We start from the raw sequence: 72,089 nt of genomic DNA, 5'->3' as shown, positions 1-72,089 counted from the left end.
GGGTCTTCCCATATGTAATGGTGTACTTGGGATAAGAACTTGTCTTTCTCCCATTATATCCAATCATGAGGAATGGTTCTCGTGGCTAAGTAGTCAGTAGTCATAGTAAACCATGGAAGCTGGGAAGACACAACAAAGAGTTGTTCATCAGGAAAGAAATCATGAACTGGATAGGGGTCGGTAATTTTCTGTTTCTTTCCTATTTTGGATCTCATAATCAAACTCCTGTAAAAGTAAACTCACCTAATAAACCTAAGTTTTTTCTCTTTCTTGGTAAGAAGATACCACAAAACGGTGTGATCAGAGTATACAATGACCTTCGACCCTAGGAGATAAGAGCGGAACTTATCAAGTGCGAAAACTACTACTAGAAGCTCAATTTTTGTGGTAGTATAATTCAATTGAGCTCCTTGAAGAGTCTTACTAGCGTAGTAAATCACATAAGGCAATTTATCAACTCGTTGCCCCAACAAAGCCCCTACGGCGTAATCTGATGCATTGCACATGATTTCAAAAGGGAGGGACCAATTGGGTGGCTACATAATTAGGGCAGAAGAGAGCAACATCCTAAGAGTTTCAAATGCAGTGAGATAATTTTTATCAAACTCAAAGGGTGCATCTTTTACTAACAAGTTGGTCAAGGGCTGAGAAATTTTGCTAAAGTCCTTGATGAATCATCGGTAAAAATCGGCGTGCTCTAGGAATGACCTCACTTGTTTAACAGAAGTGAGGGGAGGAAGTTTTGAAATCATCTCTACCTTAACCCTATCTACTTCGATCCCCCTAGCGGAGACAATGTGCCCCAACACTATTCCCTCTTGAACCATAAAATGGTTCTTCCCCCAACTTAACACTAGGCTTGTATCCACACATCTTTCAAGGACTTTGGACAAGTTTTCCAAGCATGCATCAAAGGAGGATCTGAACATAGAAAAATCATCTATGAACACCTCAAGGAATTTTTCAACCATGTCAGAAAATATGGCCGGCATGCACCTTTGAAAGGTCGCGGGGGGATTGCATAGCCTAAAAGGCATTATCGTATAGGCAAAGGTCCCGAATGGGCAGGTGAAGGTAGTCTTCTCCTAATCATCTAGGTGGACTGCAACCTGAACCTGATTATACTCATAATACCCATCCAAGAAGCAACAAAAATTATGTACCACTAGCCTCTCTAATATTTGATTAATGAATGGTAGAATGAATTTGAAGTTCAAGAATCTAATCACTGAGTTCTTCTTTAGATTGAAAGAAGCTTAGTAAGAACACAAAACCCGAGTGGTTGTATTAGCTGGAATTCAACATAACTTCAGCAAGAATGTGTGAGAAAGAGAGCTTTTGAAGAGTATTGAGAATTAGAGACTTTGAATGCTTGATTGCAAGTAGTTGTCTTCTAAAAATCCTTTGGTTTTCCATGTATTTATAGAGTTCTAAAAGTAATTCCTTGTTGCACAAGTTTACTTGGAGTATTTCCCAAGTTTATACAAATTTTGGAGCCCAAGCAAACATTTTTGAATACTTTTCAATGTTGCTTTATTTCAAAAATTACGAACATCAGTCGCTTGACAAAAAGGTGGCAGTTGCCTACCACGTTAAAAAATAACGTATTTCAAAAGTCAGTGCTCTTTCAATCACTTGAGTGTGTTTTGTCAATTGCCTGAGAAAGATTTGTGAGGCGTCTGTCACAGTATTGTTTGCCTTTCTTAAAAATCATATAAATTGTCAGTTGCCTGCCAAAATTCAAACAGTCGTCTAAGAGTGCAATTTCACTGTTTTTAAGATTTTGTTTTCGAAAACTCTTTTGGCTTTTAAACTTAGAATCTTTGATTTGAAAATATAAAAAAAAAAATTTCCCAAGGTTTTAAAAATGGGTCTCTAAGTCTGTAATCATTCCTAAAGAGCTTCAAAGCGTTCGTATTGATTTTAAATTGAAATAATTACACAAGACTTCCATAAGACTTAAAACTCTCTAAACATGAAGTCTTCATATATACTCTTTGTTGAGTCCATCTTGACCTTGAGCTTCAATATTATTCAAGATTTCATAAGATTTGTCAATCTTTGATCTGTTGAGCTTACTTTTGATCACTTGTTTGGAATGTAGGCTATCAAAGCACTCTTGATCTTGAACTCTAATGTTTGTTTCCTAAAACATCATCACTTTAACCAAAACATGTTAAATACCCTTGATTTTTTATCATCAAAATAAGATTCGTAAGCCTTGATAGGCCAACAATGAGTATGAGGATGCGACAGGCAAATTGATCTCACAGACATAAACTTTTGATTTAGTCCCGTTGGTTGGTGGCCAACCAGCTAAGTCTAGTTTTTGGACCGTACAACCTGGTTATGGGGGTTAAACATGACATGGCCAAAAAGGAGTTCTTTATACATATTTGTACATTTATGTGATTATGATCATATGATAGGCTTAAATTATGATTTGATGGAAATTACGTATATTTGTTTATATGTGGTCCATTGTTTTACAAATGTGGGTTTAAGAGTTAAATTATTATATTAAATATTTAAAAATGTTATTTTTATTAGAATAGAATTATTGAATGTGTTTTTATACTACAACTCACTTTAGCCACGTACTAATAATAATCTAGTCCTTATTTACTAAGAGGTGACTTACCCAATTATTTTCATACATTTCAGATAAATATGAGGAGCATAATCGAAAATAGAGTAGCATAGCGGAAGCATGGGTGGGATTAGAAAGAGCGGTTTAGAGTAAATATTAAATTTTTTATTTTTGGTATATTTTAGAATTTTTAAGGATGTATTTAATTTGATATTGGATATATTATTGTGATAAAGATTTTAGTACTCTAGTATAAATATATTTGAGGTCTTCCACTATATAAAATTTGGATTACTACAGTTGTTATTAGAGTAAATTTTTGGATCACCAAAATTGGTATCAGAGTTATAGGAATATATCCGATAAAATTCGGGGTCACCGCAGTTGGTATCAGAGCTTAAGATATAGATTCTATAGACTTTAAGAATTATTTTTACCATAACATAGGTATTAATTAGGATAAGGGTAGGAATGGGTAGGTTAGGATATTTTTAAACTTATTCTAATGTTATGCGTGAACAATAGATTTTATTAAGAAATATATTTAGTAAATTTCGACAAGAGGAGAACATAACAACCCCAAAAATAACATACATGTAAGTGTAAAATAATAATAATAATAATAATAATAATAATAATAATAATAATAATAATAATAATAATAATAATAATTAATAATTAATAATTAAAAATAATTGATTAATTAATTAATAAAAAATTATTAATTAAATAATATAATATAATATAATAATATGATAATATATATATATATATATATATATATAGGAAGACTTAGGAAGTATCTTGAATCTTTTTTCCCATCTCTCTTCGTTCTCTCTCTTCACTCTCTCTTTCTCTCTTAATTTTTCTTGCATTTCTCAGCCAAATTGAAGAACGGACATTATTCCCAGGTCCCAACACCACTCTTCAACGATTTAATTAGAGAAATTTCATCATCCGCACGTCGTAGGCACCACTCTAGGGTTAGGGTAAGTGGGTTAGATTATGTTAGATTTTACTTTAAAATATGTCTGAATTAAATTGATTACGTTAATCTAATTATATCCTTATGCCTGGATTAAATTGTACTGCGCGGATTTGATTATATCGAATTTTCTGATTATATTGGTATTAAATTAAATAGGTGGATTATTACACATTTTCTATGGTAATTTGTTAAAATTATAATTATTAGACAAATCGTGTGACATGAGTTAATTTTATATTTTTACTTAATTGAGCAAATTTGGGATTTTTACGGTATTATGCTTATTATGTGATTTATTGAAAATATTTATGCGATTTGACTATAAATTTGATGTTGGGGAAATGTTCATATTATTATACGGTTGCATAAATTGTATTATATGTTTTAAGAACCCTGATAATCGTAGTTACAAATGAATATTAGTGCAGTCACACTTTTGTGGAAGTGTTGGTGGTGGATAGTCAATTTGGCCTAAGTATGAGAATAAGTATGAGGATGTGATCGGTAAACTGATCTTATAGACATAAACTTTTAATTTAGTCTGGTTGGTTGGTGGCCAACTAACTAAGTTCAGTTTTCGGACCGCACAACCCTGTCATAAGGGTTAAACATAACATGGCCAAAAAAGAGTTCTTTATACATATTTGTATATTTATGTGATTATGATCATATGATAGGCTTAAATTATGATTTAAAGGAAATTACATATATTTGTTTATACGTGGTCCACTGTTTTACAAATGTGAGTTTAAGAGTTAAATTATTAAATTAAATATTTACAAATGCAATTTTTATTAGAATAGAATTATTGAATGTATTTTTATACTACAGCTCTTTTTAACCACACATTGATAATAATCTAGTCTTTACTTACTGAGAGGTGTCTCACCCAATTATTTTCATACATTTCAGATAAATATAAGGAGCATAACCGAAATCAAAGTAGCGTACCGGAAGCGTGGGTGGGATTAGAAAGAGCGGTTTAAAGTAAATATTAAATTTGTTATTTTTTTGGTATATTTTAGAATTTTTAAGGATGCATTTAATTTGATATTGGAGATATTATTGTGATAAGGTTTTTTGTACTCTAGCATAAATATATTTGAGATCTTCCGCTGTATAAAATTCGGGTTTCTACAGTTGGTATCAGAGTAAATTTTTGGGTCACCACAAACTACCTTTTTAACCAAGTCAATCATGGTTGTTGGTGTGACGCCCCAATTTTCATACCATTTTTTTAAAATATATATATAACATATTCACATATACTCAATCATCACATTGGCTACGTCAAAATCTCTGATACCATATCAACATAGCCCGACCCGAAGTGGGATATTGGGTAATTAGTCAAACTTATATAACAACCCTATACAAAACTAACATACTCTCAAAAATCAATCAAACTCTAGGGGGAACATACACCTCTAGCTCAAAAACACTCACCCTGTCTAAACAGGGTATCAGCTCCTCTCTATCTCGGAGCTCTTTCTCCAAGCCTGTCACGATTCCCTAAAATATTTTGATATTTGGGAGGGACACATCCCAGTAAGACGATATAAATTATTTATAGTGTGTGGTAGTATGAGTTTCATTATATCATAACATATATTCATTTCAGTGATAATACCTTCTGAGAAAAATATACCAATTCTGGATTTATAGTCATATAGATATACAACAAAAGTTTTTAAACGCTTTAATTCCTCTTTTTCAATCTCATTCATATGCAACCCATGTTTATCAGCAAAAGTTCTCGGGGATAAGGGAGATTACACGCCCATACATGTAGCTGCCCTCTGCTCTGATATCGTTTGTAACCTTACCTGATTAACTCAGGTTCAGTTACAACTGATACTTATCAAGACACTCACCTTACTCAGTAAGCTCTCAGGTGGAAAGTTTTACTTTACCCTAATTATTTTTGTTATTAAACTCACACTCTTTCTTTTCACTTTCAATTTTATTTCATCATCTAGCACATGAGCGTCCTTGGTAACTAGTACATCCGTGTCTGTAACTCATGGCTGCCTTGAGGATATTCTCCGTGCCATGCTTCCTGTCACGCCCCAAATCCAACAATGGGACCCAGGGTGTGATGTAGTAACCTAACTTGTCCCTATATCATACAAAACACAAATGATACAATAATGAATGAGGGTCTGACCCCGTGGGGTTCCCGTACACCCTATACACATTCACATACACAACATATACGCAGTGGAAAAGTTCATTCTATACATACATGGTACCATACCAGAGTCTATACAAATAGAGTCTAATCACCATAATACAAAATGTAACGCAGGCTGCCAACAAATACTCCAAAAATGACAACCCTGTTTCAGTCCCAGTACTTCCACTAGCACTCTATGTAGTAAACCGACCACCACGCTCCCACACAAGGATGCTAGTTCCAGTTACTCGAAGGACCTGGAAACATGTACGTACGATAGGGGTGAGACACCTCTCAGTAAGGAAGAATTAGGTTATATTGATTTGTGGCATTTGAGTGTTATCTGACATAAAACATACACAGTTCAATACAGTTCTAGTATTTTCACAAAACAGTTCCAATATAGTTCTCATCACACACACACGCATGATCAAGTAACCCCACATAGTCACACCCTTCGACCCAAAGCTAGCCCACATTACACGGCATCCCTGGCACATGGCGTAGCCCCAGGCCCCCATCGTACCGATACATTTAGTGAACCCACACCTTTCGGTGATTAGTCGGAAAAGGTGATATTTCATGCCCTTGGATATAGAGCCGGACACTCTTACCACTGGCAGGTGGTATTTCACACCCTCGAATATAGAGCCGGACACTCTTTCACAACCTGGAAAAATTCGGAACCCTATTCCTATATCTCATTTCAAAAAATCACAACTCATGCATGTTCATATAACAATTCATTCCACACTCATTCACTAATCTCAAAATCATGGTTTTCAAAAATGTAGTTTAAACAAGTTAAGGCACGGCCATCTCCATAACACATATATATAACACAATATATCCACGGTTTTCCAACAAAATCAGAGATGGAACCTAATGCCCCCTTTTTCCCAAAACTGTAACATGAAAATCCCATAATTTTACCTGTTAGATTTCCCCAAATAAATAGTCAAAACACACGCAAGACTGTGAACCACAGTTCTACTGAATTCGATTTTGAAAATAACCGATATAAACAGAATCCCTATAACTTTCCCTAAAAATCCAAACTCAAACTTTACGGTTCCTTAACAGCGAACCGAGTTCCCAAAACCTATAAATCACCGTACAAAACATACTTATAATTCCATTCTCTATAGAACTACCAAAACAGAAATGAAAATCGAGCTTTACCTCGATTTTGGTTCAAATCCCAAAAACGCTCGAAACGAAGATCAATTCCACAAATCTCGAAAAGAATCCTTCCCTGATCCTCGTAGTAACGTCAAATCATCGATTCTGGCAATGAACGGTGAAGAAATCTAGAGAGAGAGAGAGAGAGAGAGAGAGAGAGCGAAGTTTCGAGTTCTTAGAGAGAAAGGGAGAGAAAACTTGATAACTTAGCTCCTAAGCAACCAAAAGAATATTTATAGCACCTTTGAATTGGCCAAACTCGTTGACGAGGCGGCGTCTTTGTCGATGAGTTAATGTAGGCAATTCGTCAACGTAGCGGTGGCCTCGTTGATGAACTTGAGATTTTTGGATTTCCTGAAACCTCTTGGCTTCTCCTCGTCGACGAAGCCTATTTAATTTGCTATTTTGCCCTTTCCTTATTTATTTATTCCAGATCTCACGGATCAGGTTCTTGCAACCTCCCCTCCTTACAAAAATTTCATCCTTGAAATTTGAAATCGCACATTTACGAACTCATCCACACAACCAAATACACATACTCGACTCCAAGAAAAGTCAGCGGCCATTACAACGCAACCCCGTCATAATACATACATACCCTCACTTATGGCGGAGGAATACCGTGGTTAAATACATAAACCGTCTCAGGAGTTCACAATAACACACACTCCTTAAGACTAACCACCTATCACAATACATTAGTAGAGTAATACACACATACTCATTGGTTCTACTATCAAAACCACAACTCGGAATAACTATGGATAATTCTGGCGTATCTCCGCTTCCAATTCCCAATAAGCTTCCTCAACCTCGTGATTCCACCACAATACCTTCACTAACAGTATATCCTTGGAATGTAGCTTCTGAACTTTACGGTCTAGAATCTGAACGGGTACCTCCTCGTACGCCAAAGTATCCCCAATTTCCAAGTCCTTATAACTAATAACATGTGACGGATCCGACACGTACCTCCTCAACATGGACACGTGGAACATATCATGGATCCTCGAGAGCGCGGGTAGTGCAATCCTATAGGCTACCAGACCCACTCGCTCAAGAACCTCAAACGATATACCTTGAGCTTAGATTGTCCTTCTTTATGAATCTCATCGCCCCTTTCATTGGAGCAATTCTTTGGAATATCTTACCCCCCACCTCGACTTCCAACTCATGACAGTGAACATCTGCATAACTCTTCTGCTGACTCTAAGCCGATCTAATCCTATCCCGGATCAAACCCACCTGCTTAGACACCTGCTACACAAGTTCAGGTCCTAACACCTGACGTTCACCAATCTCATCCCAATACAAAGGAGATCGACACCTCTGACCATACAGAGTCTCGAAAGGTGTCATCTCGATACTGGCCTGGAAGCTATTGTTATAGGTGAGCTCTATTAATGGCAGAAACTGCATCCAACCACCACTGAAGTCTAACACACACACACCCGTAACATATCCCCCAAGATCTATATTGTTTTCTCCGACTGTCCATCAGTCTAGGGGTGGAACGTTGTACTAAAAGTAAGCTTCCTCCCTATTGCTTCCTGCAAGCTCTTCCAAAAATGAGAGGTAAACCTCGGGTCTCAATCTGACACAATGGACATCGGTACCCCATGCATTCTAACTATCTCATGCACGTACAAGTCTACTAGCCTACCTAAAGGGTAGCTAACCTTCATTGGTATAAAGTGAGCAGATTTCATGAACTTTTTCACGATCACCTAAATGGCATTTTGCCCGTGAAGCGCTGGCGGCAATCCAGTCACAAAGTCTATGGAAATATGCTCCCATTTCCATTTTGGAATAGCTAAGGGTTGTAACAGCCCTACCGACCTTTGATGTTCAACTTTCAGATGCTAACACATCAAACACTGCTCCATGAATTGAGCAATCTCCCTATTCATACCACTCCATCAGAAGGTCTCGCACAAATCTCGATACATCTTTGTACTACCAGGATGTACGGTATAAAATGAACGATGCGCTTCCTCCAAAATCGTCTTTCTGATCTCGTTGTCGTTTGGAACACACAACCTAGTTCCAAACCTCAACACACCTCCCTCAGAGATGTTGAAGTCTGAAGCTAACCCCTGTGCACTTTCTCCACAATCTCAACTAACTCCGCATCACTATCCTGCGGCTTTAATACGCTCAAACAAAGTAAGATGAATTTCCAAGCTAGCAATGAAAGTCTGATGATCTTCGGCCACCAACTCAATGTCAAGGCTTTCCAGATCCTATCTGGTATGATGCTGAGCTACAATCACAGATACTGCCATATGCTCCAACTTCCAAGTCAACACATCAGCTACCACGTTAGCTTTCTTCGGGTGATAACTGATGGTGCAATTGTAGTCTTTGGTCAGCTCAAGTCACCGTCTCTGCCTCATATTCAACTCCTTCTGCGTGAAAAAGTACCTAAGGCTTTTGTAATCAGTGAAAATCTCGCACTAAACACCATACAAGTAATGTCACTAGATCTTGAGTGCATAAACTACAACAACCAATTCTAGATCATGCATAGGGTAATTCTTCTCGTATTCCTTGAGTTGTTGAGAAGCATAAGTTATTACCTTACCCTGTTACATAAGCACACATCCCAAACCCTTCAGAGATGCGTCGCTATAGAGCACAAAACCGCTATCCCTAGAAGGAATGATAAAAATCGGAGCAGTAACTAATCGTTGTTTCAGCTCCTGGAAACACCGCTCACAATCCTCAGTCCAATCAAACTTCACCCCCTTCCTAGTCAATCATTTCAGAGGCCCAAACAACTTAGAGAATCACTCCACGAACCGACGATAATAACCCGCCAGTTCCAGAAAACTCTGAACCTCCTGCACACTCTTCAATCTCACTCAATCGACCACAGCTTCGATCTTGCTAGGATCAACTGAGATACTGCCCTTAGACACCACAGGGCCTAAAAAAGTGACCTGATTCAACCATAACTCACACTTCTTCAGCTTGGCATACAACTTCCTCTCCCGCAAAATCTGTAGCACCAACCTCAGATGGTTTTCATGCTCTTTCAGACTCCTCGAGTATACCAATCGATAAACACTACAGCAAACTGATCCAGGTATTCAAGGAAAACTCTGTTCATCAGATCTATGAACACTTCCGGAGCATTCGTCAACCTAAAAGGCATGACTAAAAACTTATAGTAGTCGTATCTGGTTCAAAAGGTCGTTTATGCAACATCCTCAAATCTAACCCTCACCTGATGATACCCTGATCGTAGGTCGATCTTCAAAAAGACCTGTGTCCCCCCTAGCTAGTCAAAGAGATCATCGATATAAGGCAACGGGTAACGATTCTTCACAGTCACCTTGTTGATCTCACGGTAATCAATGCACATACGCATCAACCTGTCCTTCTTCTTCACAAACAAAATTGGAGCTCCCCAGGGCGAAACACTAGGTTGGATAAAGCCCTTGTCCAGTAATTCCTAAAACTGCTCCTTCAACTCCTAAAATTCTGCTAGAGCCATCCGGTACAGAGCTTTAAAGATCGGTGTCTTGCCAAGTAGCAACTCTAGCACAAACTCCACCTCACGATCCAGAGGTAAATCGGGTAAATTTTTGGGAAACACATCCGGGAACTCGTTAACCACTCGAATATCCTCAAGCTTCAACTCATCCTGTGGTGGTTCCCTCACACAAGCTAGGAACCGTTAACATTCGTCCAAGAGCAACCTCCTCGCTTGTAATGTCGATAGAACCTATGGCGTCGAACGCACACACAATCTTACAAACTCATACTCCTACTCCCCAAGAGGTCTAAACACTACTACCTTTCTTCAACAATCGATCACAGCATAACTGGAGGATAACCAATCCATCCTCAGTATGACATCAATCGTATACCACAAGATTCGCTAGTAGCAATCTTCCCTGAATTACCACTAGGCAGTTTTCTAACATCCTCCTACAGAACAATACACTCCCAAGTGATGTAGCTATAGACAATTCTTCATTCATGACTTGCGTCTCAACCCCACATAGTTTTATAAAGTTTACAAATACAAAGGAATGGGTTGCCCCCAAATCAAATTAGACAACGGCTCTATTTAAAAGCAATAATAAAGTACCTGTCACTACATTCCCAGCATGCTCAGCATCCGCTGGAGTAAGTAAGAGTACCCTTACTGGAGCTGTGTTCGCCTAATAAGTTCCTCGGAATACCTGATTACTTCCCTGATTCTGACTTGAAGCGGGCATACCCCTCTTTGGTGCGTGACAATCCTGAGCTATGTGATCTGACTGGCCATAGTTGTAGCAGTTACCTCCAAACGGCTGGCATTCACCGCTATGCCATCTATGGCACCTGATATAATGATCATTCGACTGATTCACCTGAGAACTCTGACACTCAGTATTCTAACGATAACCCGAACCCTTGTTCTTCTTCTTCCATGATCCTTGGCGAAATCCAGGCTGAGAACCAGAAGGTACTGGCCTCTTCTTTGGTTCCTGATCCACCTCATCCTCTCGAATGCCAATCTCGATCACAGTGGCCTTATCTACCAAAACCAAAAACTCATGGATCTGTAGCATTGCCACTAACTTGCGGATGTCTTTCCTCAAGCCCTTCTTAAACCTTCAAGTCTTCTCGTACTCGTTCGAGATCAAACACAGCGCGAAACGGGATAGCTCTATATACCAAGAAGCATACCCCTGGACTGTCATATCTCCCTATGTTAGAGCAAAAAACTCATCCACCTTAGCATCACGTGTGGAGGCCAGGAAGTATCTCTCAAAGAATACTTCCTTGAATCGGCTCCATGTTATCTCTGTAGGACCGGCTCTCTACTTCTCCAATAGACTCATCGCAATCCACCATCGCCTCGCCTCCCTAAACACTTGAAAGGTAGCATAGAGGACTCTTTACTTATCTATGCAGTGTAGGACCTCTAGAATCCTCTTGGTCTTCTCAACCCAGTCCTCCGTTATCATCGGATTAGGTCCTCCTACAAACCTCGGAGGGTGCATACGTGTGAAGCTCTCAATGGTACACCCCGCTACAGTAGGAGAACGTTCACATCTCCTTACACTCTGCCCGATCTCCCGCATAACCTGCCTCATCAACCCTCGAGGCATAGAAGGAGACGCATCGCTCGTAGTCTCCTCTGAGCCACTTTCCAAGTTATTATCCTTGGGCTCCATTCTAAAAATACGATAAGAATCTATTAGCACTCCTACGTCACGTACAGTTAACGCAATCATTTACATTTAATCATGTTAACTACCATCTCACGGGTCCAAGTCTGTCCTATCACACCGACATGGAAATCATCAATGGTTTTCAGTGATTTTATTGAAATTGTCATTCCACATCACTAATGAGTCCCTGTCTAGCAATAAAACAACCCTCGACCTACTCTACCCATTTCCTACATCCTAAACTTTGGTATGTACACATAGCTACCCCTAACCAAGTTTACAAGACCAAGCAACCTGGTTAGCTCTGATACCAAGCTGTCACGCCCCGAACCCGGCAATGAGACCCAGGGTGTGATGTAGTAACCTAAACTGTCCCTATATCATACAAAAAAAAAATGATACAATAATGAATAAGGGCTTGACCCCGTGGGGTTCCCGTATACCCTATACACATTCACATACACAACATATACGCAGTGGAAAAGCTCATTCTATACATACATGGTACCATACCAGAGTCTATACAAATAGAGTCTAAGCTCCATAATACAAAACATAACCCAGAGTGCCATCAAATACTCCAAAACGACAACCCTATTTTAGTCCCAGTACTTACACTAGTACTCTACACAGTAAACTGACCACCACTCTCCCACACAAGGACGCTAGTTCTGGTTACTCAAAGGACCTGAAAACATGTACGTACGATAGGGGTGAGACACCTCTCAGTAAGGAAGAATCAGGTTATATTGGTGTGTGACATTTGAGTGTTATCATGACATAAAACATACACAGTTCAATACAGTTCCAGTATTTTCACAAAACAGTTCCAGTATAGTTCTCATCACACACACACACATTATCAAGTAACCTAACGTCATCATACCCTTCGGCCCAAAGTCGGCCCGCATTACACGGCATCCCCGACACATGGTGTAGCTAGCCCTAGGCCCCCATGGCATCGTACCGGTACATCTGGTGGATCCACACCCTTCGGTGATCAGCCAGAAAAGGCGATATTTCACGCCCTCATATATAGAGTCGGACACTCTTGCCACTGGCAGGTGGTATTTCACACCCTCGAATATAGAGTCGGACACTCTTTCACAACCTGGAACAATTCGAAACCCCGTTCCTATATTTCATTTCAGAAAATCACTACTCATGCATGTTCATATAACAATTCATTCCACACTCATTCGGTAATCTCAAAATCATGGTTTTCAAAAATACAATTTAAACAAGTTAAGGCATGGCCATCTCCATAACACATATATATAACACAATATATCCACGGTTTTCCAACGAAACCAGAGATGCAACCCAATGCCCCCTTTTGCCCAAAACTATAACATGAAAATCTATAATTTTACCTGTTAGATTTCCCCAAATCAGTAGTCAAAACACACGTAGGACCGTGAACCATAGTTCTACTAAATCCGATTTCAAAAATAACCGATATAAACAGAATCACCTTACCTTTCCCCAAAAATCTAAACCTAAACTCTACGGTTCCTAAACAGTGAACCGAGTTCCCAAAACCTATAAATCACAGTACAAAACATACTTACAATTACATTCTCTACAGAACTACCAAAACAGAAATGAAAACCGAGCCTTACCTCGATTTTGGTTCAAATCCCAAAAACGCTCAAAACGAAGATCCATTCCACAAATCTCAAAGAGAATCCTTTCCTGATCCTCGTAGTAACGTCGGATCGTCGATTCTAGCAATGAATGGCAAAGAACTCTAGAGAGAGAGAGTGGAGTTTCGAGTTCTTAAAGAAAGGGGGAGAGAAAACTCGATAACTTAGCTCATAAGCAACCAAAAGGATATTTATAGCACCTTTGACTCGGCCAACCTCATCAATGAGGCGGCATTTTCATCGACAAGTTAATGTAGGCAATTCATCGACGTAGTGGTGGCCTCGTCGACGAGCCTGAGATTTATGAATTTCCTAAAACCTCTCGACTTCTCCTCATCGACGAACCACTAAATTTCGTTGCCGAACAATAGAAGGGCCTTCATCGACGAAGCCTGCTCAATTTACTGTTTTGCCCTTTCCTTATTTATTTATTCCAGATCTCGCAGATCAGGTTCTTACACTTCCCCCCATGGTCAAGGTTGTGCGGTTCGAAGGTTGGATCTAACCACGATTGGCCTATCCAGTTTGATCAAAATAAACAATCCATATACTCGTTTGTAGTACGAATGGTCTACCATAAACCCTGGTCTGGACCCAGGGGGCTAAACTACCCTTCCCACTGGCTTATTCGACTATCACGCCACACGCTTCATGAGTTCATGTGGTTGCACGTAATCACCACTAGCAACGGTGCCGTGCTCAATAACAACAATTGTCCATCAGGGTTCTCATTTCAACATTTCATCATTTACATTTCTCATTCACATTCTATAATTCATAATTGCAATATTCACATTGCAATTTTCCACATTTCAATATTCACCATTCTAGTATTCACATTTCACATTCATATTGCAGTATTCACGTTGTAATATTCATATTCTCATATTCGCATTTCAATATTCATATTTGAACATTTTCATTGCAGTATTCACATTTCTAGTAATTATATATCAACATTCACATTGCAGCATTACATTGTAATATTCATATTTTCATACTCAATTTCAGTATTCATATCTCATCACAATAGAATATATCACATTTCACATTATTCGACATTTCTTAGTAAAACATTTCCATCTTTCATAGTTCATCATTTTTCAGAAGATATTCCTCAATATATACTCTTTTCAATGTTTCTCAATAAAACGATTCTCATATCATTTCATTTCAGCATTAACATCACTGGGTTTCCCTTATATTCATTTCTGCACAAAACATTTCAATATATGTTTTTATCATATTCTCATTATTCCCAGTGCAAATTGTTTAACCTAGTTTCAAACACATTTCAGTATAAATCATATGTCACACAATTTTCATCTAATATTAATATCATAATACTTTCACGTAAAATATCATATTTCATTTTCACGTATTTCTCAACTAGTAATTCTCAGAAAAGACTGCTATAATTTATTCCCTTTACCTGGCTTACTGAGAGATCCACTAACACCCTAAATCTTATGCTCCTCGGCGTTTATAGCTCAAAAGCCTGAAATTGCATTAACCTTAGATCAATTAACTCGACCTCCAGAATATAATCATTTAATATTCCCTAGGCCCCAAATACTCCAATTTAACAATTAAAACTAATATTTAACACCCTTACCTCAGTTTTGGAGTGGTTCCTCGGAACCCCCAAATTAAAAATCTACTCCACCTAAGATGTAGAGAATTCTCCCACGAACCTCGTGGTGGTTCCAAATCTTCAAACCGAGCTTTAATGAGGTCGAAAATTAAGGGAGAGGGTGAGAGGTCCGTAGGGTTTGTGAGAGAGAGAGAGAGAGAGAGAGAGAGAGAGAGAGAGAGAGAAGGAAATTTTAGTTTTCTAAAATGAAATTTGCAGGATCCTCTTTAATATCTTTATTGTAGAAAAAATTGTCGACAATTTTCTATACCTCTCACAAAACCGTCGACAGTTTGGGCTTTAACTCGTCCTTTTTTACTGTTTTACCTATTATCGGCCTGCAGTAAAAAGAAAACCGCCAATGATTTTCTACGCCCCTCACCAAACCATCGATGGTTTTGTCTTCACCAAACCAAATTTCCTCCTTTTCAATTATTTTTATTATTATATTTTCCCGAGTCTCTACAATTGGCTTTTACATGTTTATTCAATTATCATCCTTTTAATATTAAACAACCCCACTACTAAAGAGATTGCTCTCTCCTCAAATGTATTGAAAAGACGCAATTGCCCTACCTTTGAATTCCATTGTCGGATTTACTACACAGTTGATAATTCAAAGAAGAAAACATAAATAACAATGCAAAGAATAATGAAATGCAAACAAAAGAAGAAAAAAAAAAGGTGTTAATCATGCATGAAGTATCACAAAATTATTGTACAATCACCGAACAAGCTCAAGGTGGTTGAACTAGACACAATATCCCCTCATAGTGATACATGCGAGGTATGAATACCTTGTCCTTGGTTCACCATCAATAGGTTGATTTGCACTTATACAAAAATAGTAGCGTAGTGTAATGCAAAATTGGTTTTTTAATATTTTTTGGGTTTTCGTCAATGACATCAAACTTAGAATAAATAAATTGAAGGCATATTTTTTGGGATTTTCTTCCTAAAAACAATAACATTACTTAAAATAATAGTAAGAACAAGTTAAAGAATCATGATACTAATTAAACATACATGACACCTCAACACTTATATATATACATACATACATACATATGCACACAAAATCCATGCATGCCTTCATGCATTCATGCATTTAAACATACACATCTACATACCCCACATACGCCTTTACAGGAACGCTATTCACTATCATGCATTTTCCTACATATGTATGCATGCAATGCTCTTGTATCATATCTACATTCACATGCAAATTCATTTTCACATATTAATGCATGTCCACACATTCATAAATCTATATTCATGCAAAAAGTAATATAAACATGCCCCACTTATTCAAATCCATGTACGCATGTATGCACGCTCATATGTCCATATGCATATATATATATACAAGTATTTTGACATCCTTACACTAATCCATGCATGCATACACTTTCACACACACACATCTACAAACCTACATACACACATGCATTCACTCTTAAATCTACACATGTTCTCATGCACATGCATGACTTTTGATTCTCCTCTACAGTATTTTGGTTTTATTCTTCAACCTCTTTTCATTTTATTCTTTGCACATGTTGTTTATCCAACCTTTTATTCTTTTGGATGGCTGAAAGGCATGCTTCCTTGAGTTTTAGTAATTATCCACTTCTACTATAGTTAGGGGTGTTACACTTTAACACTACTTGGATTTCTCTCTACCAGCAACTTCACCTAATCCTATATGGTCTAGAATTGTTGCTATGTGATGACATGTCCCAAGGGTATCCATAAGCCTATTCTTGCAAGGAGGCTTTTCAATACGAGAGAACAATGACATCTACTATCGACTATCTTTTTAAACTACTTTTCTTTTTTCATTCCAGCGAGAAGGCAAGCATATCATGGCTACTTGTTGCATTCGCATAAACATAACCTAAGTGACGAAGCAATTTTTATTTGGTAGGGAGTTCTTCTAGTCAAGTAAAGGCCTCCTCATTTCAAGAGGCATTTAGTTAAGTCAATAAAGTAAAAATACGAAAAAAAACCTTTTGATGCTAAGTCAACAAGGTTTGTATAAAGGTGGCAATGAAAAAGTAGAGATGTTTGGGTTCAACCTACTTACCTTTTCTTCTTACTCCTCTTCCCCTTCTTATGTTGCATTCCTTCAAGCTCTTCGATGGTTACTTGGGAGTTCTAACCTTGCTTTGTATTTTTTGTGTGGACCATTTGTTGAAGGTGTACATGCATATTTGGTAGTAAGTTATTACTGAAATGATGGCATTAATGAGCCTTTTCCAAGCCTTTAAAAAGTGTACATGTATCTTCTTATTATCAAATATTGACTCATAAATATTTTTTAGGATACAATGTACTAGTAAGTTTGGCTAAAAAGATAAAGTATAATGGTTTACGTAGTTTGTCAATAGGGCAAACTACTTCATTAAAACATACACACATTCCATTTGCTAGTTGATTATCTACTTAGGAGGAGTTCTATAGAAGTCATTCAATGTTCTACTCTTCTTTAAAACTAAGATCTAAATTATGAAAGGATTTGAAAAAACATAAATAACAAATAATTAATACACATTTCCAAAGATATGCTCTTCTTCTTCTAACAAGATTGAAATAACAAATAATTGACTTTCCAAAGGTAGGCTCTTCTTTTTCTTTTGACAAGCCACATTTACAATGGTGGTAATATTGAAATTCAACTAAATTCTATATCAGAGGATTTTTTTTTCAATATTAAAAATTTTCACTTACTGTTTGGATTAAGACCAATATTTTACCTTATTATGGGGCTCAACTTACAGTGTAAGTTTTATTGTGTCAAAAACTTTGTAGAGGTTGATGTTATGTTTCAAATATTAGGAGAAACTCATTACAATTTGATTTGAGTTCATGTGAATTTGGATGAAATTCATTCCAATTTGCCAAAAAATAGTTTTAACTATTGCAAAAACAAACACAATTTTTGTTTATTTAATTTTTCATAAAATTGTAATTAAGCCAATTACATCTACAGGAGAATTCATGTAAGAATTTGTGAGGAAAATATGGTTGGTAATATAATGCATCTATAGAAATTTTCTTTTAGATATAGTATACATCACTGAACATGAAACACAAACATTATTATTTACAGCATCGTGTCCAGAGAGAATAAGGTACAACAACACACCATCATAACCCTTATTTAATGCAATAGTCACCTCAAATCCATATGGCCCATAAGCAACTCCCAATTCCATACATGCTCCAAGCATACCTACCTTATTTTAAGGTTCCACAATGATCTTCCCAGTAGCATGTCCATCAATGCTCTTGGCCCAAGCGTCCTCACCCTTGACCAGAGGATGTTTCGAGTCAATCACCGTCTTAAGCTTCCCCCCCTTCACCAAGGTAACTAAATAATTGAGGTTCTCAGCCTTGGGAGACATTAACAATGGCACCAACTGCTTCTTAGAGAAGGTGAGTTTCTTCAGCGCAAAAGTCAGCATGGCACTAGGGTTGGGAGTGATATCTATCACCTTCCCGTTTGTGCTCAGATTTGGTTCAAAAGTAGACCAAGGAATTCCCGTTGCACAGTGTATCACAGCATCATACTTCCTTCCGGTGGGGCTCTTCAGTGCCGCTCCTTCGGGTGTACTGTAGTCCAAAACTTCATCTGCCCCTAAACTCTTTACAAAATCAATATTCCGGGCACCACAAGTGGCAGTAACATGGGTATTGCCTAACTTCGCCAGCTGAACAGCATAATGACCAACCCCACCGGAGGCAGCAGTGACTAGAATATTCACCTGCGGGCCACTTCCGTCGAGCTTTATCCCAGCAGGTTGGGTAAGGGCCTGGTGGGCTGTAAGACCAGCAACAGGCAAACCTGCACCTTCAGCAGCCGATACTTCAGGTGGCCTATAAACTGTCAAGCTCTTCTTGGCAAGGGCAAATTCAGCTAGTCCACCTCCATTCTTTCAGATACGATATCATGGAAATTCAAGAACCATCAACAACAAATGAACAATAATAGAAACAAATAAATCAAAAATGAAAAGTGATGTTTTAAGACAAAATAATAATAATAGAATGTGGATGCATCCCAGTATGCACAGCCAGCAACACATTTTCCTCCGCGCAAGGGTGAAAATTAAAAAGAAAACAAAAGAAATGCTTATTCTACACTGAACCATGACCAAGAGAAGATGAAATAGAGTTGGCCCATGGGATAACTGGCCCATGCCTTTTCCAACACAAAAAGAGAAACAAAACTTTCATTTAAAGAGAGAAGGGGGGGAAAAACCTTATTTATCTGTTGAAAATGGCTACATATGGTATGGACATTGAAATGGCTTGATTCAATATGAATGCAAGCCAGCCAAGAGCATGACACTATTAAGAACTTTTGCCTTTCTTTCTAGCCTTAGACTAGTCAAAAATAGAGGGCTATTAGTCTGGAGCAAAAAAGCAAGAGGTGGTCCCTTGAAACACTTTTATATCATTAAGAAAATCAAGGATACAACTAATGCCTCTTAACCATGTCATTTATGTTGTCACCAAGATAGATTAACCAGGAGGATAATTTGGCCATGGTGGATGCAAATACTTCTGAGCCCTCATTGTCACCCCAAACCAGAAAAAAAAAAAACAAAAAAATAACAAAACAAAACAAAACAAAAAGATGAGAAAAGAATCAGGTCACTCTGTTGACATTGCTAGGGAGCATTTTCCTTGTGTAGGCATCAGTTTTTACCCCTCGCCTTTTTTTTTTTTTGGAAAGGACAAGCATATTAAGAAGAGAGTGTTAGTACAACCGCAAGGGTAAGTCATCCACCTACAAACCAACAAAACCAACAAATTGTGCTGGAAGAAAGAAACCAATCTCGGTAAAACAATCAAAAGAAAATTCCCTCAAAGAAGCAAGCAAAACAATCCTGTCTCAAAGCAATTGAAAAGGCATAGATCGACCATTGAAAACATGGGCAATCCTCACCAACCAAATCCCACTAAAATACAAGCATTTAATGCACATATCCACAATCCGCTGGCATCATAATGCCTTCCAAGGGCTCCATAGGAAAACAAGAAAGCCACCAAGGAACTATGACACACTCAACACCCACCAGACAATCCAATTAGTCATACAATCAAGTAACCCCACAGCCTCCCAATCACTGTTTCTGCAAAAATGAAAATTTTAATTTCTTATTTGTTAAATAAGAAACAGGCCAATAACAGAGCTGGCAACTGAAAAAAGTAGCTGGAGAAACTGAAAATAACTACGTAGCAGTCAAAGGCTATCTCACTCTTACTCTTTCCATATTTTCTCCCTAACCGATGCCTAGAATACCAGCAAGTAACAACTCTCAGCCATACATATGCAAAGCATTTTGAATGGTGATCCACCCCCACAAAGCAATTAACAAAATTCTTTAAACTAATAGCAGCTCAGATAGAAAACCTGCATCCTTGCTATGTAATATGTGTTTGAAGAATTTGAACAAAACAATGAATTCCCAACCACAAAAAAAATCCCAACCATCTCTCAATATAGCATGTCATTTAATGACACCCAATTTTAGAAGTCTGCCATATCAAACTCATGAGTAAAAAGATTAAAGAAACTAAAAGAATTGTGAATGATACTTACAGCATGGGTAAGCATGGCCACCACTTTGTCACCAGCTTTGAAGTTCGTGACTTGTGGACCAACCTCGACAACCTCTCCCGATACATCAGTTACTGTTCTCCACAAAAAGAAAAAGACAGAAATAAACTTTTAAAACTTTTCAAAATTTTGGAGTATAGATAGCAAGACTAAACATAAGCAACTGGGTAGAGTAAAGATCAGATGTATCCAGCAAATAAATAACCAAGAAAGAGAAATTGAAATTTAAGAATCACAACAGGTATAAAGCAAACATCAACTACTTTTCGGCTCACGTTTCACAAGGGTCCTGTACACATCTGTAAAATATTATAAAAAATAGATAATATATATCCCATAATATCTTTTTTCGTTGTTAAGTAACTTTGTTCACATACAATGATGAATTAACCCACCAAATCATGCAATAATGTAAAACTTGATTTGTCATACTTTTTATTTCAATTCAGTTATTCAGTTACTACTAATAAAAAAAATTATGCATCAAAAAAAGCATTATATATTTGTGCATCATCATATCCTAAAAAGTTAATCACAAATCCACAAAATCCTTCAAAAATAGAACATCCTAAAACTATGATTCTACTGTCCATTTATTATTATCTACTGTATAAAGTCCTTTAAATGTTGATAAAATGTATAAATAAATCTAGTGAGCTTCAAAAGTACAACAAAACTGACTTCAAATATTCAATATAAAGAAAACAAAACACAAGTCGAATAATTACTCATTGATCATACATTCAGGATTTGCAGAGTCCTAAAGTCATATCCGTATAAATTCTTCTACAATATTAAATTTCTACTATTATCCAAATAACCACAATTAACAAAAGGCAATTGATTAATAGCATATGGGTACACTATAGCTGCAATTAGTGGACATAATGAATCCTCCTCCACTGCTATTCCTTTCTACCTGCATTGGGTTAATTGATCATGCGTAAATGCATGAAATTCCAGACCTTGGATTGGGATTTATGTATATTTGAAAATGAAAAAGTGCAAAGTTGTCTTGAGTTTTGCACAAATCCATGCAAATACAAATCCAAGGTGGAAAATCATGCTCCAAAACACCTCTAATCTTATGTCTTGGAATTTTCTATATCCTTATAAATATTTTTAAAATTTAAAATTAAAAAAAAAAAGTTTCAGGGATTTAGGATGCAAATGGATTGAAAAATATATCGCTATGCCATCCTTGCCCATTATTATTAATTGCTGTCCCTCTGGTTCTTTCCACTCTTCTAGAGGCTTATGGCAACAAGACCCATCCCCTTTGTTTTCCAATATGGTAATGGAAATTCTGTGTCTTTTGCTGCAAAAAGCCAGAGAGGCAAGACTGTTTAATGGGCTCAATGTTGGAAGAAACAAAAGGGAAATGGAAGGTCCTGACCTCCTTTTTGTTGACTTGGGGTGGAAGATGATACATCCTTTGTACTTTCGAAGCAATTTGGGCGTTGAAAAATTGGGAAAAAAAGTGAGCTTATGCACATCCGCAATGAGAATGAAGGCATCCTTCTAGTTGGTATTTTGGGCTACAAGTTGGACGCTTTAGAGCTTCCTCTAGGAGCCAAGTACAAGGATATGAGAGGTTAAAAAACTAGCCGAATGGAAATGAAATTAACTCTAAAAGGGCGGAAAAAATCCTGATCAAAAGCACTCTCTCAAATCTGTAGGTGCACTACTTGTCCCTCTTTCCAATCCATTCTCAGTGACCAAAAGGCTTGAAGACATCCAGAAAAGATTCCTTTGGAGAAATATGGGAGAGGATATCAAATGCCATTTGGTTAAAAGGGGAGTTGTCGAGAAACCCGTGCAAATAGATGGCTTGGATCTCAAATCTCTCATTTTGTTGAACAAAACCTTTCTCAGTAAATGCCTTCATGAAATAGAGGGACTATATTAGAGAAAGATTGTTGCTTCAACATACAGCCTTGCTCAAAATGATAGACTTCCAAGGAAGTTAGAGAAACCCATGGGGTAGGTTCCTAGAAATGGATTAGAAAAGGTAGGGGAGACTTCTTCAGCCATCACTCACATAAATAATGGGGACAATATCTTCTTTTGGCATGACATACATTGTGAGCTGATGCTTGGGTAACTATGCATTTTTCATCTCGCAGACAATGGAGTGATTTGGTACAATCCTTTTGTCAGAAATGTTCACAACAGGGAGCTTGACATTTTTTCTGATATTTTTGGTTGCCTACACAACAGAAATCCTCTTATGACTAATCCTAATAAGCTTAAGTGGACCCTAACAAAATGGGAGCTTTACATTCAGCTCCTTCTACAGCAATCTAGATAACCTGCTGAGATCAGAACCAGCTACCCTTGGGAAGCTATCAGGAAATCTCTGACCCCCAACCAAAGTAGCTTTTTTTGCTTGGGTGACAGCTCTGGGGAAGATACTATTAACAACCTTCAGAAAAGGAGAATATCTTTAGTAAACAGATTTTTTGCGTGAAGAAGACACTGAATCATAGTTGTTAGAATTGTATGATTCTCGATTCGAATCATACGATTCATATTGACAAAGGCATAAATTGATTTAAATCACCTAGGAGAATGGCAGATGGCAGTGAACCAAGGTGAATCGTATGATTCACCTGGTAAATCGGTGAATCGAATCAAATCACGCATATCATAAGATTCGGATGCAACTCCTTTAAAACCCAACTTAAAGATTTTAAAACCTTTTTCTTTGTTCATGGTGGCCTTCTATTTGCTATTTACATGAGTCCTGTTCTCCAAGAGAGAAGAAAGAAGTCTGTTGGCCCTCACTCTGCACCTCTTATTTCTGCCATTAGGGAAAATTAGAAGAAAACCAGAGTTAGAGAAGGAAACCTGTTTTGAGAAGAGAACCAAAGTCAACTAGGTGGGAGAGCTTTTGGTTGGCACATTGGCCTCTCCACTCGTCTGGAATTAAAATCTAATTTTCCTTAGTTTTTATATTTTAGTAAGTTTTGTTATGTTTTTTATTTACTGTCTTCTTGTTAAACACCAAAAAGTTCAAATTTTTATTTTTTTAATTGATTCATTACTTTAAAAACCATAAAGTTCAATTTTTCATTAAGTTTTTCTTGTTTCCTCTGCTTATTATTTTTTAAAGAAAGAATGCATATGAATTTTTTATTGTTAAACATGTAAACTTAGATCATAAGCATGAATTTCAATTTTTTAAAACTTTTTGTGCGTCCTTATATTACTTTTGAATGTAGCTTTAGTTTTGAGTCACATAACAAGTGTTATAACTTAACTTGATTCTTGATAGAAATGGAATGGTTAGATCATGGTATATTTTGCTTATATGGCTAGTTTTCCTTTTATATTAATATATGTACGAGTTAAATAGACCGTGGTATGAATTAGACCTACAAAACTAGCTTCAAAGTCAAGCGCCATTCCAATTATCAGCATGCATCCATATTTGTAGAAGTTTTGATGTATTTTACTATTTTATTTGTTTTATATTTATGCAAATCATTAGGAATTGATTTTTTAAATTTTACACCAAATCTTTGGATTTGATTTGATTCTCGATTCTTCATTAATGAACTTGGGATTTTAAGTCATGATTCAAATCTCGATTTGACAATATACATTGAATCCATAAATCACATCCTCTTTCACAGTTCCAGGAAGAATCTGGAAACGTCTGGAATCTATCAACTGTTCTGGTCTTTCGGCTTTGGGTTACAAAAAAGATCATGAAGGATGAGATTTGGGTCTGGAGCATGGTATTAAATAATGGCTGTTACGTAGCATAACAGCCGTTACGTAACTGAAAAATAGGTGGCCGATACCGTTACAGGCTGCATTAGCGGTGAGCAGAAAATTCACGTAACGGCAGTTACACTAACGTTACAGCCAACAGCCCCTTACAGCATACCTTATCTCCTCTAATCTGCTCCATTTTGTGCGTCCAGCTCTCTCCTTCGCCTGATCTCGTCATTTGAAGCCTCCGAAGAACCGAAAAGCAGCTTCGAGCCTTCAAAGTTCGAACCCTTAGATCTGTCAAGCTGAGACTCAGCTGCTGAGTTCCCTCTCCACTCGAATCACTTTTCGAGTCTTCGTCTCCTTCATACAGCTTCGATCTACTGATCTGAAGCTTCGAAATTCCTAAAATCCCCAAAATCAGCTTCGTCTCCCTCAGTCCTTGGTCATTTGTCTCCTTCATCCAGCATAAGAAGCCCTAAAATCCCCAAAAATCAGCTTCAAATCTTCGAAGCCTTCAATTCCCCCATTCGAAGCCTCCATTCGAAACCTTTGATTCCTCCAAAATTTGTGGACTTGCAGGTTGCAGCTGCAGCAGAGCTCTCGCAGGCTCACAGCTTCCGTGGGAGTCGGGAGTGGGTAAGTGGTAACTAGAAGTGGTATGTTGCTTCTTCACTCTTCACTTTTGTTTTATAATTTCAATTTATACTTTATATAAATTGCAAATTACAGTTTGTTTTAAATTTCAGTTTATTTAATTTATTTAATTAGTATATAAATTGTAAATTTTCAGTTTATTTAATTAGTATATAAATTGTAAATTTCAGTTTTTTTTATAATTTTAGTTTATAAATATAATTAGTATATAAATTTAGTTTATTTATTATTTAATTAGAATATAAATTAACAATTGTAAATTAGTAATGATTGTATAAGTAGAATTTATTAATTAAAATAAAAAATTAGTTTAAAATTTTTAAAATATAAAATTTATAGACTTACTTAGACTCTTAGCGAGTTAGAGCCTAGAACTTAGAACTTAGAAACTTGCAAATTTAGTAAAAAATTATTAACTAATATTCTACATATTTTTTTTTTTTAATACCTTGACAATTAATAATTTAATATTAGATCTATAATTTATAATAAATTTTAATTTGTACACAATTAGTCAAGTCTCAACTCTTAAGTGACTCAAGTTCAAGTATATTACCATTTAAATAATTAAATTGTAAGATTTACAATTCCATATTTATTTTGTTAAATTGTAAATTTTAATATAAACTATTGTATTATATATGTATAAATCAACTAAAATTTTTAATAGTTAGTAACTTGAAGTTTAAATTTAATCCATCATTTATGTAATATTGTTATGCAATTAACTAATTAATTAATTATGTACCATTTTATTCTTAATTTATTTTATAAAGATGATAACTTTTTTTTTGTTTACTTGTTTAGAAATCATCTAATCAAGCACCAATATGCCACGTGATAGATAAGGAATTGAAGAGCTACCCAGTGAAGACATTGGTTGGCATTTTGCTACTCCAGTGGAAGGTAATAGACATGTTGTCCTATGTAAATTATGTGGAAAAACAATTAAAAGAGGAATTACACGATTGAAACAACACTTGGCACATAAAAAAGGTCAAGTGTCTTTGGGTCCAAATGTAACCACGCAAGTGAGAGAAGAAATGATGAAACATCTACAATAATATGCAGAAAAGAAGAAAGACAAACAAAAAAGGCAAGATGAAGTAGAAGCTCAAATCAGAGGAGATTTTGAAAATTTGAGCGACGAGGAAGATTCAACAAAGGAAATAATGAGATTTGCTTGACAAGAAAGCATACGAGCACAACAAGAATGGGAAGAGAGGCAAAGATTTAGGGCAAGAACCGGCGAAAGTGGTAATTATTATGAACAAGGCGGTGGCTCTAGTAGTGGCAGTGCCGGTGGTTTTGGTAGAGCTCGGTCACAAAGTATTCAAAAAGCTGGAGGCAGTGGGCGACAATGGATTAATCCAAATACCCCTGAAGCTAGATTAGGAGCGATGGATCCTACTCTAGAAAGAAGTAGGAGTGCCAAGCAACCAAAAATAAATACCAAAATTCTGAAGGGTTTAAGGAGTAAATTAGGAAAAGAAGTGAACAAATTCTTAATTTATAATCGAATTCCAGCGAACGTAGCTGACTCTCCTTTTTTGCAGCCGATGCTTGATGTTACTGCAGAGGTTGGAAAGGGGGTGAAGAGTCCATCACCCTATGAGGTCTCTGAAATATATTTAGAGCAAGAGTATCAGGAAATAAAAACTTATATATATTCTTTTGCTGACATTTGGAATGAGAGAGGTGTAACCATTATATGTGATGGTTGGTCAGGACCCACAAGAAAACACATAATAAACTTTTTAGTTTACTCCAATAGAGGCACTGTTTTCCACAAGTTAGTTGATGCCTCTGATGTGCCGAGCCGAACAGCTGAATATTATTTCAGGTAATTTTCTAATTTTAATTTACTTGAGCCACTTAATAACTTGCATATTTTAATTAAGTAGCAGTAATTGTTGAATCTATAATTTCATTTCAGATTAATGAACGAGGTGGTTGAAGAAATTGAGGAGGAAAAGGTTGTCCAAGTAGTAACTGATAATGAAGCTGCAATGAAGGCGAGAGGGAAATTATTAATGCAAAAGAGACCCAATCTCTACATAGACCTTATTTTGACATTGGTAAGAAAAGTAATGTGAAGGTCTTAGAAAATGCTAAAATAATATCTTCTTATATTTACAACCACACGTGGACAATGAATTTCATGAAAAAATTCACAAATAATAGAGAATTGTTTCGTCCTGCCATAACTCGATTTGCCACCAACTTTATTGCCTTGGAGACAATTGTTAGGCATAAACAAGTATTAAGGGAAATGTTCACATCTGATGCTTGAAAAAAATCAAGGTTTAGAGTGGCAAAATCTGGCCCAGCATATGATGCAAAGAAGATTATCTTAGGGAAAGAGTTTTGGTAGAAAGCCTTCGATATAATTAAAGTACAAGAACCCTTAGTCAAAGTTCTTAAATTGGTTGATGGTGATGAAAAACCAACTATGGGTTTCATTTATGAGGCAATTGATAGGGAAAAGTTGGCAATTCAGAAAGACTACTGATTTTACAAAGATTATTGGAAAATTATTGATCATTGGTGGAGTTTTCAATTGCATCAAGACTTACATGCAGCTGGTAAGTGTAGATAAAATACAATTCCTTATTATTTCAACTTTTAAATCATGTGTAGTTGCATTAAAAGTTACAACACTAATACACTATTATTGAATATTGATTAATATATTTGTAAATTTAATTTTAGGATACTTTTTGAACCCCCAATTTCAGTATGGTGCCCCACCCTCTTTTGAAGTTGCTAGAGAAGTTATTGATGGAGTTAAAAAAGTGATAACCAAGCTAGTGCCCGATATAGATACTCAAATTCGGGCTATTAATCAAGTATTGGTTCTGTTAAATAATGAATTATTTTAGCATTTTGTCATACTTTCTACAATATATATCTAATTAATTAATTATACTTCACAATCTTCACCTTTTTAGTTGTTGCTATACCGGGATAGGCTAGAGACATTTGGAACTCCACTAGCTCAAAGGGTAGTGAAACAAACAAATCCTGGTAAATGTGGCTAAATAATGGATGAATGGATCTATTTAATTTGTCATTTTTATGTCCAAATTTGGTTTTTCAAACATACACTATATCGACATGTGTTTTTCTTCAATTATTTATGCAACCGAATGGTGGATTCATTATGGCATGTGTGTTCCTAAGATACAAAAATAGCAATCAGAGTTCTTAGTCAAACCACATCAACTTCGAATTGTGAGCGTAATTGAAGCACCTTTAGCCTCATCCATACGAAAACAAGAAATAGGCTAAAGTACATGAGACTACAAAAACTTGTTTTCGTGCATTACAACATGAGGTTAAAGTTGAGACATATAATGAGAAAAAGCCAATAGAACATTGAATATAGCTTTAACCCTATTAACTTGGACTATATTTTCGAAGAAGATGATCCTTTGAGTCCATGGTTACAGGAAAGAGAGGCACCATTACTTGACGATTAGGACAACTCAAATTGGTTAGATGAAGAGGTCGGTGGTATTGCATAAGGAGATTATCAGCCACCAATAAATGTGCATGATTCAAGTTCAAGTCCTGAACGTACACAAAGTGATGATAATCTTGGTTTGAGCCCACCAAGTGATGATGATGGTGGTAGTGGACCTAGTGGTGCTAGGACTGAGGCTGAGGGTGATGGTGGCGGCGGTGCAGAATATGGTTATGGATATGATACAAGGACATCATTTGTAGGGGAAACATATCCTCAAAGTCGTTATGGACTACTTGATATACCTGAAAATTATGACTTGGGTATCTCTCTAGGTTACCAATCTTCACAACCCAAGAGGAGTAGCCAACAACGAGACTGTGATTCTGCTGAAGATTCATATGGTGTGTTTCGTAATTTTGGCGATTTTGGTTTAAATGATTCATCATCACAATCATATGGATCTCATCCTGCATATCCATCATCTCATAGTGAGTCCTCTTCTACACACTACCCAAAGCCAGCCCCAGCCCCAACCCCAACTTATGGACATTATTCAAGATGAGGTCAAAGAGGAGATTATGCACCTTCTATACCAATTGGATTTTCATCACCAGTACATTTTGAAGAGCAACAACGAAATGACGCAAACTTGGGTTTATTCAGCCATTTATTTCCACAAGGATGGGGAGGTAATTTTCAATCCCAATCTCGAGATACAGATGAAAATTATGAAGACCCTTCACGTCATTCTTTGGGGTGGTGACATGTGTTATACTGTTATGTTATAAATTTGTAATATTGTATTCATGTATGTGTATTGTGTATGAGTATTGAGTCTATTGACTCATTTTTAGTAACTTTGTCTTTAATTAATTGATTCTTCATTTTATTACATTTCTACATCTTTTTACCCATTAAGTAATGTAAACTATAAAAAAATATGTTTTTTTTTCGCAAATAACGCACTAAAATTAATATAAAAAATCATAATGCCTATTAAAAAACATTTGTAGGTTGAATGAAGACCTTTAAAATTCATTAAAAATCATGTATTAATGGATTTCATGCTTATTTTTCGATTTTGGCATGGTTGTGCATGCATGAAAAAAAATTCACGTCCGTTACGCCCGCTTCCCATTACGTAACACCCGTGTCTCCCGCGACACCTGCAACCGTTACGTGACGTTACCCGCAACCGCGATTTTGAACCATGGTCTGGAGAGGCATTTATTCAAGCAAAGAAAGGAAAAAGCCATGATCCTGATCCCTACCACCATTTCTTGAATTGTTTGGAGGGAAAGGAACAAAAGAGCTTTCGAAAGATCAGCTATACCCCTTCCAATACTCAAGAGAGAGATGGCGTACCACTATTACTAGCTAGTACCACGCAATCCACGCTTACTATACTTATATATGCCTATATAATTCTTGATTTTCTGGTGACTTGTATCACAGGTGATACATTTCTTCCTTTCCTTTTTCTCCTTTTGTCTCTCTTTCTCGTAACCAAGTCACACCCACTTGGTGCCCTTTTCTCCTTTTTTTCCTGATATATATATATAGTATATGGGAACACCTATCGAAAGAAAAAACTCACCAGAACATGAAGGATATTACCAATGGTGTTTGTCAACTGGGAGAGATGTCAATTCTCTTAGAAAAGCACAATAGTGGGTTTTAAATACAACCAATAGATCCTTGAATAATTGAGAGATGTCAACAAGGAGTACAATGACAACCACCACTACTAAGCCTTTCCCTTCTTTTTCCCTCCTTTTTAACAAACTAAATTGACACTTAATAGCATACTCAAGTATAAGTTAGATAATACTTAGAAAGGGCCAAACTTCCGTCTTAAATATTCACACATAACACTTGTACTACACCTTTTAAATGGAAATATCATTTGGAATGTAACGTTGAATAATGATCTCAGCTATCAAGCATGGAATGCGATGAAGGTGATTGTCAAGAAATGTGGGATCATCAGTATTAGCTCTAAGAATTGGCAGAAATTCTGAAAGGTTTTACTATGCGCCACTTACTAGTGAGACAATATTGTGATCAACCACATCGTAGTGTCTAGGAAAAAAAAACCAAAGTCAGGACACAAGAACCACAGGAACGTTGATTAAAATATTCAGCCTAGGTCACACGAAGCATGCCATGTTTTTCTCCCATTTTGGACCCCAAATGACACATCAATAATCCTATAATCCTTCATTGCTACAACAATAACCACCAAACCTTAGTCCCACCAGGTGGGTTCTGCTACATGAATTCTCTTCCTCCATTCCATATAATAATATACTCTGGAAGTTGGAGTATTGTTGAATCCAAATTCATGGTCTAAGTTATTCTCAGACAACTCCTCCTCCTCCTATTTTTAATAACATTAACGAGCCCTCTCCACCTCAATGGAATATCAGTTGGCCTACATTGCAATTACCCAAACATCTTAAATGCCCTTTCCCTGTATCGTCTCCTTTGTGTGCTACTCCTAGGTTACACATACCACACATGCCTTCACTCCTTAATGATATTTTTGAGTTACACCATTTCTTTATGATAGCATTCACATTTTGAATTTTATTTTTTTGATATGCTTCTCTTTACTTGCTCAACATTCCGACTCATCTAGCATACCACATCTTATAAAACTTTCCTCATAATTTTAGCGGTTTCCTCCAATCACACAACACACTCAAAGCACTTTTCCATTTTATGCAAGCTACTTCAACTCTTTTCATTTTTTTTTTTTTATAGAAAAATAAATTTATTAAGAAAAAGAAGAGAGAGTTACAACAAATAAGAGGACAAGAGACAATCAAAGCAAGAAGAAACAAACCAAAATTTAAAAATAAAATACAAACGAAGGTAATGAATAAATAAAAGAACTACCAACTCCTAATTTTAAAAACCTCTCTTTAAGCCCTTCCCCTGGTAATCATGGTCTTAAATTTCCATGAAATTGCCAAAATTTCATTTAAAACCCCCTCCTAAAAGAACAACCAACTCCTAATTTTAAAAAACCCTCTTTGAGCCCTTCCCTTGGTAATCATGGTCTTAAATTTCCATGAAATAGTCAAAATTTCCATAAAAATTTCCGTTTTCCATCACCCTCAAAATCGAAATGGCATTTTCCATTTTACATAATTTCCATCGAAACTTCAATGAATTATCCAAAAATTATTGAAATCATAAAATTTAGCGAAACTTGGCAAAATTTTAACTATGGAATGAAATCTTGCTAGTTGCTGCCTTCCAAGCTTTTTTCTATTAGTACCATCCAATTGAACTTCATTCCCTCCTGGGTCAACCAGCCACAGACCCATATCATTCAGAATTTTTTAAGCACCAATATCCTGCGTGCCCTAACCTCCTCAGCTGAAGTAATAACCCATCCCCACAATGATTAGTCACAGCCAAGTTCACGCCCAACTCCCCCTCCTAAAAAATGGAAACATCCCCTTAACCTTCAAGTAGAGAAGGAGGTACATAAGAAATACCCCCAAGTGTGTTAGATGAATCAGAAATATAATCCATATTTTCACGGATCTGATCCAACAAAAGACCACTATCACAAGTAAAGTCACTGTCATGATGTCCTCCTCTGAGATATCCCCCCAATTCTTTTTTTCCCTTTGAGAATAATTACCTCCTTCGTCTAAGCCAAACTCACAACAATTCTAAGATTACTAAACATAAAACTTTCCAACATCATCAAGTTTAAAAAAAATTTCTCCCTGCAAACTTGAGTTCTTACAATTGTTATGAAAAAAAATTTGCATACCTTTCCATTCCTTCCCCAAACTCTGCCTGTGATGCACTTAATGTCCTAATTTTTTCACACATAGCCAGTCCCAAGACCAGGTAAAGGAGGAGGGTTGCATTAGATAATTGAAAGTCAGCATAAAATTGTCAAATCACTATGATATGAATCCTTACCAAATATTTGCTAAGGCGTCCCCTACAAGCGACGCGTTGCACTAGTACCACTAGGGCGTAGCGAAAAGAGGGCGAGGGTAGGCTAGGTTGTTGCCCCGAAGCGACGCGCCATGTCGGCGTCCTGGTCAGTGTCAAATATGCGAGGGTTCCTGCATCATTTTAGAGGTGGGCATGTCAAGAAATTAGTTTAGGAAACTAAGATTAGACTAGCAACTTGGAATATAAGGGCACTTATGGGTAAAAGAATGGAAATTGTGGACACAATGATTAGAAGAATAACTAATATAATTTGCTTTCAAGAAACTAAATGAGTAGAGGAGAAAGCTAGAGAAATTGATAAATTGGGATTAAAGCTTTGGTACACAGGAAAAGAAAAACATAAGAATGGAGTAGAAATTATTTTAGACAAAAACTTAAAAGATAGCGTTGTTGAGGTAAACAGAGTAGGGGATGGAATTATAAAAATCAAGATGGTATTAGTTCAAGAGATAATAAAAATCATTAGTGTTTATGCTCCTCAAGTAGGCTTAGCAAAAAATTACAGAGACAATTTTGGGAAGATATGGATAGTATTATTCAATGCATACCAGGGACTAGGAAAATATTTATAGGAGGAGATCTAAATGGACACATTGGAAGGGACGATAAAAGTTATGAGAGGATAGATAGAGGATATGGATATGGATATGGATATGGAGACAAATATGAGCCTGGGAAGATGATCTTAGACTTCGCTATGTCATATGATTTTAGTATGATGAATACTTGCTTTAAGAAGAGAGGACACCACTTAATAACCTATAAAAGTGGACAAAATAGAAGTCAAATAGATTTTTTTCAACTAGGAGAGTAGATCGTTTATCATGCAAGGATTGCAAAGTTATATCAGCCTATCAGGTGAAAGCCTAACCACACAACATAGAGTCTTGGGGTTAGATATATGTATTAAAAAATGGAACAAAAAGGATCAAATAAACCAGTGTAAGAGAACCAGGTGGGGAAACCTAAAGAGAGAAAATATGATAAAATTTAACGATAAAATGATCAAATATGGAGATTGAACTATAGAGGATGGGATAATTCCAAATACTCTTTGGTGTAGATTAGCTAGCTCTATTAAAAAGATAGTAACAGAGATTTTAGGTGAATCAAGGGGACGATTCTCGAGTAGTAAAAAAAGTTGGCCGTGGGATAAAGATATCCAAAAGGTCATAAAGACAAAAAGAATTTGGTATAAAATGTGGCAAAAATGTAGAAACAAGGATAACTTTGAAAAGTATAAGGGAGCGAGAAAAGGTGCAAAAAAGGCCGTTAGTGAAGCTAAATACAGATCATTTAATAGTTTGTATGATAGATTAGATACAAAAGAAGGGGAAAGAGATATATTTAAACTTGCTAAAGCTAGAGAAAGGAAGAGTATGGACTTAAGAAATGTAAACAGCATAAAAAATGAGGACGATATTGTCTGGGTTAAGGAAGAAGGCATTAAAGAAAGATGGCGAAATTATTTTAGTAAGTTGTTTAATGAAAACCAAATAGAAGGCTTAAACTTGGATTAGACAAATGAGGAAAAGACTAAAAATATGAGATTTATTCGCAAAATTAGAGTTAACAAAGTTAAGTTTGCATTAAAAAAGATGAAAAATGGGTAAGCTATAGGACCGAATAACATCCCAATTGAAGTTTGGACATGCTTAGGTGATAACGAAATTATATGGTTAACAAATTTATTTAATACAATTATAAAAACTAAGAAAATGACAGACGAATGGAGGAAAAGCATTTTAATACCTATACACAAAAATAAAGGAGATATTCAAAGTTGTAATAACTATAATGGAATTAAACTTATGATTCATACGATGAAACTATGGAAAAGGGTTGTTGAACAAAGATTAAGGTTAGAAACGAAGGTTTCAAAAAATAAATTTGGTTTTATGCCTGGGAGATCTACCATAAAAGCTATATATTTTTTAAGAAGATTAATGGACAAATTTAGGGAAAAGAATAGGGGCTTACATATGGTATTATTGACCTAGAGAAAGCATATGATAGGATTCCTAGGGAAGTTCTATGGTGGGTTTTAGATAAAAAAAAGAGGTGTATGTAGTAGGTATATTGATGTCATTAAGGATATGTACGATGGAATAATGACTAGTGTAAGGATTATAGATGGAGAAACTAGAGAATTTCCAATCACCATAGGTGTACATCAAGGATCTGCTTTGAGCCCTTATCTTTTTGCTTTAGTGATGGACCAACTGGCAAAGAGTATTCAAAATGAGGCTCCATGTTGTATATTGTTTGCAGATGATATTTTATTAATTAATGAAACTGGGGCCGGAGTAGAGGTTGAGTTCGAATTATGGAGAGAAACTTTGGAATTTAGAGGCTTTAGGATAAGTAGAAATAAGACAAAATATATGAAATGTAATTTTAGTAATAGGAGGAATATTTGAGACAAAGTTAAACTTGATGATGAAGAAATAAATAACACTTGTAGATTTCGATACTTTGGATCTATTCTGCAAATTGAAGGAGAAATTGAAGATGATGTAATGCATGGACTTAAAGCAGATTGAGTAAAATGGAGAAGTGCTTCAAGTGTGCTTTGCGATCGTAGAATACCCTTAAAATTAAAAAAACAGTTTTATAGGACGGCTATAAGACCAGCTATGTTATATGGATCAGAATGTTGGGAGATGAAGAAACAAAATATCGAAAAAGTAAAAGTTGCTGAGATGAGAATGCTTAGATGGATAAATGGTATAACACTGAAAAAATAAATCAAGGAATGAATATATTCGCGGTAAGTTAGGTATAACTCCTATAAAAGATAAGATAGGGAGGGGCGACTCAAATGGTATGGACACTTGCAACGTAGCCCACATAGTGCGCTAGTGAGGAAAAGTGAGTTACTGTGGGGGGCAATAGAAGGGATACGAGTAGACCTAAAATAACTTGGAAGGAGATAATGAGTAAGGATTTAATTGCCCTGAATTTGTCGAAAAAAATGGTCCATGATTGCATAAATTGGCATAAAAGGATTCATATAGCCAACCTAGCTTGGTTTTGTTGTTTCCATTCCTTCCTCACTGATCGATGCTTATCCACTAGTATAGCGTTCATAATGTCATACGGTGAAACCCTTTATCTATACGAGAGCCCCCTACAAGTCATATCTAAGACTCTTCACTAGTTTTGTTAAAAGAGAATGCTACCTCTTTAATCCCCTTAGTCTGATTAACATGGGCCCTGTCAGTAAAAAGGCCACAATAACTCACCAAATGGGCCAAGTCTATTCAGATACTTAAAACATGCCCTACCCTCTCCTAGCAAGCTTATGAAACATTACATGAACTTAAAAATCCACTACTCTGAAGCCCATCATTCTTAGGCCCAATAACTTGATGAGATCCACTTCCTAACAAATCTACAGTACAAGGATTAGAAGGCCCACTACTCTCTAGCCCAATATTCACCTCATTGGTCGATTGTTCACTCACAAGAAACCTTAGTTCTCTGTCTCACTAAATTGACATAATCATTTTTTCCCCCGATCACACTGTGCCGCTACTACTAGACTAACTTCATGATGGAAGTCGTCTTTTTTTTCGCAATTCGCACACCTCCATCCATGCTCTGATGACTCCAAAGGAGATTTTCCCTTAACAGCCTCGCTCCACAAAATCTTCCCCTTTTTTGCCTCTTCTATATCAACCCTATCAAGCTTAGAATCAATCGATACAATTCCCCCTACCATATCTTGTAGCCCTTCCACAAAGATTCTCCAACTACCTCCTATCAACCCTTCGGAAACAAAAATCAAAGATTGTTGGACTCCTAACTCGACAAATCTGCCAAGCCAGATTCGCCTTATCGCCATCACACATTTGAATCATTCAAATCTATTTCTTTCAACAAATCTACTCAACTGAGACCACACCAACGTCACATTCAGCAAAATTCAATGTATCATCAACATAGAAGCACTTGCCCATCGATTACTTCTCTCATTCCTCTCAATCAAAACCACAAACTCTCCCACCCTCGACCTTTCTATTCTCAAATCAAAGGATTTTCCTTCAATTTGTACTAATTGTTGGAAATTCTTCTCCATCATGGATTCATGGTTGTCGAAAAATTTCATGGTCAATGAAAAAATAAGATACCATATGGAGAGAGAGAGAGAGAGAGAGAGAGAGAGAGAGACTAGAGTAATCATTTAACCCTATTTCATTACATCTTCAATTTATCCTCCAACTTGTTTAATAGATCCAAGGTATCCAAATCTACTAGAGCTACAAAGTTCTTGATCATGAAGTTTAAGATTTTCTAAAATATTCCTCCTAAAATTACTAAAAATACATTTCATGTAGTCATCTTATTTCTACTCCTCATCTTAAAACCTCTAGATTCTAAAGCTTCTCTCCAATTCTAACTTAGCACCTACTCTAGTTTCATCAATATAATTCCTCCTAAAATTACTTGTTAGACCAAATAGTTAAAGGTCTTTCATTCCTACTGTGTTTTGATGCTAACAACCCATTAGCTGCTCTTAAGGTCACTAACGTTTCTCTAAGATATGTTTTCAAGTATACAGAATGGCATCTAAACCAACAAACAGTCAAAGCAACTCATGCCATGACCAGAAGCACAAGTCTCTCAACGCATTCATGGACGATACACAAATATACAAAGTCATCTGAAAAATGAGTGTGTAAATAAGAAGAGATACCATCTTGTAAATATCTTGTACATAGAGTGAAACTCAATACTAAGAACAAGAAAGGGGCGTATCACACACACACACAACAAAATAGTAGTAAAGTCATTTTAAAAGTGTATAAAGAAACCCCCAAAGGGACAAAAACCTTCTTAGAACTTAAAGCACAAAATTTTAAGAAGAAGGATCTCGTCGACGAACACAGGGCTTCATCGACGAGTGTAGACAAACTTCGTCGACGAACACAGGGTTCTCGTCGACGAAAAGATACCGAGGGGCATCTGAATTCAGAGACATAACTCGTCGACGAACACAGGGCATCATCGACGAATGGCATGAAGAACTCGTCGACGAAAATATACCGAAAGGTACCAGAATTCAGAACCAGCAACTCGTCGACGAACACAGGGCTTTGTCGATGAATTTGCTGAAGAGCTTGTCAACGAACACAGGGCTTCGTCGACGAACGTCGGGCAACAACGAACATTAAATACTGCAGGAACGACTATTTTGAATCTTGTCTTACATTCATAAATGCCCAACGGCTCCCCAGCGTTGCACTCGCCATTTAGTGTATAAATAGGAGTAAATAACATTTACTTCCTACCAAGAAAATTCATTTTGCAAAAAGATCATTCATTGGTGATGTCAACTTTCTAGGGTTTGCTAATACACTCACTTGCCCTCTTCTTGCCACTCTTAGTCTTGCTTCTACTCTATTGACAAGAGGACATTGACTAAAGATTTTATTGTTGTAATCAGCTCTAAGGGAGTATTCAAGTTTACATTTATTTCTCATCTACTTCTTGTAAAGAAAGGCTGTTTGTGAGCTATTGTTGGGTGTCTCTAAGTGAGCACCTTGTTGAAAGCTCTTGGTGAGCTGCTGTGTATTGGCTTCTCCGCCCGAAGGAGGATTATAGTGGATTTTGGGAATCCTTGAGTTGGTCTCAAGGCGTGGATGTAGGCAAGGTGCCGAACCACGTAAATATCTTTGTGTTCATCCTCTCTTCTTTCATATCTCATTTATTGTTATTGTGATTTCTTGCATCTTTACACTGCAACTTTATACACTTGCTCTTGGTAAGATCTTTGTAGTTGTAGAAAGTTAGCACATTCTTGAAGAAAGTCTATTCACCCCCCCTCTAGACACACATTCTTGAAGAAAGTCTATTCACCCCCCCTCTAGACATTCAATCGGGCCAACATTACTAAAAATATATTTCATGTATTAGTCTTATTTCTACTTATCTTAAAACCTTCAAATTCTAAAGTTTCTCTCTATAATTCAAACAGAGATTATATTGTACACCAAGTTTCATCTATAGAAAATATTATCTCCAAAAAAACATCCACTGAGGAACTTCATTTTGGATATTCCTAGTAAGTTCACCCATCAGCCAAACAAAAGTATAATGACTTGTACCCCTTTTTCTTAGTCCTTGTAAATAGTTCTTCATTGCTACACAACACAACACATTATATCATTTTACAACCCCCACCCCCCCCCCCCCCCCCCCCCCCCTCCCCCTCTTCAACCCACAAAAAAGTAAGAACAAACAAATGGAAACTGCCATCATCCACATGGATAAGTGAAACTTACAGCTGCTCCTAGAAAATTTTCTCATTACTTGGAACACTTGCTTTTCTTATTAACTTGAATGTGCCAAACTTTGCACTCCAAATATCATGGAGGATAAAGGCCTGGAATTCAAGGGATTAGAAGTTGAACAGGCTAAAAGCTAGCCATTTATTAAGTCCTTTTGGATGTTTGGAAGAAAAGGAACCCGCGTCTCCAATGTTGTAGAAGCCTCTATAAGCAAATTGATTCAGTTTCCAATCAGTACTCTGAAATTTTCACAGAGAATAAACATGTTAATAAATGCAAACAAGCAAACATATTAAGGAAACCACTGGCTTTAATCCAAATCACTACCTCACCCTAGTAACTACATGCTCATGCTGAAAATAAGCGGTTAATCCAAATGAACACGTCTCTCATTATACTTTGGGTATAACTTCAAAATTTTCACCTGTATTGGAGAAACCTTTCGATTCAAAACCCAGAGAATGAGTAATGAACAGAAGGTAAACTATAAACTAATTCAAGATATGGACAACAAGACAAGAAACAAATATTAACCATGTTAACAATGTATGACAATGAAGATCATGACTCTTGATGACAAAGTGATGCAGGGCCAACATCCAATAATCTTTAATCATCAATTCCCCTCTCTCTTAAAACTAATATCTAAAGGCCTTTTACAGGCTCACAATGCTTAAAAGATGAATAAATTAATTAAGAAACCTAATTAAGACAAGCACTACTTTCCTACATGATAATACCCTAGAATCTAGAAGATATAATCCTAATAAAAATACCATACCTAAAAAATAAACACAAAAATACCATAAATATAAAAACGGAAACAGAAATAAAATCCTCAGTGCTGGCTGCATCAATCTCCCCAATTAGAAAAAATTCAACCTCAAGTTTTAATCCGAATGGAGAAGAATCCAGATCATGAACCACAAAAGAACCAATGCAATATGCTTGCATTATATCAAAATAGGATCATGAGTGAAAAGCACATGGAGTTAATCTTAGATGCATCCTCCTCAGTTTTGAAGCGGTTTCAGGCTTAAAAGTGAATCTGGGAAAAGGTGAAATCATTCCAATGGGGACTTGTCATCCTGGTCCCCTGCTTGCAAATCTCCTTGGTTGAAAGATCGGAGCCTTCGTTATTACTTATTTTGGCCTCCACTTATGATCCAAGTTTAAGGATAAGGGTATTGGGGGTCCCATTGTTGGCAGGTTTTTTTTGAAAAAATAAATAAATAAAGGCACACTGGTTGGTGAAGGAACTTTTTGTCAGAAGGTAGTAGACTCACTCTCATTAAAAGCACTTGGTCCAATCTCCTCATTTACTTCATGTCTCTTTCCCCCATCTCCAGCATGGCTACCAAGAGATTTGGAGGGTATTCAAAGAAGATTCCTTTGAGGGAACAAGGGTGAGGTTTTCAATTATAACCTTATTAAATGGGGATTGGTTAAACAACCTTTACAAATGGCAGCTTTAGCCTGAGATCCCTTATTATCTATCATAAGGCCCTTTTTGGGGAAATGGCTTTTGAGATTCATGACACAGGAAAATCATCTCTGGAAGGGTGTCATCACTGCCAAGTATGGTCTCATCATAATGGTTGGACCTCAAAAAGTTCAAAGAAAGCTCACGGTACAGGTATTTGGAGATATATTAGAAGAGGATGAGAGAATTTTCTTCTCTCTCATCTACTTTCATGTGGGGCAAGATATCTAGAGTGGCAATTCCCAACTCAGCTACTATTTCCCTTCCATCTTCAAACTCACCTGTGAATCTGTGACATCGCTGCCCTTATTAGCCAACACATGGAGTTCACCAGCCAGGGGATTATATGGGATATTCCTTTGAATGGGAATGCTTTCGATTGGGAACTTGATACTTTTACTCAGATTTTTTCAACAGTCTATAAGATTCAATGTCAGGCCAATTCTGATGAGCCCAAATGGGTTTTGATCAAAGATGGTAACTTCATTGTCAGCTCTTTCTACAAACACCTTAGCTCCCCAGCCCAGAGCAGCACTAACTTCCCCTGGAAGCTGATTTGGAGAACGGCAGCCCTTCCCAAGGCTTCCTTTCTTCACTTGGGATGCTGCTCTTGGAAGAATCCTTAACATGGACAATCTTCAGAAAAAAAGACTTCTCTCTTGTCAATAGATGCTCTTTATGCTTAGAGGAGGAGGAATCAATGGATCATGTCCTTCTAAATTGTTCATGGACCAAGAAATTTTGGAACCTAGCAATCACAACTGTAAATTAGAAGTGGATCACTACAACTACAATGGAAGGTGAATTGCAGGCTTGGAAAGCAGTCCGACCAAATAAGAAAGAAAATATCTCTCCCTCATTCCCCTTGCTATTTTTTGAGCACTGTGGATAGAAAGGAATAGAAAAGCCTTCTTCCCGCTGGCTTTCTTCACCTTCCTTGTGCCACCATCTGAGCAAACATCATTTCCTTCAAGACCATACAGCCATAACCCCATCTTATCCAATAGTTGTTGGGCTTCTACATCCTTCCTTTTAATTTCCTTCACAAGAATAGGCAAAATCCCATCATACATTGCTTCACTTTACCCAGTCCATCTTCCTAAAAAATTGGAGATCACCCCAAACCCTCTACAACATACTGCAGGTCCCCAAGTAGATCAAATGCCTCGAACATAACCATACTACTCACAAAACTCATCCAATAACAAACTGTCATCACATGTAAACCCACTGGTGCATCCTCATCCTCCAATATCACCCCAATGCTCCTTCTCCTTACCTTTTCATCCAAATCCCTATTTTGACCATTACCATCCACCTACTTTTTCTCCTCGCCCATTTTATCCAAATCCCTATTTTGACCATTAACATCCACCTGCACCCCTATCTCACAAGAGTAAACCCAACTGCCCCTAGCCTTATCAGCAATTTCCCTCTTCAATACATTGATGCCCCACATCTCAAAACAAAGCCTGAACAACATCCCCACAAACTGTCTGAGCTTTCTCATCCCTACACCCATCAATAGATATTGAAGGATGTTTGCTGGTGTCTCTCTCATTATCACCACATTTCTCAGCCCCTAAGGAACAAATCCCCAGATCACCTGAGTCACTCCTTTTTCTTCCTGAACCCTGCCTACCATAAACATGAACCCATTATCCCCTGCTTGTGAAGAAGACACAGTAAACTCCTCCAATTGCAGAAGGAGCTCTTCAGAAAATTTGAATTGCAATTTGTATGCAAAGCCTGAGGAACCACCCTCTTAGAGTGGCTAGATGTTTTACTCATCTGCAAATTTAGATTCAGAGGCTTACTCATATTTTGTGCCTGATTACTTTTGCACATAATGGGCAACGTATACTTCAGGCCTGGATGCGCTGGGCTAGCTGAAGCTGCCCATTCAACATATCTGATTCTTTTTGAAAGCCTAAAATCTGTCCCCAAACCCTTAAGCCCGCACCAGCTGACATGTTTGGGCTTTTTACATTTGAACTTTGTACACAGCTCAAACCCAAAATCACCGAGACCAATGTTTTAAAAGGCAAAGGCATAAAGCGAGGCATTTTAACCCTTAAAAGGCAAGGTGTAACAGTAAGGCCTTGGGGCATAAGTCTTTTGAGAATCTTATTTTTAGATAAAAATTTGAAAATAAATTATATACATTTTGAAAATTAAAAAAATTAAGAAAAAGACAAGAATAATTTTATAAAAAAAAAAAAATCAAACATAATTTAAAAACTACTTGTTGGCCATTCAAAAATAGCTAGCTTGCATTCATTATGAAAATCATGACAAGAGATAGCTATAAAATTAAAAGTTCAAATTATTTTCAAGATCTAAATAATGCTTGCAATTATTTTCGAAAGGTAGAGGTTGAAGAGTTCAAGAAATCAACTCATTTATGACATTCCTTCTATATAAATATGGTATTAAAATTTTCTAGCCAACTCTAACTCAAGAATCACACACCCAAAATGTGTAAGCATTAACTAAAAAGGCACAAAAGGCATGGCTTTTGTACAAATGCGTAAGCCTCAATGTGTATTGCGTTAGCCTTTTCAGGATTTGGTATTTTAGATTGAGCCTCAAGGTATTTTAGGCATGCCTTGCCCTGAAGCAAGCCTCGTTTGAGCCTTTTTAAACATTTCCTTGTACCACATTTTACTAGCTAGGCACTATACAGTCCATCACTAGTTAAAAATGGCCCAACCAAGTCTTAAACCTAATTACACTGAAATACGTTTCCTAAATGATAATACCCTAGAATCTCGATGATATAGTCCTAATAAAAATACACAACTGTGAAAAAACGAAGAAAGAAATAAAATCCTCTGTGCTGGCTGCATCATGAAGTTAATTATTATAACATTAAGCAGCCTACTCAACCCCAGTGTTACTATAAGCAATTGCTCTCAAAATTTTCAATTGGCAAGGGAGTAAAAGCAGACATCAACTATAAGATGATACAGGCTCTTTTATGTTCAAGAAAAGTAAGCAAATGAAACTTGAAATCGCGTTCAATGATAATAACATATCTTTCTTTGTTAGTTTGTCTAAGCTAAACTTGCCCAATCACCACAAATCACGCAAAAATCAAAAGAAATTATTGTGATTCAACAGATAATTTGAAGAACAACAACAATGTTGTTGGGACAAAGATAATGATTCAAAATGTAGACAAATAACAGATTATCCACAGATACACCGTTCCAAATAGATTTCATGCTGCCAATGGCAAATTTCTGTAAAGATACATTGGCCAAGTTGTTAAGTAAATTGAGTTCTCACACCCTCCAAAATATTTCAGGTGACTCAACCCATTACCAGAAACCATTAATCAGAAAATATCAAAACAAACAACATGCCAAACATGAAGATATTTTAGAGTGGTCAAGAATTCACACCTTGTCACGTGAAGAATAAATGCTTACAACATAAGTTCATAACATAGAATGAAGTCAATGTTATTACCTATCAAGGACAAGATAGAGAAAAAAAATTCTAAACAATTTCAACTTAGATAAAAAAATGTCACAGAATTTACCTGGTATATGAGGGAACTTGCGAGGATAAATAGGGCGCAGCATGCCTTTCTGAATCTTCCAATCAACTGGATTGAGACTTGCAGCTTCTAATTTAAGCAAAACCTCATCTTTACCCGGAGAAGGAACTGGAACTTCTGTGTGCTACAGCAGGCAAAGATATGTATATTATAATTGAGCAGTAGACAGAAATGAAAATTCAGTCTCATTAACTTGATGGATTACGGTGGTTATGTTCAGGAACTATCCACATAGTTCATACAGGATGCAGTAAATACAGATACCACCAGACATGAGCGTAAAATCTTCAAACTAAAATGTGATTTAAATGATTAAATGGGCTCAACTTTCAATTATTGGAAAAAAAAAAAAAAAAACCTTCATTTTTCACGGATCTAATAGAATCCCAGAAGTTGCGGCAATACTCACACATATCGGGACATTTGGCACTTTATCAAACAGCTAGAGTAAACATGCCCGCCATGTGTTGTAGATTTTAAGTATTCTTTTCTACTTCGAGAGAGGAAAACAGAAAGGCTTACAAATTTACATTCCCAGATTTGTTTTTCCCAGTCACTTGAACATGATGCTTTTCAGCTCATGGTGCGGATATGGGAATGGAGTAGACTCCTTTACAAGTACACGGTACGAAAGGGATATGCTTGGGGCACCATTTCGAATATGCTTGAACCACTAAATTTGGTCACTTATAAATAGTTTTCTCATTTAATTGGAAATTATTATATAATTTGGGAAATTTGTATTCAACTAACAATAGCAAGTAAGATTTTACTGAATTTTACTTTTTAAAAAATAATTTTTCAACCACAGAAACAAGAACATAGCTCATTGCTAATTTTGTTATTCAATTAAATTGCATAAACTGTAAGAGAACAACAGTAGTCAATTTCTACACTATTTTTTCTTCAACACAAATTAATGGACAAACTATTAATAACACTGAACCCTCAAGTCAACAAAGTTGTTCAGCTTTTTAGTTAAACAAGAAATCAATTTTAAGGAGCTAGAGTTCATGAGTACGAACTGTAATTCAATACTGTGCAATTCTCAAAAGCAAATATGGGTGAATATCAGCACTTAAGACTCTAAGCAGTCATTCCTACCTCTCTCTTACTTCCATCTTTCATGGAATTCCTTGCAAAAGCAAAAGTGCCCTGAGATTTGGATTTATAATACAAATTCAGAAGAGTATTTGGAAGATCAAGGTCCCATTGGTTAAGGTTTCCAATACAGTTTTCTTTTTTGTATCTGAAAATGTGGGATACAAAGAATACACAAAATTCAAGTTTGGTTAAGTGTTTTCGAATAAGTGTTTTCAGAAACATACCCAAAAACATCCCTAAAACTTGAAACCACATAACCAAGTTAACCAACAATGCACATTTGTTAAGGCTAGTATCATAAATAATCCTTCATAGATTCAATCCAAATGAAAATTATTATAGAAACTACTCTCATTACTGTAGCACCTATGCAACACTGCTAGGAACCCCTTCTGAGACTCACTAAATACCATGAAGAGAAATTGACTCGATTCAAATGTGTTACATTGGACTCCAGCTCACTGATTTCCTGACAATTCAAAATTTTCTGAAATTTTAACCGAATTATTTTTTAGCCATGAGATATTTTAATATGAACCTTAATTTGATTTTGAGATGAACCCTAAATTGCTATTGATGCAATATTGATTTGAAGCCAGATTCCTCAATTGCTATCGTTTTTTTGGGACTTAATGTAGTAAAAAGTTGGCTTTTCTATTAGTACTCTAATGCTATGTATAAAACTATAGTTTATGATTATAAATGAATACGTGAAAAAATTAATCATGTAAATAAAAAAAATTAAAATGCCTCATGCATGAGAGCGTCAGCCCTCGCTAAACATACACAAAATAAAATACGACATAAACAAACACAGCTTCCACCCTATATCAGCAGGGTGAGGTCATGATACAGGCTTGCAGCCTTCTCTCTACAGTTAGACAGCAGAAAATAAATATAAATAAAAATAACAACACAAAGGGGTACATATATAATTTAAACCCAAATAAAAACATAGGAAAAAAACAAATAAATAATAAATAATGAAGGCGGCCCGGTGCACAAAGCTCCAGTGTATGCGGGCTTCAGGGAAGGGCAGACCACAATGGGCCTATAATACGCAGCCTTATCTTATATTTTTGCAAGAGGCTATTTCCACGCCTCGAACCCATGACCAAGTCACACGGCAACAACCTTACCGTGCACCTAAGCTCCCCTTCATACGAAAAAAATAAATATGAAACAAAAAATGAAAAAAAGAAAAACAAATATGCGAAACTAAGTCAAAACTCCAAATCACAATTTCTTCAATCTTGAAATCTCATTGAATCCTACAATATTTCATAGCTAATCATCTCTTGGACTTCCCGTCCCCAAAATGTGTTACTCGCATCAACCCAAAAAAATAAATAAATAAATCACAAATCAGCAGCACCCGTGATAAAATAATTACCAAAATAATATTAAAAATAGCAATAAGCAGCAGAAACAAGGAGCTGGTTAGAAATATGTCCAGAAGAGAATTTCCCCAAGATGTAAGCTCAAAATAGATCTTAAGAAGGCGTATGACTCAGTGTCTTGAAGCTTCCTGAGAAGTATGCTTATTCATCTAAACTTTCCTGAGATTATGGTGGGCTGGGTGATGCAGTGTGTAACAACTACTTCATATTCTCTCTCGTTGAATGGAGGTATGTATGGTCTGTTTGCTGGGAAAAAGGGCCTCAGACAGGGTGACCCATTATCTCCCCTCCTGTTTGTTATATGCATGGAATACCTCTCAAGGCTCCTTAAAGATCTGGAAAGTGTCCCTGGCTATAGATTTAATCCAAAGTGTAGGGAATTGAAAATCTCCCACCTGGCTTTTGCTGATGACTTCATTATATTTGCAAAGGGAGATGATTCTTCTGTTAAAATGATTATGGATAGGCTGAATCTGTTTGCTGAAAGCTCAAGGCTTCGCGCTAGTCTACTTAAATCTAACCTTTACTGTGCTGGATTAAATGGCAATGCTCTGGAGTCGATTAAGAGTATCACTAGTTTCCCTTTGGGGGACTTCCCATTTCATTATTTGGGTATACCACTGGCTTCCACGAAACTGAATGTGATGCATTTTTCTCCCCTCATTAACAGAATTGGCAATCTGATTAGCTCCTGGCCAGGTCACTCTCTCTCTTATGCAGGTAAGTTGGAGCTGTTAAACTCAGTAGTGCAGGGAATGGAGTGTTTTTTGGCTCTCGATCTTCCCAATTCCCAACTCGGTGATGGCTTATGTGATTAAGCTCTGTCGAGCTTTCTAGTGGGGAGGTAAGAAAAGGCCATTGGTTGCTTGGAGTGATGTATGCTTGCTGAAAAGGGAGGGTGGATTGGGGGTAATGGATCTCAAAAGTTGGAATTTGGCCTTACTAAAACCTTGTGGAATATACATGACAAAAAGGATTCCTTATGGTCTAAGAGGGTTAATCATGTTTATCTACGAGGTGGTAGTTTATGGGAGGCTATGGCCAAGCATGATGACTCCCCCTTGTTCAAGAAACTTATTGACATGAAGAACATGTTGATTGTTCTATAAGGAGATAGAATGAAGGCTGTAAAAATGTTAAAGAAGTGGGATGATGGGCAACATTTCCAATGTTTTGAAGCATATCATTTTTGGAGGCCTAAAGGGAGTATTGTACCATGGCATAAGTTGATCTAGAAAAATCCATGTGACCCGAATCAATCATTTCTGTTATGGCTGGCTGCTAAGGGTAAACTACTCACCAGTGATAGATGTAATTGGGAGGATCTTGATGACACCCGTGTGTTGTGTGGGGTTGAAAAGAAGACTGCAGAGCACTTATTCTTCAAATGTAGGATTTCTGCTACTCTCTGGAATTACTTAAGAGGATGGCTTAAAATGACAAGGGCAATGTCCACTATTAAGGACAGCATCAAATGGCTTATCAAAGAAGTCACGGGCACAGGAGCTCAGGCGGTGGCAAAGAGAGTCTGTCTTGCCATTATTGTCTATTGGCTATGGCACTCACACAACAAAAGGGGATTTAAAGGGCTAGTAACCCATCCTGATGCTATTGTAAAAATGATCCAAACCTACACTTTTAGAATAGTTTATGATAAATTTCCATTTCTTTGTACTTGAGTTGTTGTATAAAGTCTACTCTTAGAAGACGACAAACGGGGGTATATATAATTTAAACCGAACAAAAACATAGGAAAAAAATAAACATAAAACAAAAAATGAAAAAAAAGAAAAACAAATATACAGAACTCAAAGTCAAAACTCCAAATCACAATTTCTTCAACCTTGAAATCTCATCGAATCCCACAATATTTCATAGCTAATCATGTCTTGGTCTTCCCGTCCCCGAAATGTGTTACTCACATCAACCCAAAAAATAAATAAATAAATCACAAATCAGCAACACCCGCAGTAAAATAATTACCAAAATATTATTAAAAAATAGCAATAAGCAGCAGAAACAATAAGACGACAATCCTATGCGGGTTTACCTTCAGACCAGCAGGGCCTCCGCCATAAGCGCCGTACGAAAGGGCATGCATAAGCTTCCTCGCCATTGAGAGAGAGAGAGAAGACGATGAGTCGAACACAGATCCCTCTTGATGCAGAGATCACTCTTTTACAGCGGCCTTGACGTGGCACGAATATAGCCATTCCGGAGGTGCGGACTCCGAGTTTTTTCCTTTTTTAATCTTTTATATTAAAATATTAAATAATAATTTGATGGAAATTTTATTTCACACTTAGGTAAAACTCGTTCGACCATCAACAAGATTTGTTTAAAATTCGTGCACGATTCAACAAAATTTTTCATGATAGATGCTTGCATAGTAGAAGAAGAAGCATTATTTTTAAAATTTTAAAAGAAGGGAAGTGTCATTTCTTTCATTGGTGTGTGAGGTGCACTTTCTTTGAGGGATTCATTTCCTTCCCTTGTCCCATTAACCTTTATTATTAATTCTTTAATTCAAGAATCTATTTTATTTTATTTTTTTGTAAAATTTTAAAAATACATACAAGATGCATAGTTTGACCTTTTAACATTTGAATTCTAATTAATATTTTAGAATATTTATCGTTACACTAAAGTGTGTATAAACAATATCTATAAGCAATAATTATATTTTTCGTGCAAAACCTTCTAACATTTTTTACTAAATAATAAATTAATTTCATCTTAAAGTTTCAACTATATATCATAAATACAAATATCAACACTTAATAACATAATTAACTAAAATAGTAAAAGGCACTATGATTTCAAAATTTATATAATTATCTTATACTATGAAATGAAAAGAATAAATACTGTAAATTTTATTTATTGTATACCAAAATGGAATTCTTACATAAATGCTCTGAATTTAAATTGTTCCTGAAGAATTAAATTTTCTTTACAATAATGGATGACTATTCATCATCCCTTAAAAAGGGTTATTTTAAAATAAGAGCCTTGATAAAAATATATAGAAGTTAGAAAACTCTAGGCAATAGATAACAAGATAATTTCTAATGTGAAGGATTAGCTCAAAGGCCGCAATCGCAAAGCATACTTATGAAACATACAAAGCATATTCAAGACATAAATTTTGAAATTAAATTAAAATTAAACATAAAAACTTAAACAAAAACTTTTATTAATGCTTCAGTACCTTTTTACATTGATAGAACTCTAATGAACATGTTGGTCTTATAAGACTTAAAATCTTATTTTGATGATAATAAATAAGATGACCTTAACATATTTGGTTAAGTGATTATATTTCAGGACTCAAGTATATGAATACAAAGTCAAATGCTCATAAGGATCATTCAAAACTTATACTTTAAAGAAAGATGAACAAATGAAGCTTAAAGAGTCAAGGTATGGATTCAAAGATGTCCTAATAAAGCTTGAAAATTATGAGAGCATAGATGTTAAAAAAGATTTGTTAAAAGCTTAAAGTATTTTAAAATTTGAAGACAAGATGAAGTCAAGGGAAGACGAAGCAAGAGAGCTCAAAGAAAGACAAGCAAGAAGACTTAAGTGTTTAGAATGTCAAAACGTCATAAGAAGTCTTTTATGTAAATACTTCGTATTTAAATATCTTATGGAAATATGATGAAAGTTCTTCTAGGGTAAATTATGAAGTTAAAGACCTTATTTAAAATCCTGAAAATTATTTTATAAGAAATCAAAACAAGAGAGCAAAAAGGATTTTTTGAAAACAAAAATGACAATTCTAAAGTTGATCTGCCCAGACGACTGAGGTGTACCCTCAGAAGTCTGAAGATGTACCTCAGACGATTGAAGTTTTACTTCAGACGTCTGAAGAATTTCTACAAAAGACTAAAGAATTAGTCCAGTCAACTGAAGATTTATTTGTTGAAACACAGAACAGATAGAACACCCTCAGAAGACTGAACCCAATAGTTCAGTCGTCTGAACACTGTTTAACGGCTAATTTTTTAAATGTTTTTAAAATCCGAATTAAGGTTTTTCATGCCCTAAAATTAATGAAAACTTGGGAAATACTCCAAGTAAATTTAGGCAACATGAAATCACTTTTAGAAGCCTATAAATACATGGTTTTGCAAATTAAATTATACACCAAAAACAAAGGAATTGAAAATTTTGTTTGTAAGCTGAAAGTTATCTTGTTGCTCTCTTGCTTAAATCTTTGCTCAACTAAAGTGCTGATTCATCCTACTTCTGAGTTCTAAGTTGCTAATTCTCATCTAGAAGGAACTCAGTGATAAATTCTCTTGAATTTCATTGTATTTCATATTGATATTTAATTATTGAAGTACATAATGATTGAATTTGTACTAATTTGCTCTTTGTGAGAGTGTCATTGTACGCAGTTATTTCTTCTTGTTTCTTGACGATTCCAGGTTATTGGATCGTTGACTGAGTGTGGGGTATCACTTTGGAGAGGCATTGCTCTAGCTTATTAAAGGAGTGACTGAGCGGGGGGTATCGCTTGGAGAGACGTTGTCTAGCCTACTTAAGAAGTGTTTGAGCGTGGGGTATTGTTTGTAAAAGGTTTGTTCCGCCCAGAAAAGAACAACATAGTGGAATCCTTTGGTAGTATTGGCCAAAGGTGAGGATGTAGGCTGGGGATAAGCCAAACCTCGTAAAAAACATGGTGTCACTCTCTTTCCCTATTCTCTTTAATTTCCAGCAAATATTAACTGTGTGGTTGTGTTTTAAATTTTTTATCATATACACTACATGGATTAGATATTAAATAAACTAAAGCTTAATTTGTTTTTGGGACTTGCGGAAACCAAAAGGAAGTATGTTGGTTGATTAATATTAATTGCAAAAATCATGAGGGGGTACGTTGATTGGTCAACACCCAAAACCTATTAATTGAAGGTTTATTTGAAATCTAAATTTCGAGAAGAGCGTGGATGTTATATTACTTATCATCTTGAAAAACCAATTTCATTCTATACAGAGTTACAAAAGTTGAAACTTGTATAAGAGCTGGATTTCATATCTTGATTGAACATTTTGTGATTGATTACTTTGAGTTATTAAAGTGCTGAATCTTGAAAGCATTGCTGGAATCAATCTAACTTGTGTATCTTGTTTTGATAATTTTGGTTGAATTGAATTGCTGGAAGAATATCTAAAAATCTACAAAGTATTCAAGTTACCACACTTACACTTATTTATAAAGGTTTATAACTTAATTAATTTTCCGTTGAACTTGTGATTATAAACCAATTTTGTTTATGTTGTGTTGAAGTATTGGTTTGTGGATTGATTGACCAAATAAGGTTTGGTTGTGTGATTGCTAGATTAACAAGAGGTTAAGAATTCACGAAAAGAATTAAAAGAAATTTGAATAATCCAATTCACCCCCCTCTTGGGACAACTTCTTAACTTTCAGAACAAGAGATAGAAGAGAGAGGAGAGAAAGAGAGAAAGTTTGGTGAAGCTCGAGGCTTAGGATGCTCTAAGAGAATCCCCAAACTTGGTGCGAGTTGCAAAAGAAAGAAAACTCTAATATATTGAAACAAGGCTCTGATTTCAAATGGTTTGGAATCCAGGGTAAATTAGTGCAGGTACTCATTGGGCCCCATCATCCACTAAATTCAACACTAGATCCTTACAAGACAAACGAGCCAACACAAAAAAAACAAAAGACTTTAAATAAAGTAAAGGTGATAACGACACATGGACGGTTGCCTTTGGGTGGAAAGTCCACTATCACACAGTACTTTCTGGACAGTTAAAATTTACAAAGCTGACCTAAAGGTGGACAACTGTAAAATCACTCACCTAACTTCACTCATAATTACAAGCTAAGCCAATCGGTTATCAGCTGCAAAAGAAACTTTAAAGATAAAAACAAATTGTCTTCATCATCTTTTGAGTAAAGTAGCCGCAACTTTTGAATAATAAGTCTGGAGGCTAACCCACCATTTTGAAATCTTGAATGCTGATGAAGAAAGGTACTTATTGCTTTTGGAAATGCATAGCCGCAACTTCTGACAAATGCCCAAAATTATTACTTCTTTGAAGGCTTTTGAACTTTGGATTTTGAAGTTGTAAGATCATGCTTATGAATAAAATCATATCAATTCTCGATGTCTGATCCCAAAAGATTCAGATCAACGGTTTTGGGGGAATCATGATCTGATGAGTTTGAATCAGACGATTCAAGTTAAGCTATCATTTTGATTAACTTGGACTTCATGCTATTGGACTTTGATTTTGTTGAACATAGTGAAGCTACATCTTCTTCTTCAAAGACCTTCTTCTTGTCTTTGGCTTTTGGATAAGTTCCTTTAGGTAGTGCAGGAAATTTCTGACCAGAAACATGAGCGAGCCATGCTCTAACCTTGCCTTCTGGCATAGTAAATTTGTCCCACCATCTAACCTTATAGATTCTTCGAACAGATTTTGAAAAACAAATTGAGTTTTCTTCTGGAGGAACTATAATATAGTCCCAGCAAAAAATCCAAGTTATCATGAAATATGAGCAAAAGAGTAGGAGCTTGAAAGACAAGTTAGACTGGTCTTGAGAGGGATGAAAATTCTTTTGAAACAATTCAAAATGATTTTGAATTGATTCTGGGAAAATACCTTTTTCAGGACCAAAAAATTGAAACTATGATAAAAACTATTTAGGGAATTTTTTCAAAATCTTTTGATCAAAATGGATAAACCATGAATGATTGTAGTTACGAACGAACATTATATTGAAGCAAGCATCAATGTAGTCTTTGTAGTTATAGTTTTGAGGACAAAAAACTCCCCTAAACCTTCTTGAGACGCGTGGGTGCTGACCCCACTTGGAAGAAGTAATAATTTTTAAAATTTTGATTTTTTAAAAAATAACTTTTGAAACATCTTAAAGATCATAGTTATGATCTATGAAAACATAGTTTGTTTCAATCAGAATTAATTCATAAAATTTTCTATCCTTTAGAGGGTCAGGAGTGTCAAAATGATATCCTCTGAAAAAATAATTTTTGATAACATTGAAAGGGGAAGACGAATCCCAATCGAGCTAAATGGGAAATAGATCTTGGATGATATCTTTGTTAACGTAACCTCTTGCAGTCTTCTTTTGAGAGGAAGAAGAAGAACTTTATTATTCTTCCATAATTTCTTTGAATGAAGGGGTTTGAACTGTTGAATGTTTTGAAAGGGGTTGGAATTTGTTCTGGATAAGAATTTCTTTTGAAGGACTAGCTTTTGAGTAATAATCACTTGTTCTTTGTCGAGGCATTCTTCCCCTATAAGAAATCTCTTGTAAGAAAATCTGGAATTGAATTTGAAGTTCCGTTGATCAATTCAATTTAAAAATCAAAAACTGATAGAATAGCTTGCCATCTAGCAAAGATTTGTCTTGATAAATATTATGACCTAAAATCCTAACATTTACTTGAAATAATTTGATCTTTGGTTAAGAAACCACAAGACCATTCCTTTTAATTACTTCAAGGAAAATATTAAGATGTTTGAAATGTTGTTCAATTGATTTAGAATATACAAGGACATCGTCAATGTATACTATAGTAAATTTTGTGTAAGGATTGAATATTTCATTCATAATATTTTGAAATTCCAAGGGTGCATTTTTTTGCCCAAAGGGCATTACATTCCATTCATATGTCCAAATGATATCGTAAATGCGGTTTTGTACTTATCTTTTTAAGTAATCTGAATTTTCCAAAATCCAAATTTCATGTCAAACTTTGAGAATATTGCAGCAGTACATAACCTATTTAGTAAATCTTTTTTATTAAGTATGTGATACCTAATCCATTGTAAAGTTTTGTTTAAAGGTTTGTAGTTTATGACTAATTTCGAAGCCCATCTTTCTATTTCGACTAATACATAGTACATCCATATAGTTTAAAATACAACTGACATCTCTAAGTACTATTTATTCATAGTTCTAGTACTATAGAATATTCGTTGTTGTTCCGTAAAACTACATACATAAAAATAACTGTGATAATACTCTGGAAAACTGTACATCATGATTTAACCCCTTATGACAAGGTTGTGCGGCCTGTAGGTGGGACTTAACATTGGTTGGCCTACCAGAATAAGTCAAACTGCACTCCACCGATCCTTAGCCCGGCCTTGACACAAACTCCGTGGCACGGTAGCTGGTAAACTGCACTCCACCAATCCTCAGCCTGGCCCTAACACAAACTCCATGGCACTGTAGCTAGTAAACTGATCTGAAATAGCGACGGTACCGTGCTCTGCTAATAACTAATCTAATTTGTCAGGGTCTAATACTGTATATACTATATGTATTATCTTACTATTTCATCATGATTTCAAAATAACCATAACACCGTAAACTGTTCTAAAAATACTGTAATACTGAGCTGAAATATCTATAATAACTTACCTATAATATCTAATTATATAAGTCGTAATATCTTAGTGTTATGGCTTTAAAGTTTTGGAAATCATGGTAATTTGCAAATACTGTAAATAGTGATAGTCTAAAAATTGTATAATGATATTTTCTGCTAATATACTATAAAACAAGATATTTGAAAGCTATATAAATACTGTACTGATCTGTTACAAGCTCATGCTGCACAACTAAATAAATAAAATCCTATGCTCTGAAATCTGTATTTTCTGATATACTAATAATTTGTGTACTGAATAATAATCTGATAAAACATATAATTTACTGATAACCATACTAAAATTCCTAACATAACATATTTCCCTTAACTAACTGGCTGGGAGGCTTGCCTCCAACTCTATTTTCACGCTCACAGTACACTATCCTCAAAATTCTGAAATAATACATTTATACAAATTCCTCAGAAGATCATCTCACTCATATTCCCTAAACCTACCTATTCATAATTTCTTAAACTTTAATATACTTGATTCTTGGAAAAATATCTGCTAGAGTCCTCACCCATGCCTGTAGGGTCCCAAAAACACCATAACCTTGAAAATATAATACCCTAATTTTATTCCACAGAATACCAATATATACCCTTACAATACAAAATCTGAGCTTAGAAAAAATTGGTAATACTATAAATACCAAAAAATCCACTTACCTTGATTTTGGGATAGTTCCCAAACTTCCCAAATCGTATTTCTGCTCCAGCTATGTTGTAGAAAATGTCCCTAGGATCAACGTGGTAGCTTCCGATCGTCGAATCAGGGAGAAATGTAGCCGAATTTGTAGAGAGAAGTGAGAGAAACCAAGTTAGAGAGAGAAAGTAAATTGATAAAATGAATTTTTTTTGCTGAAAATCAATTTTGGGGCTATATATAGAGTGTTGTCCACGTGGCCTCGTCGACGAGTCATGTCACCTCATCGACAAGTCCAAGAATGGTTCGTCGACGAACACTTAACCCTTGTCAACGAGTTTCAGGCCCCTAAAACAACCCCTTGGTAAACTCTCGTTGACGAGACACGCGTCCACGTCAACGAGCCCAAGAAGACTCTTTCGTCGATGAGGCCTTGTTGCGTCCCCTTTAAAATTTCCTTTTTCCTCTCATTTCTTTATTATTTAATTCCGATAATTGTCCAGGTTACTACATTCTCCCTTCCTTATAAAATTTCGTCCTCGAAATTTGGTATCTGTATTGAACACCATCCATTGAGGAAAATGACTACTTATTTTATTAATTACCCTTACTTATGGTGGAGGAATACCGTGGTTACATCAACGGTTCTGGGAGATTAAAAATATACTCATAAAAGAAAATTCTCCCAAAACCAAAACAATTCCTATCCTATAATCTAAAATACAACTATACATTTATCATTCTATACTGAATAAACAAAATTGCTTTTATTTGAATAATACTAACTAATATTGTACCCCATTAAATAGGTGTGGGTATTTTTGTTTGATTTCCTCCTCAAGCTCCTACAAAGCTTCCTTTATGTTCTGATTCCTCCACAGGACTTTTACTAACTGAATTCTTGGTGCACAATTCCTATTCTTCCTATCTAAGATTTGCACTGGTGCTTCCTTATATGCCAACGAATCTCTAAGCTCTATCTCTGCATAACTGATCACGTGAGATGGGTTTGGAATATATTTCCTTAGCATGGAAACATGAAATATGTCGTGTATTCTAAATAGAGTTGGTGGTAGAGCTAACCTATAGGCAACTGACCCCACTCTCTCAAGTATCTCGAATGGGCCAATGTACCTAGGGCTCAGCTTACCCTTCTTCCCAAACCTCATAACTCCTCTCAATGGAGCTACCCTCAAGAATACTTGATCTCCCACATCAAACTCTAACTCTCAGCAGTGAGTATCCGCGTAACTTTTCTGCCAACTCTGAGCTGTATTGATTCTTTCTTTAATTAGTTAGACTTTATCGTACGCTTGCTACACCAATTCTGGTCCCAACACTCGCCTCTCACATACTTCATCCCAGTATAGTGGAGAAAGACACCTCCTACCATACAACACCTCGAAAGGTGTCATGCTGATACTGTCCTGATAGCTGTTGTTATACGCGAACTCCACCAGCGGCATATATTGGCTCCAGCTACCCCCAAAATCCAACACACAAGCTTGCAGCATATCCTCAAGTATCTGAATCGTCCTCTCTGTCTGCCCATCAGTCTAAGGATGAAAAGTTGTGCTAAATGCTAACTCTAACCCCATAGCTTCCTGAAAACTCTTCCAAAATCGTGATGTAAATCGAGGGTTATTGTCCGAGACTATGGATACCGGCACACCATGGGAGCGAACTATCTCCGAAATATACAACTCTGCCAATCTGTCTATAGAATAGTTGATTTTGATAAGGATGAAGTAAGCGATCTTCGTTAGTCAATCTATGACCACTCAAATAGTGTTTTGTCCCTGTCACGCTGGCGGTAGCCTTGTGACAAAATCCATAAAGACGTGATCCCTTTTCCATTTAGGGATGTAAAGTGGCTGCAACTACCCTGTGGGTCTCAAGGGCTTAGCTTTATCTGCTAGCACGTCAAACACTGCTTTACGAATTCAGCAATCTCCTTCTTCATGCCACTCCACCAGAAGGAGTTTCGTAGATCCCAATACATTTTAGTACTACCTGGATGCACGATGTATAGGGATTTGTGAGCCTCCTCCAAGATAACTCTTCTGATCTGAGCATCTGTAGGAACGCATAATCTTGATACGAAACCGCAGGGCTCCGTCATCTAATATACTGAACTCTTCTTCCTGCCCATCTTGCACTTTCTCTATCAATTTTTCTAGTTCTGGATCAGTTTTATAGCAGCTTTAATCCTTTCTTGCAATGTATGCTGTAACACCAGGTTAGTAATAAATTCCTAGTGATCACCCTCTATCAGCTCCATGTCTAACCTCTCCAAATCCATCTGGATAGGGCATTGAATCTCCACTCCTGACACCACTGCTCCTACTGTTTTCCTGCTTAGTGCATCAGCCACCACATTCGCTTTCCATGGATGGTAGCTAATAGTACAATCATAATCCTTGATAAGCTCCAACCATCTTCTTTATCGCATATTCAAATCTTTCTAGGTGAAGAAATGCTTTAAAATTTTTTTATTAGTGAAAATCTCGCGTTTCCCACCATAAAGATAGTGCCTCCAAATCTTCAGAGTATACATCACTGCTGCTAACTCTAGGTCGTACACAGTGTAATTCTTTTCATACTCTTTAAGTTATCCAGACGCGTAGGCGATGACTATTCCATGTTGCATTAACACACATCCGAGTCCCTTCGAAGATGCATCATTGTATATCACAAATCCATCCTCTCCTAGTGGAATAGCTAACACTGGAGCGGTGACCAATTGCTGCTTCAGCTCTTAAAATCTCTGCTCACAATCATCGGTCCAATCAAATCTCACATTTTCCTCGTGAGTCGTGTCAATGGACCCGATAATCTAGAAAAACCATCTACAAAGCGTCAGTAGTAGCCTGCCAAACCCAGAAAACTCCTAACCTCGTAGACATTTCCTGGCCTCACCCAACTCCCTATTGCCTCTATCTTACTCGGGTCAACTGATATGTCGTCCCCGGAAATCACATGCCTGAGGAAAGTAACCTGCCTCAACTAGAATTCACATTTCTTGAATTTGGCATATAATTTCTTTTCCCTTAACACCTGTAACACTAGCCTCAGATGATCCTTGTACTCCTCAAAACTTTTCGAGTATACCAGTATATCATCAATGAATACCACAACGAACTGGTCCAGGTACTGATGAAACACCCAATTCATTAAATCCATAAATACTGCCAGTGCATTAGTCAATCCAAATGACATTACCAAAAACTCGTAGTGCCTATATCTAGTTCGAAAGGTTATTTTTTATATGTCCTCTACCTTGACTTTCACCTGGTGATAACTGGACCGAAGGTCAATTTTAGAGTAAACCTGGGTCCCTTGGAGCTGGTCAAATAAATCATCAATTCTGGGTAGAGGATATTTATTCTTGATTGTCAGTTTGTTTATTTTTCTATAATCTATACACATTCTCATGGTCCCATCTTTCTTTTTCACGAATAGGACTGGTGCTCCCCAAGGCGATTCATTGGGCTTGATAATTCCTTTATCCAGCAATTCCTGCAATTGATCTTTCAATTCTTTCAACTCGGCTGGAGCCATTTGGTACGGTGCTTTAGATATTGGTGCCGACCCCGATAGTAGATCCACGGTAAATTCAATCTCTTGGTCTGGTGGTATGCTAGGTAATTCTTCTTGAAAGACATCTGGAAATTCTATGACCATTGGAATATTAGCTTATTTCAGTTCTTCCTTTGGCAACTCTTTTATGTAAGCAACATATCCCTAACAACCACCCTGAAGCAGCCTCCTTGCCTGAATAGCTGACACCAACTGTGGTGAGGTGCGCATACGTGAACCCTTAAATCTGTATTCTTGTTCACTTGGGGGTCTGAAAATTACTTCTTTCTGATGGCAATCTATGCTGGCGTGATTAACTGCCAACCATTCCATACCCAATATTACATCAAACCCCTGTATATCTAATATTATAAGATTAGCTGGTAGTGTTTTCTCTTGAAGGCCCATTGGAAAATTTTTAAGTACCTTCTTACATTTCACAATAGATCCAGTCGGCATGGCTACAACCAACTCAACATCTAACAATTGTGCTTCAATCCTAGCTAATTTAGCATACCCTGATGAGACAAAAGAATGGGTGACACTTGTGTCAAATAAAACAACAGCTTCATATGAAAAAGCAATAAAGATACCTATAACAATGTCTCCAACAACCTCAGCATCTCCCGGCGTCAAAGCATACACCCTCGCCGGTGTTGTGTTCTTCTGCTGGTTCCTATGGGGTACCTGATAACTACCCCAAAGTGGTCTATGCGTTGGCGTATGGATTGGCTATCTCTGACATGATTGTGCCATATGACCAGGTCTCCCACAATGATAGCAAACATTTTCTCCTCTTTTACATTCACCTGGATGCCTTTGGCCACATTCAGGACAGCTAGGAAAGGTCTACCCACTCTGAAAATCATCGTGCCTCATCATCTATCCCTGGCCTCCTCCATACCAATCTCCTCTCCATGGGCCCCAACTGAAACCTGCCTAGAAACCTTGAGGCATGGGCCTCTTCCTCTAACTCTAAGCTGCGGTGCCTCTCTGCATGCCACTCTCGATTACTGCAGTTCTGTCCACAACCTCCGTGAATGTCTGAGCCTGAAAACTGATAACTTGCTCAAAAAAATTCTACCTCAGGCCTTCCTCAAACTTTCTTACCTTCTTCTCCTTGTTCGGTGCCAAATGTGGGGCAAACCGAGACAAGTCTATGAAACGGGCTGCATATTATTGTACTATCAACTGTTCCTGAGTCAGGTGTAGAAATTCTGCTGCCTTTGCTCTCCTAACAGTGGCGAGGAAGTACCGATCGAAAAATAACTCCCGAAAATGGCTCCATGTCACCACTATCGGATTAGGCCTCTGTTCCTCAATCAACCTCGTTGATCTCCATCAGCGTTTTGCCTCCTCGGCCAACTTAAATGTTGCAAACAATACCTTTTGCTCATTAGTAGACAGGAGGATCGTCATCATATCCTCAATATCCTGAATCTAGTTCTCAGCCACTAAAGGGTTTGCTATTCTAGAAAATGATGGATGTCTCATCCGCGTAAATTGCTTGATCATGCAGCTACGCTCCCCCAAGCTTCTGGCCATCTCAGCCATCACCTACTGTGTGACGATGTGCAGTACCGCATCGGAATCTCTACCCCCCATATTGGAAGGTCTTGCTCCATCACCCCCAGCATTCGTACCACTACTCCCTAGGTCCATCCTAAATAGACAATGAACATAATTTAAGGACTCATCTCCTATACAGATCTAATTTATTTCATCTAACTGAAATCTCATATTCATAATTAACTACTCTCCCTAATCTTAATTCAAAATTCAATCCTGTAACCTAGATACACAACCTGACAATAGTTTACTATGACTTTCCTGAAATCATCACCCCAAGAAAGACATCGAAACCACCATGGAAATCTTGTACCCAGATCACAGAACAAAACCTCAAATCATTTTCCTATATTCTGGTATTATTTCCACTGCATTCTAGAGTCTACAGACCTAACAACCTGGGCTTTGATACCAAACTGTAACGACCCAAAAATTATACCATTTTTTTTACTCCGATATTCCTAACTTATTTGCTATAACCTCTTAGACCCCAAGTGAGCACTGAGGAAACCCGACTCATATTACATACCTAAGTAGTGGAAAACATAAAACTATATATCCATATTTACAATACCAAAATCTAGTTTTTCCCAAAACATAATTACACATCATCCCAGTATCATATACCCAAAACTCCCAATTACTACTCAAAAACAGTATCTCCTATTAAAACTTACCCTACATACAGGGTAGTGTAGACAACCTCACTATCCGTGAGCCTAATTTGCTCGCCTAACTAGATCACCAGAAAAATATTAAATTATTGGGATAAGACAACTATCAGTAAGAAGAAATATGCTATTACTAGTGTGTGACAATTGAGCTTACAAAAATATTAAACTGACAAATAATTGAAACTAAATTTAGATGGTAAAACATCTTATAGTACATAGTACATCCATATAGTTTAAAATACAATTGACATCTCTAAGTACTATTTATTCATAGTTCTAGTACTATAGAATATCTACTGTTGTTTTGTAAAACTATATACATAAAAATAACCGTGATAATACAATGAAAAAATGTACATCATGATTTAACCCCTCATGACAAGGTTGTGCGGCTTGTAGGCGGGACTTAACATTGGTTGGCCTACTAGGATAAGTCAAACTGCACTCCACCAATCCTCGGCCTGGCCCTGACACAAACTCCGTGACATGGTAGCTAGTAAACTACACTCCAACAATCCTCAGCCTGGCCCTAACACAAACTCCATGGCATAGTAGCTAGGTAAATTGATCTGAAATAACGACAATACCGTGCTCTGCTGATAACTAATCTAATTCGTCAGGGTCTAGTATTGTATATACTATATGTATTATCTTGTTGTTTCATCGTGATTTCAAAATAACCATAACACCGTAAACTGATCTAAAAATATTGTAATACTGAATTGAAATATCTATAATAACTGACCTGTAATATCTAACTGTATAAGTTGTAATATCTTAGTGTTATGGCTTTAAAGTTTTGGAAATCATGGTAATCTGTAAATACTGTAAATCGTGATAGTTTGAAAACTGTATAATGATATCTTTTGCTAATATACTGTAAAATATGATATTTGAAAGTTGTATAAATATTGTACTAATTTGTTACGAGCTCATGCCACACAACTAAATAAATAAAATCTTATGCTTTGAAATCTGTATTTTCTGATATACTAATAATTTGTGTACTAAATAATAATCTGATAAAACATATAATTTACTGATAACCATACTAAAATTCCTAACATAACATATTTCCCTTACCTATCTGGCTGGGAGGCTTGTCTCAAACTCTATTTTCACGCTCACGGTGCACTATCCTCAAAATTCTGAAATAATACATTTATAAAAATTCCTCAGAAGATCATCTTACTCATATTCCCTGAACGTACCTATTCACAATTTCTTAAACTTTAATATACCCAACTCTTGGAAAAATATATGCTGGGGTCCTCAACCTATGCCTGTAGGGTCCCAAAAACACCATAATCCTGAAAATGTAACACCCTAATTTTATTCCATAGAACACCAGTATATACCCTTACAACACAAAATCTGAGCTCGGAAAAAATTGATAATACTGGAAATACCTAAAAATCCACTTACCCTAATTTTGGGATAGTTCCCAAACTTCCCAAATCAAATTTCTGCTCTGGCTATGTTGTAGAGAATCTCCTTAAGATCAACATGGTAGCTTCCAATCATCGAACCGGGGAGAAATGGAGCTGGATTTGTAGAGAGAAGTGAGAGAAACTGAGTTAGAGAGAGAAATTAAATTGATAAAATGAATTTTTTTTTTTGCTGAAAATCGGTTTTGGGGCTATATATAAAGTGTTGTCCACGTGGCCTCATCGACAAGCCACGTCACCTCGTCGACGAGTCCAAGAAAGGAGTTTTTTGACGAACACCTAACCCTCGTCAATGCATTTCAGGCCTCGAAAACAGCCCCTCGGTAAACACTTGTCGATGAGACACACGTTCACGTCGACAAGCCCAAGAAGACTCTTTGCCGATGAACGCTCTGTGTTTGTCAACGAGGCCCTGCTGCGTCCCCTTTAAAATTTACTTTTTCCTCTCATTTCTTTATTATTTAATTTTCATAATTGTTTGGGTTACTATATTTTCTATGACCGATACGTTCCTATCGCCACCAAGAATACAAAGGCGGAGGAATTTTTCAACTTGACTCAGGGGCGCCTCATTGTTCAGCAGTATGCTGCTAGGTTCCTAGAACTATCTCACTTTGTACCTTCCCTTGTTCCAGATGAATACCAAAAGACGAGATGGTTTGAAAAGGGTTTGAATCAGAGGATTCATGAGCATATAGTGTGTATGCAAATTCAGGGTTCCTAGAACTATCTCGCTTTGTACCTTCCCTTGTTCCAGATGAATACCAAAAGACGAGATGGTTTGAAAGGGGCTTCAATTAGAGGATTCAAGAGCATATGGCGTGTATGCGGATTCAGGATTTCGCAGAACTAGTGGAAAAAGCCACAATGGCAGAGTTAAGTCTGCAAAGAGGTGCAGAGGCATCGGAACGAAGGAAAAGGCTTGTGTCTCCTCGTTCCCAATCAAATGTCAGAAAAGGGTCATGGAGGGGAGACATAGATGCTATAGGTTAGGGTTCAGAAAGAAATGATCAAGGACGACAGGGCGATTCGTCACTCCCCCATTGCCCTAAATGTAACCAGCGACATTGGGGAGAATGCCGAAGTAGGGGTGTCATGTGCTATAGAAGCGGAAAATATGGTCATATAGCCTAGGAATGTCGAGAACCACTGAACAAAGCACCAACTCCAAATTAGAATCAGAGGAACAACCCGATGCCTCGCGGCAGCGGTGCCTCGGCACGTGTCTATATGTTGGGTACACCTGAGGGGAACAACGCTAAATGCACAGGTAATATGTTTACGTTAGCATGAGTATTGATTTTTTTATTTTATTTTTCATGTTTCAATGTTGCATATGTTGATTTGATTGAAATATATGAATGTGGTTAGCTAGCTGTTCAATTGTGAAAAATGGATGATTAACGAATTTTGAGGACGAAATTTTTTGAAGGAGGGGAGAATGTAATGACTCGAAAAATTTAATTAATAAAAAATAATAAAATAAGAGAAAAGGGAAGAAAAAGAAATATTTTAAGGGTGTTAGTAAGAACTCGTCAATGAACCAACTGGTCTCGTCAACGAGAGTCCACTTTGGCTCGTTGACGAGGGCACATGTCTCATCAACGAGGAGTTACCGAGAGGGTTTAAGGTATTTGAAACTCGTCGACGAACTCACACTCTCGTCGGCGAGTGTTCTTCATGGGATCGTTGATGAATCCACGTGTCTCATCGATGAATCCCTACCTATAAATAGCAATTCTTTTCATTTTTCAGCGAGAAAACGTTGCATGTACTCTCTCTCTCTCTCTCTCTCTCACACACACACACACACACAAAATAAAATGGCCCTCTCACCTTCTTTTTAGGTTTCTAGCCTCGTTGATCCTCGGTTTGACGATTGGAAGCTACCACGAGACTCCTGGGAAGATTCTCTGCAACATAGGTGGAGCAAATTTCTAGTTTGGAGTGCTTGAGAATCATCCCAAAATCAGGGTAGGTGAGATATTTTAGGGTTTTATTATTATTTTGAGATATGTGGAACCTAGGAAGTATTAAATGAGTGTTTTCTGAGATTTGAGAAAGTTGGGATTTTTGGAATACAGGGTCTCGTTTTTGTTCAATTTTAGGCTAAATCCCGAGGAGCGGGTAAGAGGAAATACTCTATAACAACTTTTTATTAATTTTAAACCGGTTAGATTTTGGGGATAAAATTATATTTATATTTTGGTATAATTTTCTGAAAGGTGCAGGTATTGAAAATATTGTTCTTAATTATGTATTATATTGGGAAAAATCATGTGGCATGAAAACAATTTTAACAATTAAATGGTTGCGAATACTACGAAATTATGATTTATTGTGTGATTGTGAATACTGTTTGGGCAACGAATTCTGCTTGGTTGAAAATACTGGTTGGTTGTGGATACTTTCTAATTGTGTATACTGTGGTAGATGCGTGGATGTGCTTGAGTGGTTGGTTTTGTTATTGATTTCTATTGTGGTTCATGTAAATTGCGATATAGCGTTGGCAATGGTGTGAGGAGGTCGTTATATCGTACCCGATAGAATCGTCATATAACGTTGGCAGTAATATGAGGAGGTTGTTATATGGGTGTTTATATTGGGAGGTAAAACATTGGTAGTGATATAAGGAGTTTGTTTTACCTATTTACCTTGAATAAGGTGATATGTGTTGTAATCTGTGAGATGATTAGTCTTGTGTGGACTGTGTAACCTGTGTGGTTGATAGTCCTATGTGGATCAGTCCTGTGTGGACATGTATTTTATATGGATTAGAGTCCTATGTGAATGTTATATTCTGTGTGGATATGAACCCTGTGTGGGTGTGAATGAAAATTGTATAAATTATCCTATGTGGATTGGTTGTGGTATGCGTATATGTGTGGAGCTCTATGAAATGACGACATTGGATATGTGTAACTTTAATTATATGAGTATTTATGGTAAATTTAATCTCTCCACCCGAGGGTTTTCTAAGGAAGGCGAGTTCTCTGGTAATTATTTGTGGATACCAGAGCATAGGGAAGTCACTTGTATGGGCGAATGACCTTCCCTATTCTTGGAGACTTTACCTGGATATATAACCTGAGGGCTTACTCAGAAAGGTGACTGCCCTGGTGTTAGCACTAGAGCAAAGGGAATATACTTGTATGGGTAGGCAGACTTCCCTATTCTCAGAAATTATCAGTAAAAATAATTATGTTTGTGCGTATGTGATTGGGAGACAGAGAAGTCAACAATGATGTGATTATGAATGCGTTTTCTTGGCTGCTATGGTTAGTGAAATACAATTGTATGTATATTTTGTAATTATATTAAACACTTCAGCCACACACTATTGTAACTTATTTCTTCCTTATTAAGAGGTGTCTCACCCTGGTGAATATTTAATCTTTTCAGGTCTTCCAGGTGATCGAGCTTAGATAGCTTCAGGTTGGGGTTAGTTTTTGTAAGCGGATACCAAAACGGATATGTGTTTAGTTTTATATTTAATATATTCCATCCTTATTATGTAATATGGAGGATTCAGTTGTACATTTATATGGATTTGCGTATATATATGTATAGCACTCTAGTATTTTGTTTGAGGTTGTTTAATTAAATTCTACTGTGTGAATAGTATCAGAGACGCATGATTGGTCTTATAACACTCTAGGCCCCATGTGGCGGGTCTGGAGTGTTACAATAACCTATTCCCACTTATTGAGAGGTGTCTCACCCCAACATTCAAACATTTCAGGAAATCTAGACAGACAAGCAGAGCGAGCTCCGAGGTAGAGGAGGAGTTGGTACAATTCTAGTTTAAGGGTAAGTGGTTATGATGGGAGATATGTTTTGTATAATCCCTAGGATGTTTTATGGATTTTTGGGGATGTACATGTATATTTAAGGAGATAATAGAACTCTGGTATTATATGTGAGGTTTAGGTATATTATGTTTTCCGCTGCATAGATAGTATGTATTTATAGACAAGTATCCCCGGTACCCACTTTGGGTCCGTGATGACATTGTGAATACTATTATTGGTGTTATAGTAATTTTATAATTTTAGCAATATGAAAAATAAAAATATAGTAGAATTTTCGGGTCGTGACATTTTGGTATCAGAGCCTAGGTTGCTAGGTTATGTAGATTTTAGTGCAGCAGATTACAATACTAGAGTATAGGAATGGATCTTGATGAGGGTAGGAAATGGGTAGATCAAGACATCAATAAGTTAGTGTTGGAGGTTAAGATGAGAATTTAGGGTTTTGTCTCACAACCTAGAGGCGGGAATTCTGTTATGGTTTCTGTGACTTTCTTGGAATGATGATTTCAGGAAAACCATGGTAAACTATCATCGATTTTTGTTTCTGAGTGGTAAGACTAAGCCTTAAATTAGAAATAAAGATGTTAAGTTGATTGGTGATATGAGGATATTTTGTGGTTTTTAGTTAGATTAATGTATTAGTTGTGTTATGAAGTTAGGATTCTCAAACTATTTTCGTTCTATTTCAGGATGGACCTTGGAAATAGCGATGCACACGCTGGAGATAGTAATGAGGCAAGACCTTCCAATATGGGCGTCAATGATTCTATTTCAGTATTGCGTAGTGTCGCCCAACAAGTAATGGAAGAGATAGCCAAGAATTTAGGGGAACAGGGCTGCCCACCAGCTCACCAAGGCTACACAATCGAGTAGTTTACTCAAATGAATTCCCCATCGTTCTCAAGAAGAGCCGATTCGTTCGTGGTGGAGAACTGGGTCCAGAAGATTGAGGACACATTAGCAATTCTTTGGTGGATTGAGGAGTAGAAAGTGTTGACCTTATAGGTCATATCCTGTTTTGATTATGACAAATACTCCGATATTTAATGTCTTTCGAGTTTGCGTGCAGACTCATATTAGCAAGATCACTTTATGGCATGTGAAGACCTGAAGACTAAAGACCCTGAAGACTCATTTATTGTAATTTATTTTATGCTCATTCGGGTCTGTAATAGTAATATAGGGAATGGTCTGTAATAATTAATGTGCATCAAGCATGTAGGAACTATAAAGCTCAAATGACTATAGATAGACTTCAGTCGACCGACGCCAGGTTTTTGGGAATAACTCAAAGACCTTAGAAAGACCCTAGGTCATTGCACATACACATAAATTTGTCCCCAATATTACATATATTAATCAAGGGAAATAATTGAAGTGAATAAGACATAAAATGCCAAATTTGTGACGTTTCGGGCGACCGAACCCCTAGTGTTCAAAACACCTCGGGCGACCGAACCTTTGACTAGTCAGAAGGTTGACTTGGTTTCGGGTAACCGAACCAAAAATGACCGTAGCGTCCACGGGCGACCAAACCTTGATTGTGACTTTTCCCACCAACTCAAGCCCGAACTTCACGTTCAAATTTGCCTCAGGCTACCGTACACATGCTTTTGGCATACCGAACTCAAGACCGCGCGACGGAACTGCGGGCTTTTGGAAATTGCCTTCGGTTCAGCAAACCAAGCCCATATTTGGGCACCCGAACTTCAAAAAGAACTTTTCTTAGTGTGTCTGTTCGGGTGACCGAACTATTGATCGAGAACCTGAAACTCTTGGGTTGTTTTATTTTTTAACAGAGGTAAAAGGGGTAAAACAGGGTTAATTTTTCTAATCAGTTTTAAAATGATTTTAATAATTACCCCTTTGTCCCTAACGGTCATAATTTTCCCTTAGCCTATATATATATCTCCTCATTTGTTCAATTAAGGGTTAATTAGCAAGATCATCAAGTAAAAACTCTCTCAAATATTCCAAACCCATTTTTCTCATACTACTTCCATACACTTTAAAACTTCAATTTTATTGATTAACCAAGTGTAGTGAGAGTGCTTGTACATCATTCCACTTTGCTTAATACTCTCATTTGTATTGTTTGTTGATTGTTGTTGATGTTGAGAGTTAACCAAGAGTGTTCCCACTAATTTAATCTAGTAAATCTTGCGTGGGGAAAACTCAATGGCTTAAGGGTCTTTGCATTGATATTGCAAGATTCCTTAGCCAATATTTTTTTTGTGCAAAATATTGTTTACAAGCTTGCATTCAAACATCTCTTGTGCTTATTATATTGAGAAAAAATTTTTGAGCTTATTTGAATAATCTTCCTAGCATCTTTGAAACCCTAAACTGATATTGAGATTTTCATACTTTGTTTCAAAGAAAAGCTTGTTTAAACACTCTAGCACTTGCTTGAGAATAATCATTAGACCGAGTGTTGATTGCATACATTCACACCATTAAGCTTATTGTTCTTATATGATTGGTGTGCTTTGATTATTACTGGTGCAAATCTGCTTGTGTAATAAGCATTTGTTTGTACGTAAATTTTTATATCTAATTGTATTCCAAGTGTGGGTCGGAAGAGGGAGACTAGCCCTGTTGAGTAGTCTCGGATTGGCCTAGATTCGGTTAGGAAAGCTAGGTGCACCATCCTAGTAAGGTGTGTTTGTATGTTGAGGTCAACCCCATTAATTGACTTGGTTGTAAACAGTGTAGCTCCACCCATTAAGTGAGCCGTAGTGGAATCCTTGTGCTTGTAAGCCAAGGCGGGGACGTAGGCAGTATTGGTTGAACCCTGATGTCATATCTGGTGTCAGCTTTATATATCTACAATTTATTTTTAGCACCTATATGATATTTTACATTACTCTGACTATACTGTTTATATATTGATTTGGTATATGTGTAGAAAGACCCTAGGTTGTGTAATATTGGTATCTAGTTTAACCTAGGAGAAAACTTTAAAATTTCAATTCACCCCCCTCTTGAGAATACACCTGTAAAAACCCAAGAAATTAATTAGGGTCTCATCGACGAACACAGGAGATTCGTTGATGAGAATATATGAGGGCCTCATCGACGAGGTCACATCTCGTCGACGAGAATAAACCGAGAGAGGGTTTATGACAATCTGAAACTCATCGACGAGGGGTGCAGGTTCGTCGATGAACTTTCTTCAGGGACTCATCGATGAGATAACGTGTCTTGTCGATGAATCCGAATCTATAAGTACTTCTAAGATCGGTTTTTGACAGAATTTCAGTGCAGAAATCATTCTCTCTCTCTCTCTAAAACATTCCCCTCCCCTTCACTCTTTGATCTTGGCTCCATTTCTCATCGGATCGACAATTTGAAGCCACCACGATGCGCTTGGGAAAGTTCTCTACAAGTTTGCCGGAGCGGATTGTTGGTGGGGCTGGTTTGAATTTCGTCCCAATCTCAAGGTAAGGCATTTTATTTAGTATTTGCCTTTCCCATAGTTATAAGAAATGTAGCATACGAAGAAATACTAATGTTTTGTTCTGGAGGATGTTGTTTTGAGGGTGTTGAGTGGGGAACCCTGCGGGTGTAGGGCCAAAGTGCAGTAGGGACCTTTTAGAAACTAGGTAAGGGAAATATGCTATGCTAGGATATTTTTAGAATGTTTATCAGAAGATTATGTATATATATTTACAAGCATGATGATCAGTAGAATTCTTGCATTTGGCTCAAGGGCTGATGACGGTGTCTCAATATGCTGCACGATTTATCGAGTTGTCCCGTTTCGCCCCACATCTAGCACCAGATGAAGAAAAGAAAGTAAGGAAGTTTGAAAAAGGTCTGAAGCAGAGTTAGTTTGAGCAAGTTATCAGCTTTTAGGCTCAGACATTTGCGGAGTTGGTGGATAGAGCTGCTATTATTTAGAGTGGTATGTAGAGAGGTGTTGTAGCTCAGAGCTAGAGGAAAAGGTCTGCGCCTCAGGAGTTTCAAGCGAGGTCCAGTTGAGGGCCATGGAGAGGAGATCGATATGGAGATGGTCAGGGATGAATGATAGGCTGCAGTGGTTCTCAGGGTGGATGGGTTGTTCCTACCTATTCTAGATGTGGTCGTAGACATCCGGGTGAATGTAGAATGGGAGAGGACATCTACTACCATTGTGGGAGACCCGAGCACAGATTTTGGTTGTGTTAGGGATTACCAGCTCAGGCACCAGCTCCCAGACCATTTTAGGGTGGATATTAGGCACCCCATTAAGGACAACAGAGGAATACTGCACCGATGAGAGTGTACGCGTTGACGCCGGGTGACACCGATGCATCTAGAGACGTAGTTACAGGTACCCTTACTGCTTTCTTATTTATAACTGTTATTTTATTTGACACAGGTGCCACTCACTCTTTTATTTCATTAGTATATGCTAAATTAACGGGGTATGAGCACAGCTGTTGGATATTAGGTTAGTTGTAGCCACGCCGACTGGATTAGTGGTGAGATGTAGGAGGGTACTCAGGGGCTTTCTAGTGACTATTCAGGGAAAGATATTGTCAGCTGATTTGGTAATATTAGATATAAAGGGGTTTGATATAATTTTGGGTATGGATTAGTTGGCAGTTAATCATGCTAGTATTGACTGTCATTTGAAAGAAGTGGTTTTTAGACCTCTAGGTGAGCAAGAATATAGATTTCTTGGCTCATGTGTACGTTCTTCACTACACTTGCGTCAGCTATTTAGGTGAGGAAATTGATTCAAGAAGGTTGCTAAGGATTTGTTGCCTACATTAAAGAATTGCCAAAAGAAGAATTGAAACAAGCTGATATTCTTGTGGTTAGAGAATTTTCAGACGTATTTCCAGAAGAATTACTTGGCTTGCCACTAGACCGTGAAGTTGAGTTTACTATAGATCTCCTACCGGGGTCAGCACCAGTATCTAAAGCTCCTTACTGAAAGGCCCCAGTCGAGTTAAAAAAATTAAAAATCAACTACAAGGATTGCTGGATAAGGGATTTATCAAGCCCAGTGTGTCGCCCTGGGGAGCATTAGTTTTATTTGTGAAGAAGAAAGATGGGACCATGAGGATGTGTATAGATTACAGAGAGATAAATAAATTGACAGTTAAGAATAAATATCCTCTTCATAGAATCGATGACTTGTTTGATTAGCTCTAGGGGACCTAGGTTTATTCTAAAATTGACCTGCAGTCAAGTTATCATCAAGTGAAAGTAAGGGAAGAAGACATATCAAAAACGG

At 36.8% G+C, this 72,089-nt stretch overlaps 1 protein-coding gene across 1 annotated transcript; it reads right to left on the bottom strand.

Annotated features, from left to right (window-relative positions):
- Positions 1 to 18,413: 18,413 nt before the first annotated feature.
- On the bottom strand, positions 18,414 to 49,129 carry LOC131156196 (chloroplast envelope quinone oxidoreductase homolog). The gene is made up of 4 exons (XM_058109697.1): positions 48,747 to 49,129; positions 44,175 to 44,316; positions 21,001 to 21,092; positions 18,414 to 19,324 (listed from the first exon to the last, which is right to left on the bottom strand). The coding sequence occupies exons 1-4, from the start codon at positions 48,810 to 48,812 to the stop codon at positions 18,635 to 18,637; spliced, it is 990 nt and encodes a 329-aa protein (XP_057965680.1). The 5' UTR covers positions 48,813 to 49,129; the 3' UTR covers positions 18,414 to 18,634.
- Between the last annotated feature and the right edge of the window lie 22,960 nt (positions 49,130 to 72,089).

The sequence above is a fragment of the Malania oleifera genome, chromosome 5 (genome assembly GCF_029873635.1).
Source record: "Malania oleifera isolate guangnan ecotype guangnan chromosome 5, ASM2987363v1, whole genome shotgun sequence".
NCBI lineage: Eukaryota > Viridiplantae > Streptophyta > Magnoliopsida > Santalales > Ximeniaceae > Malania > Malania oleifera.
The sequence above is the reverse complement of the archived record's forward strand: the minus strand, read 5'-3'. Positions and strand labels throughout refer to the sequence as shown.

What these genes read in the sequence shown, in the direction of transcription:
- LOC131156196 (XM_058109697.1), bottom strand. Translation starts at nt 48,812, where the DNA reads ATGGCGAGGAAGCTTATGCATGCCCTTTCGTACGGCGCTTATGGCGGA. An exon ending in GAGGCCCTGCTGGTCTGAAG is followed by an intron (nt 44,317 to 48,746) that starts GTAAACCCGCAT and finishes TGCCTGCTGTAG; the next exon opens with CACACAGAAGTTCCAGTTCC. An exon ending in CAAGTTCCCTCATATACCAG is followed by an intron (nt 21,093 to 44,174) that starts GTAAATTCTGTG and finishes TGTGGAGAACAG; the next exon opens with TAACTGATGTATCGGGAGAG.